The 72,089-nt window shown below is 42.8% G+C and overlaps 1 pseudogene; it reads right to left on the minus strand.

Moving 5' to 3' along the window:
- Positions 1-25,720: 25,720 nt before the first annotated feature.
- LOC125417467 (large ribosomal subunit protein uL23 pseudogene) lies at positions 25,721-26,237 on the minus strand (annotated as a pseudogene).
- Between the last annotated feature and the right edge of the window lie 45,852 nt (positions 26,238-72,089).

Here is a 72,089-nt window from a genome sequence, read left to right on the forward strand (position 1 = left end):
TTCAAGCACGAATCAGTAAATTGCTAATGTGAAAATCCACACCTGGATTGTCTTGGAGGAAGTAGGAAATGTGTATCTCTGTGACCTCTCTGTGACGTGGACAGGGTGACACCTGCTCTACTTAACTCCTGGGGAGTAGCGAAGTTTACTTCCAAGTTGGAGCTTGGGGAGAAAACTGGTCTCCAACATGTTGATTCAAATACGGTCTTTTGTATTATTTTTTTAATTCAGTGAGGCTCTGGCCCTTAAGCTAGGACACAGTTTCTGGAGGGATATAAGGATCAAGGCAGAAGAAGTTGGACAAAATCAGCCAACTATATTCTGGCCATTGATGTGGAACAGACGGTGTGGCCAGATTGTTCTGTCACGCACCTCGGGTCATTGTCACTCTCAGTAGTGTCAAAGTGTCACTGCACAAAAAAGGAAATAATTCTTACAGTTGAATGTGTAGAAACGATGATGAGGGACCATCCACTTTAGATGGTTCTTCTTTGCTCAGATGCTCCAAGGACATTTTAAAAAAGTATTGATTACATTAATTTATTTATCCCTTGGAGAGGAGGTTCACATGGTAGCGATTGTGTGGTGCTCAGAGGAAAACAGGGTGTGGGAGTCAGCTCTCTCCTTCCACCTCATGGTTCTGGGAACGGGGCTCGTGTCATTAAGCCTGGCAACAAGTATCTTTATACACCGAGCCATCTCACTGGTCTGCAATGACATATTTCTTGTTGGTGTTTGTTCCTTTTCTTTAATATCAACCACATCTTCACCTCAAGGCCTTTATCCAGGCTACAGTCTCGCCTAGAGAGCTGCTCCGGCCTTTTGCTGAGCCTGTGTTCTCTTCTAGTACCTTTTCCATTAAAATCACCATAAAGGCATTTCTAGACCATTCACTAAAAGTCATAGCTTGCATCATCCCATCTCTGCCCAGAACTTCTTGCTCACTCTCCCTGTTCTGTGGCTAAATAAGCCTAACACCCTTGGTTTCTTTTATCCTATTTAATAGGCACCAATCACTAATCAAATGTTTCCTATATGCCAGACTGAGCTAATTAATTCCTGCATGTTATCTCTTCAAAGTCTCCCCCATGGCACGGTATGATGTATATCCCCACATTAGGGATAAAGAAACTAATTTTAAAGAGGCCCCCCAAAAAAACCTGCTGTGGATCACACAACAAAATCAGGCAAGCCTTTCAACAACCCAATTCAGGTAGTATCTACCATGTTGAGGGTATATTGCTGGATGAGGATTTAGAGTTGGCCATCAGTCCTGCAGAGAAAAAAAAAAGCCAAAGCAAGGTCCTCATGATATTCTCCACATGAACAAAACACGTGGGAACTGAGCCTGTTCATTAGAGAGCAAACAGTTGCCGATGGAGTTGGGGAGATTCTGCAAACCAGCTGCGACTTGAAGGAACTCTAAGAAGCAACAGAATCTTCATGCCAGGGGCACTCCAGGCAGTGGGTACTCACTGTTTGAGTCACATCAGCTCCAGATGTTAGTATATGAAGCAAGCTGTAGGCAAGACCAGATCTAGGGAAAACAGCAACAAGAAAGGCAATGGTAAAAATTTAGAAGCTCAGTTAGTAAAGTGTTTGCTGCCCAAGCAAAAAGACCTGAGTCCGACCCCTAGAATCCACTCTATCTGTCTCACACTCACAAACTCAGTGCTGGGAAGGCACAAACAGAAGGATCTCTGGGACACTGGCCAGTCAGGACCACTTAGTTAAGATTCGTGAAAGTGAGAGACCCTAGGCCCTGTCTCAAAAACAAACAAACAAACAAAAAAACCCAGAATGGCCAAAAGCAATGTGGGAGGGTACAGGTTTATTTTATCTTGTATTTTCACATCACAGGCCATCATTAAAGAAATTTGGGGTGGCAGGGATAGGCGTGTGGGTATAACAGGAGGAGAGGGCTGCTTGTCGTTCCGGCTGCCCAACTATCTTACACCTGAAATAATCACACAGAAACTGTTTCTTTTAAACACTGCCTGGCCCATTAACTCTAACTTCTTATTGGCTAATTCTTACACCTTAATTTAACCCATTTTTATTAATCTGTGTATTGCCACATGACTGTGGCTTACCAGCGAGATTCTAACGGGTGTTTGTCTCAGGCAGGAGATCCATGGCATCTCCCACTCTGCCCTTCTTCCCAGCATTTAGTTCTGTCTACTCCACCTACCTAAGTTCTGTCCTATCAACTAGGCCAAGGAAGTTTCTTTATTTATTATCCAATAAAAGCAACACATAAACAGAAGGACCTCCTACACCATGGGGGTGAAGACTCAAGGAAATAACCTAGAACCAAAATCTGAAGCAGAGGTCACAGAGGGTGCCTCCATACTGGCTGGCTCATTGTGCTTTCTTATACATCCAGGACCAACTGCCTAAGGGTGGCACTGCCCATGGCCTGGGCCCTCCCATATCAATCATTAGTCAAGAAAAAGCATTACAGGCTTGCCCACAGGCCCACTTCACTGAACTTTTTTCTCAATTGCAAGTCCCACTTCCCAAATGGCACTAGTGTGTGTCAGTTGACAGAAACATAACCAACACAACATGCTATCTACCCTTCTCTTCCATCTCCACAGAGTGCACTGTATGAGGCCCTTCTTTTCCAAATGTGTGTTAGTAAATATCCTCCTAGTCTCCCTCGCTGACCTTTATCTATAGCTGTTATGTATCACCAGTGCACAAAGCTTCTAAGACTGTGTTTTGTTGGAAGTAGTGATGGTTGGTTGGTTAGTTAGTTGGCTGGTTGATTTCACAGTGTCAGGTTTTGAACCCAGGCCCTTGTGCACACCAGGCAAATGCTTAGGCACTGATCTGCATCCAAACCAGCCACCAACTTTGAACCCCAGAGACAGACATTGGGGTTCAAGCTGAAAGAGCTGAGAAGCAAAGCAGTCAGCCACTAGAGAGCTCTTACCTTTACAAAATCTTCAGACTGAAACAAGTTCCTGTCTCATTCTGCCTTATATTCCTCTCTAGTTCTGGTATTGAAGGTGTGCACCACCACTGCCCAGCCTCTATGGCTAACTAGTGTGGCTGCTGGGATTAAAGGTGTGTGCCACCACTGCCCGGCCTCTATGGCTAACTAGTGTGGCTGCTGGGATTAAAGGTGTGTGCCACCACTGCCTGGCCTCTATGGCTTACTATTGTGGTTAGCTTTGCACTATGATCTTCAGGCAAGCTATATTTATTAGATCATAAACAAAACATCACTATAGTCACTTTCCTAGTTCTAACCCAGTGATCATAGCTTCCTGTTCTCTACTTCTTCTAAACTAAACCTTTGGTCAAAACACATCATCCATCAATTTAACCTACTCTCGAATCTTATTTTACAATTCACATCTCCAGCTCGTTCCATAACCATTTCTGCCTTTTTCCCCCCTCATTACTTCTTAAATCCCCTCTACTGCTCACTCTCCTTCTCCAAATCTTCCTAAAGCTTATCTGCCCACCCAATGCTTATCTCAAAACCAGTTAGAAAGTAGGTCATAGTTCATGTTAGATGACGAAACCTAGGAAGTCCACTGCCAAGTGCATGTCACACCTGGGATGGAGTCAAGAACACCCATGGAAACCCACTGCAGTTGACACAGATTCTGCCTCGATCTACTTCCTGTGACCAGTTCTGATGACCCAAATCATGTCACACATGTTAACGTCAAAACTTCCCATTCCAAAGATGTTCAGGCAAGCAAGACAGGAGGGAGTGATGCTAAGGGATAATTGAGTCCTGGCAAGGAATAAGATTCCCCAGGAAAAGATTGAAAAAATAAAAAGCCCTGTTCCCTCACTTGACTGGACATCCAAGCTCAGTAAAAGACAGTCGAAACTCACGAAGCACACATAATGTCACAAAGGGCACAATTTGAGCACTTTGTGTTTTGAACATTTATAGGGGGTTACAGAATGCCTTAGTCATTTGGAACTAATTTTACAGTTCGCTGCCGTTATACAGAAGCGTTCTGGACTGCTTCTCCTGTGATGAGGAAGTTTCCAGAATGGCAGTTTCCTCTGGGTTTCGGCAGGAAACAGTCTCCACTGGAGATGGTTGCCTTCCTAGCAGTGTGAAATTACAGTGTAGCCCAGCACCTAAGGAGAAGGGCGCCATGTCACACCTCTAAGGGCTCTGTGGCTGTGCGTTCGTTTTTCAGCTTGAACCTATCAGGATATGCCGGCTGGGGCAAACTTCTCCCTCCTAGTGGTGTCAGATACTTGTAGGAGTTATGTTTCTTTTTGATACTGAATCACCCAGGGTTGAAGATGGCTGTTCCTATTTATAAAATGTGTTCTGCTGAGTTTAGGGATGCATTCCTTTTCATCATTTTCAAAAGGAACCGAATTGCTTTTTCTGGAGTACGGGGCTCAATCCCTTCTGCATTTCTCTTTGCATGTCTGCTATTGTCGTCGAGGTTACAGAGCTCAGGAGAAAAGATTTCAATAGAAGTGAAAGTCAGGTGCTGAGTAAAACGTCCGCGGTGGATGTTTTTTTCTTTCGCCCACAGAAAGCAGCCTCGGGCACCTCCCACGTTTGAGAGCGCATCTTCTGGGATCCCGCTGCACCACGCTTAGCTCCGTGGGCGTCCTGTGATGCTGCTGGGTACTTCTGTCCTCGCCTCCCTGTCCCTCCCACTAGCTGCAGCTGTCCCTCAGGACTGGCACTGGATTGTTTATCGCTATTTTCATTGCCTGGAATGATGCTCAGTAAGTGTGTGTGAGGTGAGTCAGAGAGATAATTACCTGCTTTCATATGTATAGGACTTGGAACGCCTGTTTATATAGGGATTAAGTAAAAAATGAAACTGTAGCGAAGTGGAAAGATGTGGGAATAGAAACTAGTCCCCGAGGGGGAAAATATTCTAAATAAATTGTTGGGGAAACCCTTGAGAAAATTGCCTTTCTTTTTCTTTTCTTGTTTTCTCTGAAGCATGAAAAGAGTCTATAGAAGAAAAACTAACCAGGGAGGGACTTCTTTCTTAAAGCCTGGGCTCGGGGTCATGAATCTCTACATGCACTTGGTGACCTTTCTGTGGTAACATTTTGAGGAAAAAAAACCAAAGTGCCTTGAGAATTTCTTTTAAGAGTAGAGACTCATGGGAGTTGATTGATGAAAATAATTGAACGGAGTCAAAAGATGTGTTATTGTATTAGAGTATAGCATATATGTTAACTTTTGCCTGAGGATGCTTTTGTCCTTCTGCTGGAATAAAGCAGAGTGAATATAAAGAGCTTCTGTCATCATAAGTATGTACCTGGGTGATGCTGAAAACATTGCTCCATCAGGGCTCCCCTCCAAACGGAAGCAGAAAAGTTTGTTTGGGAAATTCTCTAAGAGAGTGGGATTTGGAGCCATTCAAAGAGCAGCTGACCACAGACTTTTGAGGGGTGTTGACTCTAGGGTTAGAGGGCCTGCATCTGCTGTTCATTTCTATGTGGCTTGGCAGAGGTCTATTTTTCTCTCTGTTTTCTCTTCTTTGTTTCTCTCTCTCTTTCTCCTTTTCTGTCTTTCTTTTTTCTTCTATTTTTATGGAAGCTATCCTTTATGATTCTTTGTTTTCATTTTCTTTTTAGACAAAGTCTGCCATTGACCTTGGGCATGCAAATTCCACTAGGCGGGCTGGCCAGGGAGCATCAGGGATCCTCTTGTCTCTGCCTCCCCAGCAGCAAGCTGACAAATGTGCCAACATTCCTGGCTTTGTTTCTGTTTTAACTTGAGTTCTGGGGAGCAAATTCTGGTCCGCTTGCTTACACAGTAAGGATTTTGCAGACTGAGCCATCTCCAACAGAAGTTTCTTAATTAGGCTGCAGAGATAGCTCAGAAAGTAAGACCCTTGCCACATAAACTGAGAGGACTAGAGTTCAGACTCCCAGATTCCACACAAAAAGTGGGGTGAGGGTATGAGTCCAGTTTTCAGGAAGCAGAGACAGGGAGTCCCTGGACCAAGCTAGCCAGGCAGACTAGCTCCAGCTTCACGAAGGGCTCTTGTGTCAGTACATAATGTAGAGAGCTATTGAAGAAGACACCTGACATCAATCTCGGACTTCTACACTGACGCACGTGTGTGTACATACACTTGCATATACATGCACTCACACACATACAAACACATACACAGAAGAGACATTTCTTAATCTCACTGAACTCAGCTGTTCAGATCAAATAGATGGTACCTATCTCTCATGGTTTTGATGAGTGATCAATCAATGCATTGGTTCTTATTCAAATAACCATCTATTTGAATATTGTTGTAATTCGTTTCCTATACAGGGTTTTTAGTTTCTTTACGATAGCTCCCTAAGAAGATACTTAGAGCTAAAAAGTTTCTGTGGATCTGGGGTCCTTTGAAATTAATATGGGAGAGGTCTTTGGTTTTTCCAAATCCAGTCTTATATGTTTTAAAGTCTATGAATTTGAGCATGCCCAATGTGGTTATTCTGAAGATGATTACCTCTCATTAAAAACTGATATATTTATGCAAAACATAATATTTTTAAACAATATCAGAAGCGAAGAACTAAAAAACAATCAACAAAATGGTTAACTGCTATTATACTTCAATGAAAAAAATTGCCATATGAATTTTCTTGCCTTTCTTTTTATTTATATATTCCACATTTTTGTCAATATGAAGTCCCAAGAAACAGAAAAATGAATTCATTTCAGATCATCTAGCTTATCTCAACAGAAGTTTGGTTTCTTTCCTCATTGACTGTGTTTTTTCCATTACCTAGTATTTTAAGGCTGCTGTCATTAAAGAAATGAATCCAAAGACCATGTGTCAGATATCAACATTCCTCAACAATGAAACTGCCAACTTGCAAACAAAGGCTTCCTTAGAACATTGCCGTGACTGTCTCCTGTCTTGCTCACTGACTTACCTGGAAAATCACAGAAGTTCCCTATATGGAGTAGATGCAGAAGCAGGTTGTGAGAGTCTGTGTTATATCTGGACACCACCACACACACACACACACACACACACACACACACAAACACACACACTTCTACATTTCGTGTCTTGCAGGAAGAAACAGATGAGACACACAGAACAACTCAGATGGTGAATTTGAAGCTTTAAAATGCCCTTGAGAACTTTTAAAGACATGAGAACCTACCAGATCCATGGCTGGAAATGTAGCAGAGTGCTTACTTCATGTTTGAGAGTCCTGGATTTGATCCCCTTACAGCCCAGAAGAAGAGAATAATTAAGATGTATCAAATCTCTTCATAAAGCCATGGATCAGGAAAGAAAGACTTGCCAGCAACATCCTCCAAGATCCCTATGATGTAGAAGGATCACTCCTATGATCTTATAATCCTCGAATTTTGAGCTATGTCAGCAAAAACTTCATCATTATCTAAGTCAAAGTACCTCCAATAGTCCTGAGGAGACCTTGTATTTGAAAACTCTCCAGTGGCTCTTCGGGTCACCTCAAATTTGAAGGCCTTCCATTTGGTTTACTCATGTTTATAAATTTGTCCATATCGTTTTACTCATATGAATTAGTAAATTTTATGATTCGCAAAAAGTATGGCACATCTTCCTTATAGCTCAGCACCACTCAATGCATTATGCTGGGTATTTTTCTCCCACATAAAGCATTTATGTGTGGATGCCAATTTGAAGACAAAGGCTTCCTTAGAACAGTGCTATAAATATCCCCTGGTGTGCTCACTGGCTCAGAAAACTCACCAGAGTTCCCTATACAAACTGGAAGCAGGTTATGGGTTCTTTGTTAATCTTTGTTGTTCTCTGGAAAGGCAGGTATCATGGAAAAGGAAGTACATGTATGGGGCCTTGGGACAGGGGAGGGACATGTGTGGAGACTCATAGCGGGATAGAGCTCCAACTCAGTGCAATCACCTTTGAGTGAGGATGGGTGTCAAAGGATCAGATGAATCTTTGCATCAAACACTCCAGTCAGCTACATTAAAGTGCATAAGAGGCAGCACAGGCACTATCTGGACACTTGCACCAAGGTCAGTCACAATGTCACACATTTCCTGCCCAGGGATGCTGATAACTTTAAAATGAAGGTAGAGTATATTTGCTCTCTTTATTTTTCACGATTATGACTAACCAGATAATTATCAAGTTCATTGTAAACAGAAACTGCTTGTTCATTCCTGGCCGCCCAGACCCCAATAATCACACAAAAGTATATTAATTACAACATGCTTGGCCAACGACTCAGGTGTATTTTTCTAGCTAGCTTTTATATCTTGAATTAACCCATCTCTATTAATCTGTGTATGGACACAAGGTTGTGGCCTACCGGTAAGGTTCTGGGCACCTATCTCCTTCGGCAGCTACATGGCATCTCCTTGACTTTGCCTACTCACTCTGTAGATCTCTATGTGGGTTTCCCATCTGGCTTTACTCTGCAAAGCCATTGGCTGAAACAGCTTTTATTCATCAGTCAATAAAAGCAGCAATTATACAGAAGAACATCCCACATCAGTCCATATTGCTTCCCTTGAATGACATACTTACAAATGTGAGGAAGAGAAAGAAAGGAAGGAAGGAAGGAAGGAAGGAAGGAAGGAAGGAAGGAAGGAAGGAAGGAAGGAAGGAAAGAAAAGAAAGGAAGGAAGGCAGGAAGGAAGGAAGGAAAAAAGAAAGGAAGGAAGAGAGAAAGAAAGAAAGAAAGAAAGACCATCCCCATCATGTACTTTGATGCAAAAAAATCCTAGTAATTGTTTATTCTTGGATTGAGTATCTGTTAATAATTGATCAATATTTCACATAAAGAAGCTAATCTGAAAAGTATTGTTGTCAATAACATCACCTCATAATTTAGAACAAGAAATGTCCTGTAGTCATGGGAAAAGGCCGACTAAGTAAGTCTTAGTGAAGCCAAGTGGAGGCAGCATCAGCATGAGTGACAGCTCACACAGTTCAGAATTTAAAGAGAGGCACACCCACGTGGCACCACACATTTGAAGCTGCGAAAAAAAGTACAGATATTCTGGAATCACTTCTAAAACCCAGCGGTAAGATGGCTCAGTCTTTAAACCGTTTGCCTTACAAGGCCAAAAACCTGAATTCATTCCCAGCATCCACATCAAGGCAAAAGATAATTTAAGGAAAACAGGTGCACTTATAATCCCAGCACTAGGGAGGACATTGGCAAATGTGGATCCCTGGGGTTTGCAAGCCAACCAGATTTGCCTAATCAGGCTACCTAGAGGCCTGTGAGAGTTCCTGACTCAAATAAAGAAGGTGTGCAGAGACTGAGTAATGAGACCTAAGGCTGTCCTCTTGGCCTCTACACACGTGTACATGCATGTTCACTGAGACGGAAATGTATGCACACACAAAACAATTAATTAAGCAAACAACAACCCAAAACCATGAGACATGGGGAACTAAGGGTGTAAGGAGAAACTCTAGACACGGACTTTGGTCCCAGGCTCACCATAACCAGCTGCTTTGGATGTTCACTGCTGTTTACTGTCCTCCTTGCTAACTTGCTCAAACCACATAACAATTCTCTGCCCTGTTGAGAAGGAAGCCTGCAAGACAAAATGAAGGAACCCGGGAGAACTGGCAGATTTAGTAATGAACCCGAAGGCATTGAAACCCTTCATTGTGGGTTAGCTACATGAAACAATGCTTCCAAGAACCTGATGTACGTGAGGGTTTCAGAATGGTGCAGAATTTCCCACTATGTCTATCTCTACATGTGTTCAACAAGGCAGAAACAGTCCTCACCACAAGCTCACATTTAAAAAGAGCAACTAGAGAGGCAGTGGTGGTGCAAGCCTTTAATTCCAGCACTCGGGAGGCAGAGGCAGGCAGATTTCTGTGAGTTTGAGGCCAGCCTGGTCTACAGAGTAAGTTCCAAGACAGCTAGGACTGTTAGACAGAGAAACTCTGTCTCAAAAAACAAGAAACAGAGGAGGAGGAGGAGGAGGAAGAAGAAGAAGAAAAAGAAGAAGAAGAGCCTCAAAGCTGTAAAAAACGTTTTATTTTTTCTTTACTTTGGCTTAACTACCCTCTGAGATCAAAATAGAACGGAAGAAAAAAAAAAAACCAGACACCAACTATGTCCGTGCATTATTTTATTCATTTGTTTATTCACAGGTTCATTCTACTTCAGTGTAGGATGTCAAAATATGTTCTCAATCAGGCATCTCCCTATAATTTCTAGCGAAAGAATTAAAGGATTTTCCAAGTCATTGAAGGCATTTCTGAGGAGCAGACAGACCGTGGGAGCGGTCTGAAGTCTTGCCAACACAGTAGTGAATGCCGAGGTTTCCAAATGGCTTGATTGTGTCCTTGACAGTTTCAAGGGCTAGAACACAGTGAGCCCCAGTGTGGTGATGTTGAGAAGTGACTGGACCTATAAGGTGGGGCCTAGCAGAAGGTAATTAGCTTATCAGTTGTGCTGCCCTTGGACTGGGAACGTTGTTGGGCAGCCCCAGTGTTTCTGAGAGATCAGTCTGTCCAACAAAGAGCAAGCTGGTTGCTGAAGCTCTAGGCTTTCTTAGCATTGTCTTGGGATCACTTCTTCACGTATTTCTCCTTCCATTCTTCAGCCAAGTTACTTCGATGTAATCAGAAGGTCATTCATTCCCAGAAAGCCAGTGCCACTTTCTTTAAAGGCACTAAATCTGAAAAAAAAAAAAAAAACAGTTTTTTAAAAATGCCCAGTCTTGGGTAGTTTGTTCCAGCAAAGGAAATGGACTAAGCCAGTAGGAGGAAGTCTAACTCTTCAGGGAAACTGATTTTATTTTTTATTTCTGGTAAAGAGGTTTGGAGGAGAGTGAATCTTCAAAAGTATGGCCTAAATTGCCTCCTCTTTTTCCTAGACAGGACATTCTGGCTCCCATGTGACTCTAGTTGGCCCTTCCCAAACATTGTTTCAGACAGAAATAAGCTATCTTTTGAGCTTGGCGTCCTCATTGAAACCACCCCTCCAGAGACGTCTCTCAATTTTTACTATCTGCTTTCTCTGAATTTTGTTTTGTTATTCTCTTGTGTTTTGAGACGCTAGAGCCAGGTGAGGAGGTAGTGGAACATGCCTCTAATCCCAGCACTTGGTAATCAGAGGCAGACAGATCTCTGTGTTCAAGACCAGCCTGGAGTGCACAGTTCCTAGAAAACCAGAGCTATACAGAGAATTTCTGCTTTTTTTTTTTTAAAGCATAAACAGAGAGGGGGAGGGGAGACAGGAGACCCTGGAACCTACACTGTAGTCAAGTCTGATCTCACTAAGGGTAGTCCCCCTGCCTTAACCTCCCATATGCTGGAATCACAAGCATGAGACACCATATCAACTTCTCTTAACTTTAAAGTACTTTCTTGGTCAACAGTGTTTCCGCACTCCGTCTTCTTGAATAGATGATACATCTGATATAGAATTAAACTAAATTTTTTTAGTTTATTTATTTTTATTATAAGGTCATTGGTGCTTTGCCTGTATGTATGCCTCAGTGAAGGTATCAGATCTTGGAGTTACAGGCACGTGTGAACTGCCATGTGGGTGCTGGAAATTGAACCCAGGTCCTCTGGAAGAGCAGTCAGTGCTCTTAACTGCTGAGTCATCGCTCCATCTCCTAAATTAAAATTCTTTATCCCACTGGCCTGCCTTTTTTGATACACTGTAAGGTTACTTGGGCCTTTTACTTTTTCTTTTCTTCTGTAATTAAAATCCAGATGTCAGAGAAGATTATTAAAAACACATTCTCTGTATTATTAGAAGCATTCCTTGTTTTACCTCTACCAAGTATCCATTGAGAGACATTCTGTACTCATTACTATGTGGGATAAAAATAATGTCGTTAATTAAAACTGAAATACAAACTGACCAGCTTTAGTATGAACCAATACACACACACACACAAAGACAATGCATTGCCACTCAGCACTTCTTCACCATGGAAACGAGCAAATTTACCTGTTAATTGAGGTAACCAGTCTCAAACACGGTTTGTCACGACTTTGGCCCACAAGCCCAGTAAAAGAAGCATTCTCAGGGGAGAGTTGGGAAAGCTGCCCAGAGTCAACCTGGGAAATACATGAAATGTAGGCCTGAATTAGGACTTTTGCACTTCCTTGCTCTAGGTCTCTGTAGCCCAATTCATCTCAATACCATGTTTAATGTCTCTGCATTTGTTTGCCGTGTCCTGTTCTGCTTGATCCTGGAAACTTGACTGGAGTGATAAGGAATGACGAAAGGACATACATACATCTAGAAAATCTGGGTCAAGTGGGTCTTGCTTGCTCTAATGTAGTGGCACCAAGTAGGCACCAACTTGGAATTCCTGCGTGTTTATTAAGAACCACACTAGAAGGGGGTTAGCTAGTCTCAGCAGGGGGTCTCTGGAGGGGAGCAGTCTCAGGCTGCAGTCATATCCAAATATTTAAAGCATTTAGAGAACACAATTTTGTTTTAAAGTCTATACCTAATTCTAAAATTTAAGTCTCTACCCCCTAAGAAATGCATAACTCATTAGAAAAGAAATGGTAAATAACTAACGCACAATTGAGGAAGCGCTATCCAATGGATTCTGACCAACTAGTTAAGCAAAGAGTCAGAGAAGGACTAAAATAGAGAAAGAAATGGCAGAAGGGTGGAAGGGGGTCACACGATGACTCAGATGTCACTGAGCACAGTGTGACAGCATGGGCTAGGAGGAGTCAACACCCAGAACTGGACGTGTGAGCTGGGATGAAGCAATATGTGGCAAGGCAGAGCCTGCACCCAGTGCTGGAATAAAGGCTGGTCCAACAAGCTGAACACGGCATGCGGAGAGAACTCAGAAGGACAGATGGAAATCAGGTCTGCCATTCTTAGGAGAATGGAAGCTACAAGGATGGGAGGGATTGCCTATTAACAGTCTGAGAAGGAGAAAAGAGGTGGCACACGTGGAACAGCAGAGGAAGGCAGATGAGGTGGGACAGTGAGAACAGAAAAACAGGGGAGCTGCATCTCATTGGCACAGCCTTAGAGGCCCCCAGACACAAGGTGAACCAACTGGGGTAGCACTGAGCATGTCCTACCAGGCATACTTAGTCATGTGGACTAAGCCAGTCTTCCAAACAATGCCATTAAGTGGGTGCTACCCTTGCCATTTCTAGCTAGAAAACCATCAGAAAGGCGGAGAGACAATCCAAGGGTCACTCGCTGGTAAGTGGCACAGTGGGCTTTGAACACAGCCTTCTGGTTTCCAAGTCAACCTCTTAGCACTGGGCTGTCTTAGCCAGCGGGGTCTTGAGAGCTGCTTGGATATTTATGGACAATTTTCAAAAGAAATCTTTCCCTGGGAGATACTGCCTGCTCAGAACCCAGCTGTCTTCTCAGCGGGAAACAGTCAGGCAGATTTTCCTTTGTAACCCACACTGAGAGGTGGCTCACAGCTCAGGAACTGGGTTTTGTTTCCAACAGCCCAGGCATCTGTAGGAATTGTGGAAGCATAAGAAAAGGATGGAGTTGCAGACATGTTGTCTTGTTAAATATTTCCTCTATGAATGAGATATTTTGTCGGGATAAGAATGAAACCAAAAAGAAGAGTGTGGAAGCAGTAATGTGCAGCTTGGAAAAGGTCAGTTTCCTCAGCCAAGAGAAAAGAGGCCAAGCAAATCTACAGGAAGAATAGGTAAGAGCAGAGCCGTGTGCCAAAGCCATAGCCTTAGCCATGGAGAGGGGAAATGTTCAAGCAGCGAGTTAGAGGACAAAGCAAGAGTTTGCTGGCTGAAAGACAAGGAGGAGAAGGAGGAAGTAGTTTGTGTTTAGGTAGCCATGATAAAATGGGAGACAGTCTCCTACTGACATCAAGGCAAACTGATCAAAAAATGGTTGCTGAACTGGTTGCCATTTGTCAACTTCTTTGCACCAATCATTTCCTACAGGTCAACCTGGCTTGGTCTCAGGGATGTTACTACAAATACCAGTGTTACCACATTGTGGGGACAATGCCTAGCTAACATACATGTGTGCTGCCTCTCCTCCACTTCCCCTCTTCCTCTTCCCCTCCTCCTCTTCCCCTCTTCCTCTTCCCCCACCTCCTCTTCCCCTTCCTCCTCCTCTTCTTCCCACATTCTGTCCCTTCCTCCTGTACCTCCTTTCTTCCCTACCTCCTGCCATTCTAACCTATTCCCTTCTCTCTCTTCCTCCCTTCTCTCCTCCTTTCTTCCTTCCTTTCTTCCCTCCTTTCTTCTGTTTGGAAAAAGCTTTTGCTTTCTATGGAAATTTAGGGTTCCAATTCAAATAATGATTTCTTAAGATTCTTACCTATTTGTCTTTTTATAAAACTTACCTTTTTGTTAAAAATGTATGAATGATTCGAATTTAATTATTTTGTTAGCCTGAGAGTTGAAATTCTAACTGAACATTTCTGTTAATGAAATTCGTTCTTTGCAAATTTCACTTGTACACACTGAAGGCTGACCACTCTTTCTCCACCCTGTCCTTTCTACCACACTTCTCCACCCTCTTTCTTCCACGAAAAGCTCTTTCTCACATTTATATCTATTCATTTTGATTTGTGACCCACTGAATCTTACTAGAAACATCTGTATGGAGCATGGGTTTAGAGCTATCTGGTAGAGCCTGGTAGACTCATCCATGGATACATAATCAAAAACAATGACACACCTTCTCTCAAGTCTACAAAGGCCAAAATTTAGCAGTGACCCTCTATCAGGTCCATGACTGGTTATTGATAGGTCCTGTCTTCTGTGGGCCCAGTGCAGGTATAGTTATGAGCTCATGCCTGCAGTGGTTCTGTGGAATCTGAAGATCGGCATTTCACAGCCTCTCACTCTAGAAATCCCAACTCTGAGATTTCTGCCGCCTCTTCCACAGTTTTTCTGAGTTTTAGTGGTTGTATGTAAATGCCTTGCTTAGGGTTGTCACTCAGCTGTCACATATTCTTGACATCTTGGGAAGTCATGAGTCTGTATTCATGACCATGCATTGCAAAGAGAGGTCTCTCTGATTAAGTTCGAGATAGTTTGGGGCTATGACCTTTATCATAGATATTTAGAGGGAAGTTTGTTGCTATGTCTAACTGACTTTTTACGTTATGAGACCTGAATCCCTACTGGGCCATTAATTCAGACTATTTTAAGGATCAAAGCCAATGTCCACCTAGTATTCCCATGGTGGAAACCATCATTGATCTTCAAGACATATAAGTAATCTTATTTGTCTGCAGCAATCTACTGTGGAAGTAAAGGGAATCAATATCAAAGTTGGGGGGAAAATCTGGGAAGAGTTAGAAGGAGGAACAGAAGATGTGTATATGATCAAATGCATTGTATATAATTCTAAAAGAATTAATATAATAGTTTTTAAATGTATTGACATGATTTTTCCAAAGAATTATTAATTGGCTCCATTATCATTTAGAATTATGAAGCATAAGAATCAAAGGTCACTAGACAACATAGAGGACCCTAAGAGAGACATACATGTATCAAATCTACATAGGAAATAGAAAAAGAGAAGATCTCCTAAGTAAATTTGGAGAGTGGGGATCATGGGAGAGGGTAGAAGGGGGGTGAAGGAGGCGAGTGGAGAAAAATACATAGCTCAATAAAAAACAATCTTTAAAAAGAATCAAAGGCCACAAGAATTTTGACTATTATTATGCTCAAGAATCCATCCAAACCAGGATTCAGAAATGTCCCATGTTATAAAACAGACCAGAAGGCACAGTTCTCCCCTTTACCTGCACTGGCTCACCTCACCACCACCATCCCTTCCCAGGTGTACACTGTATTTGTCGCGCCCATGAGTTTATGGCAGCACAAATTAGACTCTAAGTTATGCCAAGATTAAAAAGAGGATCAGAAGTTGGGAGGGGTGGGGAGGCAGAGGGACAAGTCAGGGGTAATATGGGATATATGATCAGAAAATATTTTCTGGAATTCTCCAAGAATTAATAAAAGTATTGCATTTTTTTAAAAAAAAAATCTGTGTTTGCCCCCAGAATCTTGCCCTGGCCAATCCGGACATGTCTTTTCAGTGGCAGACTATCTCCTCAGTCATGACAGGCTATTCCTCGGGAGTAGCCTGAGCTACTCCTAGTATCTAACTACCTTGGCAGGGAATAAAATATCCATCTTCAAGGGACTATCTTTGGCACACACATAGGGCATAGAAAGCTGGGCCCATGCTTCACTGCAAGTCTTAAATGTGCTTTCTCCTGGCCTCTAATCCCTCCTCTCTACACACCGTTATCTGATCAGTCTACCACAGTGACCTCCTGAATGTCAAGTCAGATGGCCTCACTCTGCAGAAATGGAGAGTCTAATGACCTCTGTTGCTGAAAACCATCCCCATCTTCCCAACAAGACCCTTTTTTTCATTTTAATGATCCACAGTTTAATTAAAGCTGGTTGCATGATCATAGTTGGGTGGTAATTTACTAGAAGCATGATCAGCCTATCAGCGACTACACCACTGTTGAAAAATTATTCATTTTCCCTCAGCAACCATTTACTGCCAATAGCTTTTCAACTAGGGGTGGGGACTCTTGAGCTCCTCCTCCATCTATGTTCGGTTGTTGACTGCCTTCATCTTGTGCGGGTCTTGTGCAGCTGCTGTGAGTTCCTGGATATAATAGCTAAGTTAGGTCCAGTAGACAACAGTCACAGCCCTACCATTCCTCATTAGTATCTATATTCTTCCTGCTCCCTTTTCATGGGGCATTCTCTGCACTTTGGAGGGGACTGCAGAAATGTCCCCATTAAAGATGAACATTCAATAATCACTTTTTCTCAACACTTTAAACAACTATGAGTCTCTGAATTAACCACTGTCCATGACACACACACACACAAAGAATAATCTCTAGCCAAGGCTGAAAGAAGCACTAATCTGTGACTATAGACATAAGTGTTTAAATGGCAGTTTGACAACATATCTTTAGCAAAATGTTATTATGACCTGTGACTTCCCCTGCCATGGGCTTTTGATTAAGTTTGCAATACTATGAATGCATTTCCTTCTGTGGAGCAGGTCTCAAATCAGAAAGTGTTTGTTTATTCCCATAACGCTCTTGCCACCATTGCTCTAATAAAGCGCACCATAGCTGGCAGGCCGATATTGTAGCATTCAAGGTCCATTTCTGGGAAAAACTGTTGATGACTTTGCTACATCACTAGCCTGTATAAAATCTTTCAACTCCATGAACATTAGCTACCCTACTGTGCTGACTAGTTCTCTATCAAATTGACAGAAGCTAAAGTCATCTAAGAAGAGAGACCCTCAACTGAGAAAATGTCTCCTTAAGAATGGGGTTATAGCTGGGTGGTGGTGATGCATGCCTTTAATCCCAGCACTCGGTAGGAAGAGACAGGCGGATCTCTTTGAGTTTGAGGCCAGCCTGGTCTACAGGAGCAGTTCCAGGACAGAATCCAAAGCTACAGAGAAACCCTGTCTTACAAAACCAAACAAAACAAAACAAAACAAAACAAAAATCCAAACAAACAAGCAAAAAAAAAAAAAAGATAGGGCTGTAGCAAGCCTATAGAGCATTTTATTAATTACTTAACAATTTACTTGGGAGGGCCCAGCCCATCGTGGGTGGTGTTACCTCTGGACTTGTTGTCCTGGGTACTATAAGAAAGAGGGTTGAGCAAGTCATGAGGGGCAAGCCAGTAAACAGCACCTTTCTATGGCCTCTGCTTCAGCTTCTGCCCAATTTGAGTTCCTTCTAAGGCTTCCCTCAATGGACTGTGACTTGGGCAATATAAGCCAAATAAACCCTTTCCTCCTCAAGTTACTTCTGTTCCTGATATTTTGTCACAGTCATAGTAACCCTAATTAAGACACTTAAAAAAATCTTTTAAAAAGTCAATCTTTTTGGTCCAATGATTTTGTAAACAAATTGATTACACTGAATTTTGGAAACTCAAGATACACAGGCTAAGCTGGGGCTGTGTTATTCTTTGCTTATCCCTTTAGAGAGTCCAGTGAATTGTAAGAAAACAAAGCTAACAGACACGGCCTTAGTGTTTATCAGTCCTTCCTGAGACATCTCTTCATTTTATCAACAACCCATAAGAAAGGTAGAAATAGCATGGTTAGGAAGTGTGTCATACACGACAAAGTACTTCATCTTCCCAAGCTTTCCCTTTTTATTTTGTTTCTCCATTTTCGAGACAGATCCTTGCTTTTATGCCCCAAACTGGCCTCAAGCTCAACACAATCCCCTTACCTAAGCAGGAGGAATATAGAGATTATAGGTCTGCATTGCCACTCACAACTTTACTGGGTTCCTTGACGGGTAATTTATTGTTGTCAATCCAAGCTACGCAGTTTCTCACTAAGCTGGCAAGTGAATCCTTTATAGAGCATGAGGTTCAGGGGGAGAAAAGGGTCTCAAATGGCAATTGTGGTCCCACTATGTCCTCTTCATAGCACTGGCAAGAGAGTGCTGGGATGGTGCCAAGCTCTCTTCTGCTGTGTCTTCGGAGGGCAGAGTAATATTACCTGCAAATCTAGAGTTCTTCAAAGAAGGCGGCCAGCATTTGGAAAGCCAGTGCTACACCATGCTAAGGGAGCATGAAATACCATTGCTATGCAGAGCAAGGACTGCTGTGCAAAAAGAACTGGAACGGTCCCCCACCACATGCTGGAATCACCTGCAGCCCCAGGAGGGCAGAAGATGCTTACTAGGTCAAACAAAATCATGTTTCTAGGGTCATTCTCGGTTTTGGAAGCTGAAGCTGTCTGATTGTGTCCATTTAGCTCCCGATGAGTTGGCCACCTCTCTCTGCTGTGACAACACAAAGGTTAACCACGCTAGGAGGTCGCCAGCATTAGGAGGTTACTCTCTGAAGCCCCACTTCTGGAAATGAGGTCTGAAAGTGTACATTTGCAGTCATCTGTAACCCTGACATCACCACCCACAGTCCAGTGAGCTCCATGAGGAATATGGAGCTGAATAAATAAGGTGTGATCCGGGAGACAGCCAGGTCTTCCTCATGAATATTCATGCCTGGGCACCAATAAGCATCTTTTCTGGAGCAAGCGCTTAGGATGCTCCCATGAAAATTCAACAAGCCTGAAAGCAGGGCGCATATGCTCTGATGCCAGAGGCAACATGGGTACATGGGTATGGTCCAGTGGATAAGCAAGCCAATTAGAGTATGCCAAAGCCACCACTTCATTTGTTTGGGCACTGCTTTGTAGACTTCAAACACAATTAAGTAGCAGTGATAAATAGCAACCAATATTCAACAAGTACCAACCGGTGTTCTCCTCCCTAGCTGCCCCCTTTTCCTGCGTGCGTGTGTGTGTGTGTGTGTGTGTGTGTGTGTGTGTGTGTGTGAGAGAGAGAGAGAGAGAGAGAGAGAGAGAGAGAGAGAGAGAGAGAGAGTATCCTGAAACAGGGTCTCATTGAACCCAGGAATTCAGTCTGGCCCTAAATTCATTATATAGCAGACTATAACCTTGAACTCCTGAGCCTCTGCCTCTACCCTTGAGGTGTTGAAATCACAGGTATGCGTCATGCTTGGTTCTAGTTAACTCACATGCTTTAGGTGCATATGCACAGTCTAAATTATTAAGAAATTGTGCAAAAAAATTATGTAGCAAGACAGGGTACCACAAAATCTCTTGTTCTCTGCATTTGGATTGGGTGTGATTTTCTGCTATAGTTTTTTTTTTGTCTGTTTCAAAGAGAAATTTTTTTTGATTGGAGATGAGAACTGTACCTTTTTATAGTATAGGATAAATATTTAGAATATAGTTACAATGTATGATGGCTTATTAAAGTGATGGTTGTAGGTTATTCTTCAAGATCCATGAGTTCACTAGCTCTGGGGTAGTCGCCTAGGTTTTCAGTGTCAGGCATGGTTTCCCTATTGTTTAATGGGTTTTGAGTCCAATTAGGGGTGTTCATTACTGTCAAGGTATGGGTATCACTCAGCATCCTTAGGGTTATCATGTCATGCTGGTTGCTGTGTCATGGCATCTTCTGGTACCATGAAATCTAATGCTCAGGAAGAGCATGATGTTCCCATGATGGAACGAAAGACATACAGGAGCCGCTCTGGAGGGTGTTTATAGTAGGACCTGCAATTGTGGTTTCCAGGGAATCAGCCAGCAATAATCTCATTGTATGGCATGTGGCAGAGGGACAGAGTTTCTTACAAGTCACCCAATATATAAACTAAAACTAGTGACCATCCAGGCTAGCTTTATGTCTTGCTAATTAACAAAGAGAAAGTCAAATGCCAAGGAACTTGCTCAAGGATGACATGTGCAGAACAGATTATAGTTGTCACAAATGTTAATAGTAGTGATCCCGACTAGCCTCTCAGAACCTGCTTACCCCTTTATCAAAAAAAAAAAAAAGAGTTGAATGCGGTGCCTATAATTTCAGTACCATGGAGGCAAAGGCAGGAGGTTAAGAGTTCTAAGCTAGCCTGGAAGAATAAGGTCATGTCTCAGAATAAAGGACGAAAGGCAAGAAATATAGTGCTCATCAGTAAAGTGCTTATCTTGATAGCAGGAAGATTTTAGTTCAAACCCCAGAGCCCATGTAAAAATATAACAGTTTGTAATTTTAATGCTGGGGGTTAGAGACAGAGTCTTAGAGCTCCCTAGCTGGCAACTTTAGCCTACTTGGTGATTTCCAGGTCAGTAAAAAGACTTTATCTCAAACCCCAAGGTGCAGACTGGGGTATGGACCACATTGTAAAGACATTTGTCATGGAGTCCAACAACCTGAATTCAATCCCAGAAACACATGGTAGAAGGAGAGAACTGACTTCCACAAATTGTCCTCTGACCTTCATATGATGTATTCTGTGTGGCAGCTGCACTCCAGGCCTTACAAATGAAAGAAGTGTAAATTTTCAAATGGGGAAGGACTCCTTGGGAATGGTAGCTGAGGTTGACCTCTCTTCCGTATGCTTGAGCAGACACATGCACATGCATGAGCTTGAACACAGAAAGAGAAGAAAGGAAGAGGAGGGAGAAGAGGGAAGGAAGAGAAAGAAAAGACAGGAAATGGGGAGGTAAAAGGAAGGGGAAGGAGGATGCAGATGGGCATGAAGAGGATGAGGAGGAGAATGAGGAGGAAAAGAACAGTAGAAAGACACACAAAGAAACCAAAGAGACAGACATCCAAAGGGCATGACTTTACCTTACCCCTAGTTAAGCCTTCAACCCTAGAGTCTCTGTGTCTGACACAGAAGACACGGAGAAATCCTCAATCCATATAATATGTGTGTGTGTGTGTGGAGAGAGAGAGAGAGAGAGAGAGAGAGAGAGAGAGAGAGAGAGAGTTTTCTCATAAGGGATTTGAACAAGGACAAACTACTTGAATGCTTGAACCAAGAAATATCACACGTTGGTGTTTTAAGCTGTGCAGTCAGTTAGATGGTTTATTACCCAACACCAGAGAACTAGAACACACAGTTCTTTAGGGAAAGAAAACATTGAATATAAAAGACCACTTCTGTGTCACTGTCTTCCTACTCTTTGATTTCTTTCCTTAGAATCACCTTTATAGGTGATGACAACAGAAATTTGATGCTGCACGCGATCAGGTCAAATCTAAGGTCAGGGTCCTCATCACATTCTCCGACTTCGACTGTTCCTTCTTTGACTTTGGTGGCATAGCCCGCTGCTTTGACATTTGACCTCAGAAGCAAATGTTGGGCTCTAAAGGAGCATATGTCATCCCTGGCAATGAATGCAATCTCTGCTACAAAGCAGTGCATTGTTGAGTTAAGAGCATAGATCCAAGGCCTACTGGACAATTCTCCCTCCAGGCGTGGGTCATGAACAATGGCAACCTTTCTGAGCTATAGCCTTTTTGCCTACAGGTGGAATCATCATTGCCTTTCAGGGTAGTAGTATAACATAAATAATAAGTATTAAATACAGTCCATATGATGGACACAAAATCCATATTATTATTGCTATATCTAATGTTTAATGTTGTGATACACAACTCATTTATAATAATAAAATAAGAGTGTAGTTAAAATAGAGTCTTAGAGATAATTCCTACACTTAAAGATGATAATCTAGGTGGGAAGGGTAGAGAGAGTAAAAATAAGTTGTGTATAGAGAAAACAAAGTTATATTCTTAAAGAATTAGTACCTTAGAATAAAATTAAGCATAGGGTTTCTGGAGAGACAAATATTCAGAACTGTCAAGCTAGAAGTTTATGGATTTGATTACATAACCTAGTCAACCGAAGTGAAACACACCGCCGGAATCTGAAGGAACCTGACCAAAAATTGTGCGTCTGTGAGTTTATTCATTAGACTGGGGGGTATCTACCTGTTAACTTTAATTTTGTGCACAGGTGTGGTGAACACGTAGGTGTGAGTGCAGAAGTCTGATCCCCTGTAGCTGCAGTGATAGACAGCTGTGAGCCATTTGACACGGATACTTAGAACTGAGTTATGGTCCTCTGTGATCAATTCATGTTCTGCATCCCTGAGCCATCTCTCCAGCCCCGTTGTGGGTGGGAGATTTTTAAGTGAGGGGAGGGAAATGGGACAGATCAAGAGGGTTTCCATAGCTGCAGAAGATGCTAGAATGTAAGAATGTCCAGAGAAGTTACTATGGTCCTGACAACTATCAGCTGACCATTGTCTAAGGAGAAAAAGTAATTACTAAAAATAATTAGTATTATAATGGTAACTATAATAATGAAGTCTTGAAAATGAGATCCTAACAATGGAATGTACTAAAAGTTATTTCTTGACATATTAACACTAGAAAATTGAGTGAAGTAATTGATCTAATGCAATGGATGGATATCACGACCTTCTAAACCCTGGCATTAAAGGGATGCTTTCCAACTGAGAACACACTTAGAAGGCTGTACCAAGAAGATAGGTCAGCTGGGGTTCCATAAATAGGGGGAACGGGTAGAGGAGTAGGGAAGAGGATGAAGGGGGGGGGATGAGGAAGAGGAACCCTGATGGTTAACAGTGCTTCTAGAGATAGAAAATGAAGTCCTTTGAAAGTGGGCCTAGGCTTTCATCACTAGAGGACCATGTTTCCTTTCTTTAAAAAAAAATGACTTACACTATTTATTCATACCTCAACTCAAGGAAGTGAGTAAGAGGGAGGGATTTGCAGGTGGAATTCTTTCCTGGCTACCCAACAGGTCAGAAAAACAGAAACTACTGAGCAACTGTGGGGTCCAGAGATCTAGGTTTCACCTTGTCTGACAAAATGCTCTGAGTTAGCGTCAATTACCGTCAAATTCCTCATCTGGACATGTCTTCAATAGGCTCAAGGATGTGTGTAGTCATGTCTCCCTTAGGAAAGGATCCTCTCTTGGTGCCCCATCAGGATGCCTTCCCAGATTCCTTTCAGCATTGGGCTTCCTCAAATGCACAGTTAAGAGCACAAAATGTTTGCAAAGATCTTATAAAGAAGATGGTATTCTTACCAGTGGCTTCTGTTTTGAAGGTCACTGTTCATAACAACTATGAGTTATTTCTCTCATATCCTGTGACCATGAAGGATGCATGGTTTGAAGTATATAGATTGTCTGTGCTTGTATTGCAATCCAGCAGCGGCTCAGCTTCCCTGGTCCCCACCCCATGACTGATCAAGCAGAATCGAAGCCCAGGATTTGGGAAGAGGTGATTCCCATCAACATAAAATGACAACCAAGTTCCTGAATTCTAGTTTCAATAGGGCTCCACATGGGATGAAGGGTGGCTGGAAGCTGGTGGCAAAGGGAGTCGGGATCTGGTTATAGTCAGCATAGGAAGACAAGGAGGGCCTTTTCAAGAGACAACAAGCAAAGAAGGCTCGTGTGGAGTGAGAAGGGATAAGAGGAGGAAGCTGTAAGGAAAAAACAGCAATGAACTTTGCCACACTTACCTGCCCCAGGAACCGCATGGCCACTAGCTCCCTGCATTCCCTGAAGGTCTTTGATTTACTAAAAAGGCAGTTATTCAAAACTGGATATATTTTTTGTGCCTCCAAATCCATTGAATCTTGAGACTACTATGGGCCTTCTACAGATCGTTTAGTCTCACTGGAGGCTTGTGAAATTGGGAGGAAATGTCATTTGACAACATATAAAAGAAGCACAAGCAAAATTCCTCTCCACAATGCTGTGGCTTCTGGCTATTACCTGGGCCCGGATTCTAAAGTCACCTAGCCTTGGGTCTTAGGACAAAACGTCAGCTAGCAAGAATGTCACAACCTGACAAATATGAAGCGCTAAGGGACATCCATGGATTACTCACATGCAGGGGACACTGCCACACAGACTGAGCTCTTTCCACGTCATGGATTTCCTTTCCCCTACTTCTGGGGAGCGTGAAGTCATTCATTCAACACATTATTGTTCCCTGGCGGGCCTGGTTCATGGACAAACATACATTTGAAATGCCATGAGACTTCAAAGCCCAGATCATTGGCAGGCGTATCTGTTTCCCTAAGATAGTTCCTCCTCAGCGTTAATGGATTTGAAAACACTAGGAACATACTATGTCGGCCAGGTGTCTTAAAGGAACCTGGGGAAGGCAGAGGATAAACCACCAACGGAAATTCAGTCTCAACAGCCTCCACTAACCCGGCGAGTGATTCTAACCACTACCTTTGAATCAAGAAAAAGAACTCAGCTTCCCTTGCCTCCCAGTACCTCTGAGTTGCTATTTCGGAAGGAAAACTGTTAGGACACCTGTATATCTGTCTCATGTGGCTTCTGCTACCAACCACTGTCATCAATGTAATCACACTTCTTTTTGATTTCTTTCCTGCCAGAGGTTAAGAGATTTCTTCGGCTCGAATGCTTTCTTGTTCTGTTTCTAAGAGTCAGCCCTGGACCTTGAGTGATCAGATATAAGCCAACCTCCTCTTAGGAGTCCAGAATGAAGACTACAGACATTTGGTGAGGCAAAGCAGTTTGGCGTAGTGAAGAAATTGCAGGCTTAGGATGTGGAGTGACTAAGTGGAGCAATGCAGTGACTCAGTCATTTAGCTCGTTTGCAAAACATTCTGTTTAGTCGATATTTATAGACAATATTTTATGTTCTGGATATTGTGGTGGCTCTAGATGCATGGAGGCAAGTGAGCCACTACCTTCTTCAGAGTGCTTTCGAGTCTCTCTCTCCCAACTTCTCTCTCCACTAGGAACTCATGACCAAATCAACTTTGAAAGTCCTGTGATAACTGAACATGGAGGTGTTTGCCTGTAAGCCTAGAATGAGGGAAACTGAGGCAGGCAGGTTTCAGAGTTCAAGCCATCCCTCCCTACATAGCTAGATATGGTCTCAGACAAGGCCATTCACTACAAGACTGTATGCTAACAGAAAAGAAAAGATCCTGTTTGCTGTCTGAGAAGTTTCAGTGTGGTCAAGAATTATGACACAGCAGAGGCAAATTAGGGAACCCTAGTGCACACCAAGACACAGGGCAGAGTACACAAGGGAGGCATAAAGCTGAGAATGGTGCATGCCTATGATCCCAAGGATGTGAGGCAGGAGGATCAGGTTTTAAGGCCATCCCTAACCACATAGTGGGTTCTAGACCATTGTGGGCTATTCGAAACCTTGTGAAGGAAGGGGAGAGGGAGAAGGAGGGAGTCAAGCAGTTAGCTAAAGAAAGAAAAAGGTTTATTTTCTAGGGTCACTGGAACAGGCTTGATAATATATCTAGTTAGAAATTATCAAAGAGCAGAGGGATAAAAAGAAGGAAGCTTCTACATAAAGCAAACATCTTTTTTAATTATTATTTATGGTGAAAAAGTGTATATTTAGAATTAGACAGCTGGGCTCAGTTTAGATGATTCCAATTTTGTTGGCAACATCCAGGGCATCATAATCAGGAGCCAACAGAACATATGCCTTCTTCTCTCCTTCGGGCCTTATGAGGGTGTTGACTTTGGCCACATCAATGTCGTAGAGTTTCTTCACAGCCTGTTTGATCTGGTGCTTGTTGGCCTTGACGTCCACAGTGAACACCAGTGTGTTGTTGTCTTCTATCTTCTTCATGGCTGACTCGGTGGTCAGGGGGAATTTGATGATGGCATAGTGGTCAAGCTTGTTCCTCCTGGGCGCGCTCTTCCGGGGGTATTTAGGCTGCCTTCGTAGCCGCAGAGTCTTAGGCCGCCGAAAAGTGGGCGATGTGCGGATCTTCTTTTTGTGGCTGTGGACGCTTTTCAGCACTGCCTCCTTGGCTTTCAAGGCCTTCGCTTTAGCTTCGGCTTTGGGAGGGGCAGGAGTTTCCTTCTTCGCTTTAGGCGCCATCTTGACGAAAAGGGTGGCCTCAAAGCAAACATCTTGAACAAGGTTGAGACAAACAAAGTATTTTAGGAAATCATAAGCAAATCGGACTCCAGCTTCAGAAAGCAATAATAATTATTGGCAGCAATACGATAAGCACTAGTCAGTACATGGCCACCTGAGTGTCCTGTCTAAGCTTTTGACTTCTGGAATTTGAGTGATATTCTTATATTTCAGATTAGAAAAAAATAAGACTTACCAGACTAAGATGATGCTTCAGCCAGGCCTTTCTGATCCCAGAGTCCACTGTTCTAACCTCCATGCTGATTTACTAGACATTCTGCTGGAAAGTGTGTGCCTAACTCAAGATACAATGTGAGAAGCATTGTGTGAGGGAAAGCCTGTCTCTCACAGAGCAGTACCAAAAGTGACTTTGCGCAGAGAAAGGTAGGAGATTAGGGACTCTTTGACCTGAATGCTTTGGTAATGACAGCGATACCAGAGTAAGAAATGTACTCACCTGTTTGGCGGTGCACGCTTTTTAGCCTTGCATTTGGGAGACAGAAGCAAGAGGATCTCTGTGATTTCAAAGCCAGACTGAACTCTGTGGTGAAGAAAGAAAAAGGAAAAAGGAAGAAAAAAGAAAAGAGCTTCTCCTGCCGCAATAACCAAAATGAGAGGAGAGAAAAAGCAGTGGGGAGACCTCCACCATCTACATAAGAATCATGACATGGTTAGGTGCCCTGGAAAGCCATGCAGGGAGGTGGCGATGGGAAGCTTTTTCTGGCTCACATGGCCAACCAGTCAAGCCAATAGGCGAGTGTTGACTTTAAACAAAAATTAAGGTAGAAATTATTAGGTGAAGACATCCAGTCCCAACTTTTGATCACACGTGCATACATAGTTTACACACTCAAACATGCCATGAGAGAGAGGGAAAGAAAGCAAGAGCTCAGAGCATGGAGGCACCATCACTAGGAGTTAGCTAGCTAGCATCTCCTCGTGGTGGGAGAGGAGAGTGAGAAGCTTCCAGGACTTGTGTTTGGTAGCTGGATGAGCCACTGCTAGGCCATAGCCCTTAACTTCCCTCCAGCCCTTCAGATTCATAAACAAAGACAGAGCACTCTGATTTTTCTTCTTTCATCTAAAGTATGACTCTTAGCATTGTATATGTTCCCTGTTCTTGGGCATTGAATAAGAACCAACTGTAGCCCTTGTCAATGTCCAAGAAATGTACAGCAAGGTTTCTTACGGGAGACATGGACAGGCAAAATTTTCTTCCATCAAATATCTGTCCTCATCTCCAGTTTCTAAAAATCACTGTATGTAAATGAATAAATGTATATATTCTAAAAGCAAGTGAAGTAAGCTAAGCACACTTTCAATGGTCCTGGCAGCAGACATCTGCCCCGACGTTCTTTCTGAAACAGAATTCCAGAGTCATGAACTAAGAACAGGCCAGAATGATGTCTCAGAAGTAAAATGTGAAAGCCATGTGTTATGACAATAACAATGACATGTAACGGTACTCAGGAGGCTGAGGCAGGAAGATGGAGAGTTAAGGCTAGTCTAAGCTGCATGGTGAGTCTTTACCTCAAATAAGATAAATCTTAAAAATTAGCTAATGTGGAAATTTAAGACACAAATTCACAGAATCGCAGCTAGACTTGCCTGTCTGTTATCATTTGGTGTGTCTCTGAATACCTGGTGGAACCTCAGGATCAGAGTGAGGGGACCAAAGAGTCCTCTAGATTGGATGAATTTAGTAACTAACATTTGCATGGGGGAATTTGTACTGTCCAGCCTCATAAACCTTATATACCAATGTGATTAATGTTACATTTTCCAGAACTCTTGGCTTTGCCTATAAAACTCAGCACTGAACACCTGAGTTTAAAAAAAAAAAATTTTTTTTTAAAAAAAGCCCCACTGGCAAAGCTTGGTTCTAACAGTGGAAGACTCCTGGTGTGGATGCCAATATCCCCAGGGCTCAATACCTTTCTGTCTTTGCAATAACTCCCAAGTTAAACAAATTGCCAAAGAGTTATAAGCTTCTTATTCGTTGGATGGATTCCTCTGATTGCTCCGTCGGCTTTCTTTTGCCTGCACACATGCTGGTGAGTTCCATGGATAATTCATGTGCCTGCAAGTTCCCTCCACCACTGAAGGAACTCTGGCATTTCTGCCTCTGTGATCTATGATCTACGATCTCCACTCCCTCTCGACTTCACTTTGAACTGAGCTGCCGTGTTAGGCAACCCCACTACCCACCACCTAACAAGCTGAGACGTGAGTCTTCATTATATTACGACACCCGAGTTTTATCCCAGGCTAACCAGTAGCACCAGTATTCAAACCACAGTGGGATGATCACAGCGACCCAGATGAAATAGCCAGGACCAACTGTACATTGTCAGCAGAGGATGGATGGTATCAGCAGGGGATCGTGGATGTTTAAACAAGAATTACTGGAGGGAATCAGTAGCGGGCAGTAGTATTTACTCCACAGAAACCAAGGTGAAAGTCGAGTCCCTTTCAACCTCAGGAAAGACCAATAGGATCCTTTGGGAGGCAAATGTGCCATAGATATTAAATTGCCCATTTCGGATGAATCCGATGTATAAGTTAATGCCTAATTCCACCATTTTGTATTTGTGTAGAAGGTCTAGTAGCCTGTCAACTTCAATTTCTTGGTGAATCTCTGTATAAGGTCTGCATATGATGGCTTCAGTATAAGAAATGAAAATGATCCATCAAACTCTATTCCCCAGTGAAAGCTCCGGGAAAGGAATTACACGCTAAGCCCTCTGTTTTGGGTCTCTCTAGCAAGCGTCTCTACACTGGGTCTACTCTTCTCTAAGTAAGTCAGGGTGTACGCAGAGACCACATGGCTGGTGTCCATACGCTTTTTCTAGTGAGTTAATCCTCCTACCTGAGATTAGAAGAAACAATCTTATTATTAATAGCCGTCAAAAGGGTTATGGAGAAAGCCTCGGTCCCCCGGATTTGCATAAGTCCATTTTTCCTTCTTAGCAGTGTTATCTTCTTTAATCTATAGATTTTCCTCAGCAAATAAGGAAGATCATCTGAGTGTGTGCAGAGGAGATGAGAGAAGAAAGAAGAGAAAGGGAGGGACCGGGCACTTCCACAAGGTGTATCTGAGCAACTTACCCTGACTCTGCTATGGTCTCTGAACCATAGCAAACCCAGAGCAGAGTTGAATGTTGTTTGGGGCCCAGATTCACCTGGGACTTTCTGCCTTTGTCTCAAAGATCTCTATAATTTGGAAACAGAGGATAGTTCCTGGACTATCCCTGTCATCTGACTCTAATTTCACCTCCTCAAGAAGCAGAAAGAGAAAACTGTCTCTGGAAGTTATGGGCAGCAGGGAAGACATTCACAGTTCATTCTTAATTCCTGGCAATAGTATTATTTTGTTATTCAAATAAATCTGTCACTTAGCACTCTTTTAATATGTTGTTATCGGTACTTCCATTACCCTAAAGGAGATCTTAACTGGAAGAAAACGAGATATTTTTTATTTGCTCTGCTTTGAGTGTTTTACCTCCTTATATAAGTGCACCACGCATGTGCCTAATGTCCTCAGAGTTCAGAAGACCGTATTGGATCGGCTTTAAATGGAGTTACAGACTGTGGTGAGCTACCAGGTATGTGCTGGGACCTGAACACAAGTTCTCTGCAGGAGCAATGGGTGCCATTAACCACTAAGCCATCTCTCCAAACCAAGCCAAATTATCTTAACTACTGTGCACCAAACAGTAGCTCAGACTTTATGCATATATCATTGTATATTTCTCCAAGACATTCTTAAAAAGTTCATTAAGTCCAACCAACGATTTACTAGTCTTTCGTTGTTGTTTTCTTGCCTATCATTGCTATCTTATTTCAAAAACAGTCCTTTCTATACAGACAATCAAACAAGATCTTAGATTGGGAACAGATAAAATATGAAAAAAGCAAGGGTCACTCTGAAGCAAATTCAGAATTTTCAAGTTGTAGATGATTTCATTCACAGCTGTTGCCCTGCATATAAAGTGGGAAGAGTTACTGATGTGTGATATACTCTTATGCCAGCTCACATATGTCATGAAGAGATTGATTTCATCCCTTGTACATTTCAACTTGAGATAAGTTCAAATACTAAGTTTAGCCTCTTTGATGAAGAACAGAGCAAGACCCATCAGCAACCAAACAACTGGCAAAATACTAAGACTCTTATTTCTCCTAGGCCTTTCTAGACTCATAAGCAAGCAGTTTCTTTGACGTAAACATGACAATGAACTTTTGAAGTGGGATCGGCCCTGGTTATACTGACTCATGTCTTTAATCCCAGCGTTTTGGAGCCTGGGGCTTTAACTTCTAAGCTAGCCTGGACTCTAGTTAGTTCCCGATTAGCCCGGGCTATAAGATTAAAACGTTGCCTCAAAAAAAAATCTAAATAGAATAAAATAGGGTCAGAGTTCCACTATAATATGAGACATTAATGTTAAGAAATCTGGGTTGAAGTCCACCAGAATCCTGTGTTACCTTTTCATCTTTTATCTAAATCGAAAGTGTTTCCAAAATACAAAGGTTACTCAAAGAAATGAGGTAGAGTTGGGAGCTAAGTTGGGGCTACAGGGGCATTGAAAAGTTGGCTTCCATCCTGCGCTCATACAGGCCAGATGGTAACCAGGGGAAGCCCCACCTGCACGCCTCGGATATTCATCACTCTGGTGTATAAAGAAAAATCTCTAGATTGTTCTTATCTCTAGAGAACAGAGGTTCCCCCAACACCTCTGCTGAGCAAAGCCAACATAAATGGTTTGTGCACTGCGCCACGACGCCCTATCTGCAAAGTATCTCCCGCTGGAGCCCTTTCGTTCGTTCATCAGGACTCACCGAGGTCTTTCCAGTTAGACATGGTAAGCTTTGGAAAGCCATTCTCTTTCATCAACAAACGCAGCTTAGGCATGGAGTCAAATCCCAGAAGTTACATCGTGCAAAGGTGCTTGATATCTAGGAATCTCCCGGGTGAGGATGTGTCTAATCTGGTATTTAAATTGGAAGGCTTACTGAGGAAATGAAAAGGGTACCAGAAGAGCTAACGGCAGATCTATCCGTTCTAGGCAAACAAAGTTAATGTGGCTTGGTGCAAGCCACGATTAAATGCGATTGAGTGCTTTTGTATGTGTTGGGGGGGGAAGGGGATGAAAAATAGAAAAACTGCCTCAACTCTTTTGTCAATCTTCTTAAAATAACTACCATTGTGTTGGGCTAAAAGATATTTCAAGATTTTGTAAGAATTAAGCTTATTTGTTACTCTTTCAGGACAGACACGTGAATAAAAGGGAAGCTGTTAGTCAACATTGTCTTAGAAGACAAAGTTGCTGAGATAACAGCATCTCTGGGTCAATGAGAGGCTTTGAGACTTGATTGACAACTCTTTTCAGAATCTCAAGTGCAGATTCCATACCCAGCGTCAATTCCATGCTCCATTAGATATACTCACCAGGAAGTGCTTTATTCCAGGGTCCTGGGGATGAGTGGTTTCATCCCTTCAAGAGTCAGCTACCCCAACAGTGTTGAACTTAATGGACAGAAAGAATAAAGACAAAAGTAGACTATGTCCCATGGATTCCAGAACGTCCAAACGACCATGATTCTTAGATGCTTGATCTGTTGGGTTGCTGTCCATATTTTCACAGCATGGTGAGGCAGTTCCATACCTCTCTCCTGAAGAAAAGCTTGAGAGCAAAGCCACAGTTTTGACTTTGGAGAAGCCAGAGAGCCAGTGGTAGGAGGCTTGTCTTGGTTCTCAGCACTGCTATCTGTGTCGTTAGTCATGAGCCACGGAGGGAGAAGGAGACTCAACCACAACCTGAGATGGTGTCTCTATGACTACGTGTCACACAGCCTGGACACACTTCCCTCAGTGCCCAGAAGTATTAATCCAAATAGTGTGATTTCTACAAAGTCAACTGAAGGCACTTTCTGGAACATAGCTGAGAAAGGGGGTGGGGAAATGGTATACACTAGATGTTTCTAGCCCCGAATCTCTTCCCAATATCAAAAGCCCTAATCCATGAGGAGTACTCCAAGAACACCCATCAAAAACGGTTGAGTCACTGGTTCTTAGTATTGGAAGGCTAGAGAGTTGTGGCTTCTTTCCTTGTCTGTTGTAAGGGCCGTTGGCCAGCACTCCTACAATTAAAGAGAAATGAGAAAAGAGACAGTACCAATTTACTACACAGGTATGGTGGTACCTGGCTATAATCCCAGCACTTGGGAGCCTGAAGCAGGATCATGAGATCTGAACTAGCCATGAATATATGGCAGCAAGAGCCTTTCTTTAAAAAGATTTTATTTTCTTCACAACTAATTAATATCCCACTGTGTATTTGCACTACGTTGCCATTGCCCATTCATCTGCTGATGGACATTTAAGTGGGCGGGTTGCATTTCCTTGCGATTGTGAATAGAGCTACGGATACACATGTACCTTTGTGGTAGGATGTGAAATTCCTTGGGCAAACATCCAGGAGGAGTATAACTGAGTCATAGGGTGTTCTGAATGTTTTGAGGGACCTCCAAACTGGTTTCCACAATGACTGTATTAACTTGCACTCCCACCAACAGTGAATAGGACTCTCTCTTTCCCTGAATCCAATGGAATACTATTCAACCGTAAAGAAAAATGAAATTCACAGGAAAGCAAACGGACTTGGAATGTATAATTCTAAAGGAGATGTCTCAAGCTCAGAAGAAAAAGAGCTACCTTCTCTCCCTCATGTGTGGATCCTAGCCTGTAGGACTCTTGCAAATATGTAAGCAGGGATCTATGTGGATAAAGTATACCCACATAAAGTATATACATTTAGAAAAGAGACTAAGACAGGGTAATATTAGGGAACAAGGAAGGACAGAATACAGGCAAAAGAGTCATGAAAGAGAATATAAATCTTTTTTTTCTAGTTTAATTGTCCATACTTGTTGCCCACCCTCCACCATCCCCCTCCACGGTGGTAGATGTGTGCATTTAACTGTCTAGTCTATTAAAGTAGCATTGTCGCATTCCAAAGGAATCTGACCTGTTAATCTTGTGATTGTGAAAGCCGAGGTTTCTTTTTAATTCCATTGATCATTAGTGCAGGAGGAACCAGACATGATGAGTCACTGCACGCATTTGTCACACTGGCCCATTTAGGAAAAGGCTGGAAGCAGGGAGGTGGTTTTCCTGCTGCTGTTAGTTTGTTCTGGTGGGAAGATATCTGTAACCCGAGATTTCCGCCGTCTTCCTCCTGTGCTAACTATGCCACTCCGTTCCACTCTAATGCTAGTGGACTATACAAAGTGTATTCTGCCCCTAAAATAAAAATACAGTTTTGAACGTTTTAAAAAAATGATTATTTTAAAGAAAAAGAAAGAGTGAGAAGAGAAAAGGAAGAGAAAGTGGGAAGGGTAAAGAATAAAAAGCAAAGCTGAGAAGGAAGAAGAAATTAACACAACCAGGTCTGGTGGGGCAGTCCGTCATCCCAGGGAGTCAAAACTTTGAGGCAGAAGGATAACAAGGGTATGGCCACCCTTGGCTACAGAGAGAGTTCAAGACAAGCAGCTCAGTGAAATCATATGTCTAAATAAAAAGTAAAAAGAAGTCTGAGATCATAGTTCAATGGTGGGTCAGTTGCCTAGCATGCATAAGGCCCTACGGTCAATCTCCAGGACAAGGAATGAAAAACGGAAAGAATCACAATTAATTTAACCAAGGGGCGTCTTCAGAAAGAAAGACTCAAAGAGTCCAGAAAAAGAATCTGCTGTTGTAAGGGTCTGTGAAAGCTAGGTAGCTGAGGAGATGTGTGATTGAACACAAATGCAGATTCATGTGGGGCCAAGGGAGGAGCCAGCAGGGCCTGTCTGCTCAGATTCTAACTTGCCTTCCTGCTCTCCATCCCTTCCTCCTGGGTAGAAGGCAGAATCCCTCTGGAATGAGGGTCTGTGACTTACTACCGGACAAAGGAAGGTCAGAGAATTTCCTCATGGTTGGCCTCTGCCCAGAGCGGCCGTGGAAGGCCAGGTAGCATTTCTGGTGTTTGCGGCTTGCTTTGGGGAAGAGAGATTCCAGTTTCTATGACTCACTTTGAGGATGATTTCTGGTTTCTGTGACTTGCTTCAGGGGGAAAGAAGGACAGGAAGCAGGAGGTAAGGAGACAGGGTGCTTCTGAGGCCTTCCAGTCTGGAGTGAGTAAGTGGCAGTCAGTGGAGTTGAGTGATGCATTTTAAATATCAAATTCTGAGCCCCAGCAGGAGCAAAATCGAGTCCAACTGCAACTGATAGTGCCCTTAGATAGGGAGATTTTGCCTTCCTTCCTTCAGGAGACTTTCGGCAGCTCATGGTTTGGGTTGTTACTGCTATTAGCACCAGGTGAGCTGCTAAGCCATTGTGTGCAGACAGCTCTCCACTGAGGAATAATCTGACCCAGATGACAACATTGCCAATATTGTAAAATTCTGTCCTATAAAAGGAAATAAGGATTCATTGTGGGATGTTCAAATGAAAAAAATACGGAAATAGTCACTACTGGCAAAACAGACCTGGAAACTGTTCCACAACTCTTTAATGTTAGATTATTTTCATTCATGGTCCTGCCGACAAGCAGGCTGGAGGCCTGTCACATTCTTAACCCTGTGCTCGTCACAGGAAGTGTAACAGAAGGCATCAGCATCAATGCAGAAGAGGGGCGGTGAGGCTGCAATGCTGGCTCAGGGGTTCAGAGTGTTTGCTGTATCAACCACAAGGACCTGAGTTCAAGTCCAGCACCCAGGTGACAAGCCAGACATGATCTCCCACACCCTTAGCTTCAACCCTGAAAGAAAGATAGGAGAATAAGAAGGGTTTGTTGACGGCCACCCTAGAGCACTTCAGAGGCAAGGAGGAACTCTGCCTAGAAGAAATAGGGTCAAAAGTCATTGAGAAAGACAGCAAATGCCCTCCCCTTGCCTCTACATGTGCAAACCCACAAGAACATATAATACACACACATATGTCATACTCATAAAACAAGCAAAAGAATTAAAGGGAGGGAAGAAGGAAAGAGGGAAGGAAGGAAGGAAGGAAGCAAAGAAGGAAGGAAAGAAGGAAGGAATTAAAAATGGAAAGGCCACACATGCGCCTATAAAATTAAAATGCAACACAGAAAACTAATAACCAATTTTAAAGGCATACATTTAGCTAAATATGAAAATTAGCAAGTTAATGCTTATATTAGAAATAACTACTTAAGATCATCAGAAGGTAGTGAATCTAGGAATGGTGGTCCACACCTGTGATTCCAACACTTGAGAGGAGGAGGCAGGGGAATCAAGATTTTTTTTTTTTTTTTGGTTTTTCGAGACAGGGTTTCTCTGTAGCTTTGGTGCCTGTCCTGGAACTAGCTCTTGTAGACCAGGCTGGCCTCGAACTCACAAAGATCCGCCCGCCTCTGCCTCCCGAGTGCTGGGATTAAAGGCGTGCGCCACCACCACCCGGCTGGGAATCAAGATTTGAAGCTCATTCTCAGTTACATAGCATTCCCAGTGTTTGAGGCCAGTCCGTACTACCTCTAAAAAAAGATTCTACCGCAAAAAAAAAAAAAAAATTAATAGCAAGCAAATTTGATAATTGTTGATTTCTTGAGGAGAATATTAAACTAGTAAATGTATTTTAGTATTATTTTCAGCTTATATATTTAATATATAGGATTCCTTTCTTCAGAGTCACTAGAAAGCTACTAAGAGATCAAATGAGCACAGCTACCCTTGCAAGTAGAGTGGGGGAGCCAGGATAATGTGTGGAAAGGGAAATGATGACCGTTGAGTTTAATTAACCAAAAATCACAGGTTGGTAATGATCTCAGAAAGAAGGGGCAAATTCTGTGACTGAAGGAGCATGCTTTCAAAGTAAACATTTATCACTTCTTTTCAACTTCATTTTGTTCAAAGGAAGCCACACCCATGGGATCACAACAATACGACTGCTTACACATGACCTGCACACTAGCTGACACGCCAACATGAGTGGGGAAAAAATCTCATGTGGCTCCACTCTTAGATGAAGCTCTACAGGCAATTAGCAACTGCTGAGAGGAAGAATTAGTCATTAGTCTTCCCCAACGATGAAGCCCTATTTGGTTACCCAATACCAAGTCATCAAGTCATCAACTCTTTAAATAAAAAAAACATCATATCATACACAAGGTACATTAAATGGACTCAGGTTGCATTTATATATTTGTTCATATATACATGTAACAATAATAGCTAAAGACAAAGAGACTATGAATTTGAGGGAGAACATAGGAGGAATTGAGGGAGAAGGGGGAAAAGAGATGATATAACTAAATTTTAATTAAATAAAAGAAGAAACATTCAATCTTCTGAATTCCAAATAGTGAAAGAACCCAAAGCTCAAAATTCAACAAAGAAGAGAAAGCCGATGTGAGTGGAAAAGAATCTCCCACGGCCCAGCAAGCATATTGAACACACTTACTGAACATGGAGCTTAAAGAGCATTTCCACGTTTGTGTCCAATCCTTTCCTCCCCACTTGACTCAATTAACAACTGTAATTGCTCTACATGGGTAGGTACCCAAACTTTATAGCGGGATTGGGGATGCAGCTCAGTGGTAGAGCTCTTGCTCAGCTTCTGTGTCATCCTAGGTTAAGTGCCCAGTACCTGAAAAAGAATTAGAGCAAATAAAACTTCCCATCAAGTGAAATGAAACTGCTGACTTCCTTTGGAAATGTCTTTAACAGGCCAGGCAAAGCCGATCTGGACTGGTGAAAAGTGCCAATGGCTGCTCAGGTGGAAGAAGTGTGACGCGGGGCGGGAGGTGTTCTATAGCTCTGTGTCTTACCTGGCTGACGCTGCACGTAAGTGGAAGATTATGCGCCAAATCCAGGAAGCCCAAGATCCATGGAATGGCTTTGGACTGTTGCAGGGCTTTGGGTCTGTCAGTCATGTCCCCTCATCCATCAGCGAGGACAGGAATAAAAACTGAACACAGCAGATCTACGCAGAGGAAGCCCTGAGCCGTTTTCACTCTCTGTAGCTGGTCCGTGATCACCACACATCACCAGTCAGGCACCTGCCAAAGCCGCTTCAGAGATGCGCGTTGGCTATTGACTGCCTAGCACAGGGTGATTGCTTCTTTGCACACTTATCCTCAACCGGAAAGCAGGAACGGTTGCTTGGCTCAGGAGCAAACACCTCAAGTGGCAGCATCCGACCGTAGCTGTCCCTCAGTTGGACTTGAGGAAGGAAGAGGCACAAAAGAAGATGGGCATGCAGACTGGAAGAGTCTCTCCGGAAGTCTTCCACAGAGAACATCAGCATTGCAAGGAAGAGGAAGGTCACGAGGTTAGAACCTCAGAAACCTATAGGTTTTAACTGACAGTGTTTCAAGGGGCACAAATGTTAATGACAGTAAGAGAATTAGTTAAATAGTTTTCACTTTTAAGTTTACAGGTACTTTAACTTTTTAGTACACATTTAAACATAATCCTTTCCTTGTGATTTGAAAACTATCAAAAAGAATCACAAATTAAAAGTTTTGACAGATTTTTTTTTAATGTGTGTGATGGGGGGGGGGGATTCGTGGATAGCTTGATCAATAAAGTACTTCATGTGTGCCTGCAGGCCAGAGAGGACACCAGACCTCATTACAGATGGTTGTGAGCCACCATATGGTTGCTGGGAATTGAACTCAAGACCTTTGGAAGAGCAGGCAATGCTCTTAACCACTGAGCCATCTCTCCTGCCCCCTAAAGTACTTGTTTTGCAAGCACAAACACCTGAGTTCCATTCCCGGAACCCATGTTTAAAAACCAAGGCAGAGTGTCATATGCTTGTAATCCCAGTAGTGGGGTGGAAGAAAACACAGGTGGATCCCTGAGGCATGCTGGCCAGTCAACCAGGCAGCCCAGTGAGGGACCCTGTCTCAAAACAAACAAAAACCCAAAGCAGGTAGCACCCGAGGAACAATGGGCAAGGCTACCATCTGGATTCCACTTAAGTGTGCACTTACATGCAAGCACACTTGTGTCCACACACACTGTATATCTACATATTTGCATACCTGAACACATACACACATATACACATACACACAAAACAAGAAGTTAAAAAATATCTGGATTATGAGACTTCTAGAGCTTAGTAGCAACAAAATCAATACCTAGGTCATTACCAGATATATATCTATTCTGTTTGGAATTCAAAGGTGAGCCATGTACCATAAAGGAATAGCCTGGGAAGAATTCATAGAAAATAATGGACTTAGACTTGAAGCTTCAACAACAACAAGGTATCCATTGCATTGTTTTGTAATGATTGTAGTAATCTCAAAGACACCAGCATTCCTGCCTGAAAACAAACATCTTGCCACATGTTTGACTCCAGATTTCAAACAACAACCCAATCCCTGTCAGAGTCCCTTCTCTAGCTACACCACTCTTAGCGGTCTGTCCTCATGGGTTCATTATTTGGGCTCTAGAACTTTGTTTGCCCTGTTGATGCTCCTATCTGGTCAGTTTTGAGACCAACATCATCTTTCCACAAAATCAACATGATGGAGGGGTACATGGTATAGTCCTAATAGCAATGCTTTTAACTAGGCATTTTTCACTTAAAAGGCTTTAAACCATGTATAAAAGTTAGTATGCAAAGAGAAAAGGAAGATGTTTTAATCTACATAAAAATGTCAGACAACTCAACAATAGTCTCCGGAAGTTGGGCTTCCAACCTTGGAAGCCAACCAATACCTACAACACCCAGCCAACTATTACCCTTTAGTCTCAACAGTGGGCCACATGATGACCCCTGTAACACATCAGAATATGCTAATTGGAAGTGATCATGAGAATGAACTTCTAATTCTTTTGAAAGAATGGGTACTGTGCCTGGGTGTGGTAGCACAGGCTTGTAATCCCGGCACTGAAAAGTCAGGGCAGGAGGATCTCTAATTGGAGGGCAGCCTGGGCTATAGAGCTATATCCTGGCTCAAAAAGAATAAAGAAGATCACAGTGTGTTTCCCATGAAGGACATCAGGGAAATGATGCTAGAGACATCCAATCTCATCATACAATAGAGATAGATGGGTTAAGACCTTTTGATCAGCACAGAAACAAGAGTCTTTGGAAGGCAAGATGCATGAGAGTTGCTGAATGACAGCCACCCTGGAATTTAGTGGCTTCAGTACTGTTGAAATGATCTTTACAAATCCCAACTATGATGCCTTATGTCTTCCAGAGGACCTGTAGCAATCTCTATAACTCCATAATCCCCAGAGTAGTCCATTCTATACCCAGACACTTTCAGTATTTGAAAAGCTCAGCTGTTATCAAGCCAAAACATCAGTATAATTTCTTCTCATTAATCAGAGTTCCATCGTGTAAGGCTCCAAGCCTTGGGAGAAGGTTGGGACGATCCACCTGCTGTGGACCACAGAAACAGCCATTAGCACATGACCACTGGGAACAAGAAGTGCATCTGGATCCCAGTCCTGCCAGTGGCAAACTCTTGTTGAAACCTGTTTAGAATCCCTCTTCAAAGCGAACCGGAGTCTCCCACCACTTACAGACAATAGTTTGCTCAGCGATAAGAACAAAGTTGAGGGAGAGCAAGATGGTTTTTAAAAAGCCAAAAAATAGGCTGATTACATATAATCACATATGTTGAACTATTTCCAGCCTAGATATAATCTTAATATAATGAGCATTGTTACAAGAGATAAAGATGACAATAATAACAATAATTTTATTTATAAATCATTTTCCAGCCAATGTGCTTGGGGCATTACATGATCCTATGCCGTGATTAAAATACTATTATAAAAACACCAGAGGAAGAAAACACAAGTTTTCTTCAGATATGAAGTGAGGTACTGATGAAAGAACCAGGCACCAAAATTTAAGTACCAAAAAGCAAGCAAACAAACCAAACAAAAAGCCAAGGTGATAAGAAACATCACAGAAGATATTTCCTCCCTATTTTCTTCAGCTCTGACTATTAAAAAATATTAACTACCTCTGCCATATTTTCTAATGTTTTCATTTTCTAACCGAGAGATTTAGTTGTATTTATCATTTCGGAGACCCACTCAGAATGTGGGCAGCATCGTCCCATGGCCTGGAATGCCAGGCAGAATAAACAGGAGAAGGCAGGCCGAGCACCAGCATACATCTCTCTGTTTTTTCCTGTGTGCAAAGTGACCAGCTACCCCAAGTTCCTGGTGCCATAACCCCACCATGATGGACTGGTAAAACCTCAAACTGTGAGACCAGATCAGCCTGTCTTGCCTTACACTACATCCGCCAGTCCTGGGTCACAGCAATAAGGAAAGCAGTGAGATTCAGAATCAAAGCCCAGTGCAGGGAAAATGCAGAGGTGTATGGTCTCCGAGGACTGTGCTGAGCCAAAGCTCTCTACATGTTGTCTCTTGAAATAAACTCACTTTTCTCGCTTGACTCAGTCTACTTATTTGGGCATCCTTATCCTTGCAAATAAACACATGCAGGTCAACTCAAAAGACACCTTTTATTAAGTTAATAACTAAAATGGACTGCATGTTCTGGAATTCGTGTTTTTTATGAAACACTTTCATATTATTGAAACACTCAGGATCTTGCAAACTATTTGTAAGTCAATAACATTTGAGCATCTAATATAGACCAAGCACATTGATTTAGAATTAACTTAGAACATGTGTCCCAATTTGTATAGCTACATATATAAATGACCATTATTAGATGAATAAGAACTAGAGAAAATATCTTCCTTGGTTAAGATCATCTAAACATTAGACCCCGAATTTCTTTTTTATTTATTTTTTGTCAAATGTCTCACTATTTATCCCAAAATGACCTCAAAATCTCAGTCATCTTCCTGCTTCAGCATCTGAGTGTTAAAAGGACAAGTGTGAGTCCCTTGCCCAGCTTGAGATCGAAGAGTTGAGTCCTTTTGAGACCTCGGAATCTACTTCTCCTCTTACTCCATCAAGATCCATTTAGGATCCCCATCCCTAGCTGTATTCATAAGCTAAATGTGGGTAACGGTCTTAAACAACTTTGGGGTCCTATTGACATTCTACAGTGTTGTATTGGACCCTTAGCTGAAACAGCCCATCAGCATGAATAATTTTGCTTAAGAATCTCAAAGAAAAAAGTCTAAGGTTCATCAGCACCTTGTCGTGTAAGGAGGAGGCATTCATGAAGCCTCATCCAACTCTCAGGATCCATGTGAAGGAAATAGTAGTGGAGGGGGAGACATTTGATCATTTCATCATTTCATTTAGTGGATATCTGCTGCTAAGGTGGCATGTTTCTGGAAATGACCCCAGCAAAACTCTACAGGTCATACATGCACACGCACGCCACACACACACACACACACACACACATACACACACGCACGCACGCACGCACGCACACACTGCAAAAGCAGAATAGAGACTAGGTGAGAAGAGGAATGAGAGTAGAAAGGACACAAGAGCTGTTAAGGTAATATGATCAAAATACATATATTAAAATGTCATTACCCATTATTATGGAATTATGTAAACTATAAAACACTCTTAAAAAGGAAACAGAAAACTTAATAATGAGCATACACATTTTCTAAGAAAGGAAAAATCTATCTCAACATCGTATTTAATGAACTACATAATCCTGTAAGAGTTTGGATTCCATTTTTAATAACAAAGGCTAAAATATGCTGTACATAGTTGACATATTTTTCATTAACTAATACAATTCAAATGACAACTAACAAAGGTAGGCACTGTTCGCTCTGATTTTTTTCTTTTCTTCTTTGATTAATGACTTCTAGGCAATAGCTTGGTCTTTTTTGTGTCACGAGAACTCTGTTGAGAAGGGACCATTAGATAATCAAGATAAGCAAATGTACTGACTGACTGGCTCAACCAATAAAAACTAGGTAAAATTACTTGCTGGTCAGGTCAAGTTTCTTGGGTTTTTTTGCCTTTGGAATAGCAGAAGATTGACTTAAATGCATTTATTCTCTGAAGGAAACTATAGTGGTTTGGGTGAGTACTGTTCAATACTCACATGTTCAAACACTTCATCCAAGTTGGTGGTGCTCTTTCGGGAAGTTATGGAAGCTCTAGGGAATACTGCCTTGCAGGAAGAAGTAGACCACTGGGGGAGGGGCTTCGAGAGTGTATAGCCTTTCCTCACTTCCTGTTCTGTCTTTGCTTTCTGCCTGTGGTTGAAGGTTGAAGTCTCAGCTCCTTGGTCTGGTCCCCTACTTCCAGGCCTCCCCCACCATGATGGACTCTACCTCTGGAACCATAATCCCAGACAAACTCTTCCCTTTCGAAGTTGTTTTTGGCCAGTCTTTTATCACACCAGTAAGTAACTACTGCCAAAGGTCAGACTGTCCAGGTGCTCCGTAGCTACTGAAGATGGGAAGTTGAAGCCGCTAGGATTCTAAGGTGTGCAGACTGTAAATGAGAGAGTCAACAAATAATAAGACTCTGATAAGATTTACACAACAAAACAGGGCAGTAGGAAGGACCAGCACTGGGAAGGTGGCTGAGAAAGAGACCTTACTGCAAAGGAGCCAACATTTGTGTAACTTGAATGAAGGCAGAGCCTATGCACACAAGAGGCTGGGGTTAGTATAAAAAGGCTGCAAGTATCCTGAAGTAGCAGTCCAATGCACATGTTTTAGAATGAATGAGGCCATCCTTGTCCATGACGTCAGCCTTGGTGTGTATCCCACCGAACATCTACCCCCAACACACACACTTCTCTCTTTCTGCTGTAGACCAAACCCAGGGTCTTACACATGCCAGGCAAGAGGGCTTGCCACCGAACTACACCCCTAACCCTCTGTCCTTTGAGACACCTCCTCCTAATGAAGTTTGGCCTGGTTTCAAATGTGTGGCATGTTGGCCTTAATCTCCAGCAAACTGGGGTGACAAGGGTATAGCACCCCACCCTGGATCGCAGTTCAAGCTTCATGTTTTAGAAGCTCAATGTCTCTCCTCACCCACTCCAAAATCTGGTCCTCCCATTTCAGATGATGATAGCTCCATGTTTGCTGAGGCCAAACCGCCATCCTTCAAACTAGACTCTCTTGTCTTTCTTACAGAGCCTGACAGGAGAGCGGGGTTCTGCTTTCCTGACTTGTTTCTGCTCTTCCCCTGCTCCCCAGAGCAAACAATTCCTGTCTTCAACCAGAGCAGAGCCACACAGGCTTAACACTTAGATGAAAACTTTAAGGAGACATCTGCTCTCGGTCACTGGTGTGGCTCTTCGACATTTTGTACCCAAAGCATGTATTGGTGGGTACCTTATTTGACTATAATCCTGTCTGTATTGCTTTCCTAACTTTCCGAACTTGGCTACATGGACTTTTGCCCACCTACAGCCTGTTTCCAGAGGGCAGCCACAAAGATTCTTTGTAGCAAACAACCGGGTTAACCCAGCAAGGACTACTCATCTCCCAAAGAAACACTGAAATCCTCAGCCAGAAGCACATTAGCACTGTGGGTGTAGCTTAGTGACAGAGGCCTTGGTCAACATGCTCAAGGCCCTGGGCTCAGTCCCCAGAACAATATTAGTAAGGATAAGAAAGAAAAATACTTGCATTTTGAAAATGTTGATTTTGAGATGCCTTTGGGTCGCTCAAGTGGAAAGACTCGAAGGCAGTTGAAGAGCCCTAATGTGCCGGGAAGAAGTAAGAGGTGGGCACAACACCGTGTGTATCATCAGCCCACAGATGGGGCTTGCAGTCAGCTGTCTGCTGAGGTCACCCAAGTGTGCTCCTACAGAAGAGAGGCGCCGAAAGCACCCGGCAGAAGGCAAAGTGCAGTGATCAAGACGGGGCCTCCTTGCGTTCCACCTGATGAAGAAATCAGCATTTCCCTGGCTGTTTGCAGCCATTTTTCATTTTCTTCCCAGGTCATAACTTCCTCTAAAGCATTAACAGATTTTCAGCTTGGCTCTCCATATCGGCAAACCATTTTTGAAGGCCTTTAAAGTCCATCAGTTTTTCAGTTAATTTGTTGTTATTGAATAAACATCAGAGCTTAACCTAAAATGGATTTTATTTCTCAAACTATTAAATTATTTTTTAATTTTTTTTTCTATCCAAACTTGATTCATACAGATGAGACACCAGGAAAATTACCACTAGTTGACAGTTTTCGAAGATATTCTGCTCAATCCTCCCTGTCTCTGGTTTATTTCTAATTATACAAAACAAGGAATTCCATTATGACATTTCCATACACAGATATCATATCCATTCCCTCTCTTATGCTAACTCCCCTTCTTTTGTCCTTCTCCCTCCATATTTCTAATAGTCCCCCTTCATCTTGATGGGTGATTAAAATTCTATTCTATAAATACTACATTTTCATTATTCATTCAGCCTTTGATGATCACCTAGGCTCATTCAGTAGCATGGCCATGGTGAATGGTGCAGTCATAAACATGGTATACGGTATTTCTATAGGCAGCTGACCATTTGATTCTCTGGAGTATACACCCAGAAATGGTATGGCATGGCAGGATCATAGTCTCTCTCTCTCTCTCTCTCTCTCTCTCTCTCTCTCTCTCTCTCTCTCTCTCTGTGTGTGTGTGTGTGTGTGTGTGTGTATGTGTGTGTGTTGTATGTGTGTGCATCTGTCTGTCTGTCTCTTTCTCTCTCTTTGAGGACCCCATACTAATCTCCACAGTGACTGTAGTAATTTCTACTCTTATCAGCAGTAGATTATATAAGGATTCTTTTATTCCTACAGCCTCACCAACAGTTTTTGCTTTACTTTTTCTTAATGATAGCCATTTGGATTTGGGTCTGTCACTCAATCTTAATCTCAAATCATGGAAATTGCCAGAACTCCTCTTTCTAGAACAGCCAAGCAGTATTCAAGTAACCTTCAACTGGCTTTTTGGTTAGTTGGTTGGTTGGTGCTTGGGTTTTGTTTGTTTCTGAGGCATGAAAAATAAAGAGGAGATTAAAGTCATCATTTCTGTGGGGTTTATACTCCACAGTATAAGTAGGCTCACTTTGGCCTTGAACTCACTAGGTAGCCCAAGATAGCCTCATACTCACAGCAATCCTGCTCTAGTCCCCAGAGTGCTGGGGGTCACAAATGGATGCCACCGTTCGAGACTGGGTAGTGTATTGCAAACGAAGCGAGAGCAGTGGTGGCGAAGGCGAATGACTCCAAGGGGAAATTTGAACTGGTCACTGAAAGTAGCTCTAGAGACTGTACTTTCAAGTGACTTGACCAGCTGATGGAGTTAAAGTCATCTAAGTCAAGACAAAACATGGAAGTTATGACTTGCAACAGCCTTACCTGCAAAGGCACTACGTTCACTTTCCCTGCCCATTAAATGCATAACTCACAGCAAAGGACTGCCAAAGGGCAGCCTAGAGCGCCTGACTTCAGTACCGGTGAAAAGCCCAGGCTGGATGTACTCAGTCTCTTGCTTACTCAAACGGCTCTAGCGGTTAATAGCAAGTCACCTGTCCCTTAAGGAGTGGTGCACTGTTTGTTTTCTCTCGCCCCTTATCACCAAGGCACTTGGTCTTAGTTGGGCTTCTTCTTAGCGGGTTTGAGGTAAACAGAGGTCAACTTAGTGTCAAACAGAGATGTAGAGAAGCAGATAGCCTTACAGACGGAACCGGCTAGTTCAGGGGGAGAACAAAAGAATTCTTTCAGTACACTTCAAAACCAATTGAAACCAAAGTGATGGAGGGGGACAGAAGCAAGCCTGGTTCCTCCTGTCTAACCGCTCTTACGTCCTAAGCTGTCAGAAATCAACACTTGTGTCAAGCAGCTCCTCCATTTCCTCCGTCTCAAATCCAGCTGTGGATACCAGGTTCGTTGACCTCCTTCAGCAGGTAATTAAATTTGAGAGGCTGTGGATACTAAACATAGCAAGCTTTGTGGTGGTGATCTTTTCATTACAGCACTAATTCTGTTAGCAGCTCAACCCCGAGGTGAAGGAAGAGCAGAACTGCAGACAGACTGAGGCAGGCGAGCAGAAAGAGCCTCCGAGACTGCCGAGGTGTTCGGATCCCCGCTACAGACTGTAGGGCCGCGGTGATCTTAACTGTCATCTGGCCATCAGTTTCAGATTTACATAGCAAGAAGCCAGTCAGTACTTCTTCAGTGACCTCCCTTCTCTCATATCTTTTGCACATCTGTTTATTCATTTTGCTCGCGTGGGAGCAGCACCAGGAAGCACGTGTGCAGGTCAAAGGACAACCTTCAGGAGCTGATTCTCTCTTCAAGCACCTTTTACCCACAAAAGCCGTCCCGCAGACCCAGCTCTCTGCCTTTTGACTCCCGATACTGTGCGTGAGGGGTATAGCTCACGGGTACCACCGCACTTGCTTTGCATGTGCAAGGAACTGGCGTTGCTCTCCAGAGCTTCAGAAATAATTCAATAGATTAATGGTCTCATATATCAGCATCTTCACACATTTCAGATCAGAGCTGATGGCAGAGTTAATGATGAGTATGAACCCCACAGAGATGCTAACTTTGATCTCATCTGTATTTTACATGCTATTTTAACTAAATTTGTTTCCTTATTTCTTTTCTTTTTCCTCCTCCTTCATTGCTTCCTCAGGCCTGTGCCCTTTTCTTTCTCTTAATTATAGGGATGGCTTTTATTTCTTCATGGCTTATAAATCTAGAAACAAGGTCTCATGTACCCGAGGCTGGCATCATTACCTGGAACTCTGGAACCTCCCACTTCCACCTCTCTAGTCCTAGTAGCACAAGCTTGCAGCCCACATCCGACTTATGTGGTGCTGGGGATTGAACCCGGGACTCCATGTGTGCTATGAATCTCATGACTAACTGAGCTCCATCTCAGTCCCCTGTATCTTGTTTTGATACGGTATACCCTGTCTTCAAGCCCCAATGGGTTATTGTCTTGGCTTATCCATCCATCATGGCTAAGTACAGGTCCTCATCTCCATTTCAATCAAATTATTCTCCTCCACACCTCTCCTGCACTATTAACTTGACTCTTCCTAGCTCCTGTGCACTTGGTCAAGCTGTGGAAGCAGTACTCAGTAGCTCCCAACAGTCCTTTATGTGCACAGATTGCTTGTATTTCACTCTCTGCTAAACCACCCTCAGAGTCAATGACACATATTTCAGGTTTGTGACAATCACGCTCCTCTTCAGGCGCCAATTTCCTGTATAAGCAAAGTCAAAGGTTTAGCATCTCTAAAAGAAGGAGACAGCAATTTAAGCAACAGAGGCTGTGTCTCCCTCCTATCACAGCCCAAGGTAAGCAGGCAGGCTTATTATCCTGCGCCTGGTCACTTGCTGCCCAGCTCTCTCCCATAGGCTTCCTCTGCAGCTCTAGAGGGTGCATTTGACAGCTCTGTGCTCAAAGCTGATCAGCAGATCACTGCCACTCCGCTAGGGTTCACAGGAAATGGACATGAAGGATGCACATGCAACTTTTTAAGCCCTCAGATTAAGCATGATCTACACTTTTTCTAACTGTCCCTGACCAGAACTTCACTACATGGCCCAAATCTACCTTCAGCAGCATCTGGACACAATCCTATACTGTGTCACAAATCCAGACACAGTTCAGATTTTAGTGAAATATTAGCCTTGTTGAAAAATACAGAACTTGGGGGTAGACATTAAGGGGCACCTAAGTTAAGAACAGAAAGTAAAAAGAACCGTAATTATAAACTTGAATTCTGAAGTTCTTTCTTTGGTGTATGTCATAAACTATACTGCAAGACTTTGTCCCATTACAAATTAGATATTTAGCCTGGCAGTGGTGGTGCCCACCTTTAATTCTAGCACTAGGGAGGCAGAGACAGGAGGATTTCTGAGTTCGAGGCCATTCTTGTCTATAGAGCTAGTTCCAGGACAGCCAGAACTACACAAAGAAACCCTGTATCAAAAAAACAAAATAAATAAATGATAGATGATAGATAGATAGATAGATAGATAGATAGATAGATAGATAGATAGATAGATGATAGTAGATAGGCAGGCAGATAGGAAGGAAAGAAAGATAGGTAGATAGATACATATACATGTAGGTAGGTACTTAGATAGATATTTAAATGAGTGTTTAAGCATTTAAATCTGGCTGGAGTGGGATGAATCCAAAAAAAAGTAGTATCTAAAAGTTTACCATTACTTATTTATACAAAAAAAATCATTAACTAGAGCCTGTTAGAGGTGTGATTTTGGCCCTCCAACCCCCTCATCTGCCATTTTCTTGATATTCTTTCAAAACACATGCATGTACCTTGTGCATACAGTCTCATTTACCAGACTTCCCCATGCCACAGGATTAACATGTATGATTTTCTAAATTAAATTATGGTCCAAAACAGATTTGAAATCAAATTCTTAGTAATCAGTTAAAATTTTATTTTTTTTCATGAAAATAGTTTATTATGAAGTCACATATAAATGGCAGTGGCCTAGAACCACAAATTTAGGTTACCTAATTTTACATTCCAATCTGGAAGCAATATCATGAAGTTTTTCTAATTCCAAAAAAATAATCCATCAACAATGATAATAAGTACCGATAAACATCTAAAGGAGTGGGGAAGTTATCTATACCTTTGGGGTCTTAAAGAATAAAATCGGGGGGGAGGCTGGAGAGATGGTTCAGTGGTTAAGACCACTAGTTACTCTTCCAGAGGTCCAGAGTTCAATACCCAGTACCCACATGGTGGCTCACAGCCATCTATAATGAGATTTCGTGCCTTCCTTGGGCATGCAGCTGTATATGCAAGTAGGACACTGTATACATAATAAATAAATAAAACTTTTAAAAAAGAATAAAATCTGTATTATAACAGCCAAATAAAGATGAAAATTTGAAACTATATATCTTCTAAGTAATATAAAATCCATGTGCAACATTTCAGAGATAGTTCATTATTATATTATCTTCTCTTATGTATAAGAGAAAGAGTTGGGCATATATGCACCCATGAGTTGAACACTTTAAAATATTTTTATTAATTCTTTGAGAATTCATGTAAGGTATTTTCAACGTCTTTATCCACCCTGAACTCCTTCTCTTACCATCCTCTCCACCGTGGCACCCCTTTCCACCCAAGTCTGAGATGTCTTCTTTTTTATTCCTTTTCACATTGAGTCCAGGTTGTGTCACCCAGTGCATCTTGGGAAAGGGGTCGACCCTGGAGTGTGGGCAACCTACCAGGGGTCATACCCTTGTCTTCCAGAACTGGATTTGTGGTGATAGAATCTTGGAGCACAGAACAAACTCTTAGGAGAACAGGATACAGCTCAGAAAGTAAGACATTCACATTGCCAGTGTGAGTGCCTGAGTTCAGGTCCCCAGCACACACATTCAAAGGTGGGAGACTCAGCACTGAGGAAATAGAGACAGAAGTAGTCCTGGACTTGAGACCAGTTAAGTCCCATCAGTGAGCTTCGGGTTCAGACAGTGAGAGATCTTGTCTCAAAAGACGAGGAAGAGGGCAACTGAGGAAGACAATGGATATTTACCCCAGGCCTCGCATGTATACTCACACTCGAAAACCAAAAATAAAGTAGAAGATCAACTTTTCAGTCCCGTCACAACCAAACTCCCTGGACCACATGGTCAGGAGTACATGAAAACCAAGCCAAACCCTGAGGAAAAGCCGAACAGAAAAACTAAAAGAAATAGAAAGCCTACTGAGTCTCTTCTGTATCACTCTAGTTTGTGTTTTCCACGTAGTAACTTAAGAGTTCAGGAACATGAGCAGCGGTCACCTTAGTGAGCAAAGTCCTCAAATCGTGGTGGCAAATTCAGTGGAAGAGCATCAAATGCTACAGGAGAGATGCAGAAAAAAGAAATAAGCTCTTGGGGAATGACTAGCTGGTTCATTGGGCAAAGACACCTGCTGTCAAGCCTGATTGATTTGAGTTCAACCCCAGAAACCCCTCTGATGGAAGGGGAGAACCATTTCCTGCAGGTTGTCTTCTGCCTCCACCATACAATAATAAATAAATGTAAAATACAAATGAAAATTCTTGAAAAATAGGGTTCCTGAAGAAATGCTTTCTAGACCTCACCCCATGGCTATCCATCCACCTATCCCTTCATGTCCTCATTCCTCATTCATTCAACAGCTTCTCTATGCTATACTATACCCAGAATTTTCTGAGGGGTATGGGAAATACTACGCCTTTAGCATTTCAATTAGAAATAACCACTTGGAAGAGGAAGGGTATTGGAGCAGCATCTCCTAAGGAGGACCAGGATAGTTTTGAACTCATGAAACTGAGATTGGCCTTGAATTCCTGATCCTTCCATGTTTATTCTGAGTTCTGGAACTACAGACATGTACCACATTACCTAGTCTTTTCCAGTGTTGGGGATCAAACCTAAGAGTTTTATTAAAGCTAGGAAATCGCTCTATCAACATTCACAGGCCCTGAGAATCACTACAAAAATCTTGGAGCGTTGTTGTTATTGTTGTTGTTGCTTATTAATTTGCTTGTTTTTCTTAAAGGTTTGGAATTACCTTTCAACCCTTCACTTCTTTTCATTTTGTCCATCCCAGCTCAGCTCTGGGTCTTGCCGGCTTTGGATGCCTCAAAGGAGACAAGATTCGCCTAGATTTTCGTCAATAAAAAGTGCAATATTTAACTGGATAATTACTTCGACAAAAGGATTCCTTCTTGCATTAGAAGACAAATCTTGCTGTTGTTTAACTCCTCGGGCCTGAAGTGCTCTCCAGGTAAAATTTACACCCACCATAATGGCCCCAAATACCTGCCCCTGTCTCAAGGAGCCTTTCTGTCTGAAACTCTCTTGAAGCAACCCACAGCCTTCATTTGCATGAGCCTAGACCCTGCATTTATTTGCAGGACTGCAGGATAAACAAAACTTCACAAGGATAAAGAAAGAGCTGGAGAATCATGTCCCTTACATTGTCGCCGAATCTGCCCCATTTGACTAAGGAAGACATTCTCTACCTTGTGTCCTGCTGTCAGATGCAAACACACACCTTGCTCTCACGGAGGATTTAAGCTGAAAGTCGCTGGCTCTGTCTGCCTTTGGGGCAGCTTAGACAAAGAACCCAGTGGGCTGGTACATTTTTGACATTTTTACTACTAAATGTTGTTATTGACTAAACAAGGGGGACTTACTATAACAACTTCTGGTATAAGTTTTAAAAAATCACCCAATTTTTTTTTTTTTTTTTTTTTTTTTTTTTTGGTGGGCTAGTTGCGACTGTAAGGTTAAGGTTGGAGCCTTAAGCCTGAAATGACTGTATTCCGTTCTGAAAATCTAAAATCGCTTCAGATGATATTGGGAATAGTTAGCCAATAATAACAAGTCCTTTGCCTGTGTGAGTGAATTGAAAGAGATCTGATGCCATGTCAGCTGCTGGGCCAGATGGTAGAAGATCTTTGTTCTATAAGACAGACTAGAAATGACCTAGACTGAGCACTGGTTTTATAGATAAACAAACAGAAGCTCAGAGGAATGACCAGCAGGTGCCACTCACCCTGCAAGTAACAAGACTGAATTTCTGAGCTCCCTCCCACATGCCTTCATATAAGATGAGAGTGTGATCCAAATATCATCAAAGGTATAGAGACAATAAAACACCATATATTAGATCAGAACTGGTCCAGAAATAAAATGACTATACTCTATGCTCTTTGGTGACTTGGAGATAAACCTGCAGAAGAAATTGCTTTCAGAAGATACATGTTCTCGCTGGCTTACCCTGTTTTGTTCATTGGTTTGTTTATTAGTGTCAGGTTTCCCTGAGTGGCTCACACAGGCTTCCAACTCACAACGCTCTTGCCTTAGCCACAGGAGTGAATGGGTTACAGGCACGGGCCCCCACAAGCACCATGCGGCCACCCCAACTCTTACCCTGGCTCCATGGACACATTCCTCTAGAGTCCAGTCTTTGTTCAGATCTGATTAGCCCTTGCATTTGCATCCACCTCCACTTTTAGCTGTAGACCTATCTTTACAGTGGAAGTGACCCTTTTCCTAGATGTGAGATTAACAATCTCCACTTCCAGGGTGAATGTTGCCTTCTTCCTGGGACCAGCAGGCCCAAGTCAGTGGAATTTTTAAGAGCAAGGAGGTCCCATTGTAGTGTTCGTCTAATTCTCTGTGTGTGGGTGTGGGGGTGTGTGTGGTGTGTGTGTGTATGTAGTGTGTGTATGGGGTGTGTGTATGTATGTATGTGGTGTGTGTGTGTATGGGGTGTGTGTATGTGTATGTGATGTGTGTGTATTGGTGTGTGTATGTGGTGTGTGTGTATTGGTGTGTGTATGTGGTGTGTGTATGTGTGTAGGTAGTGTGTGTGTATGTGTTTAGGTAGTGTGTGTGTATGTGGTATGTATGTGGTTTGTGTGTATGTGTGTGTATGTGGTGTGGTGTGTGTGTGTGGTGTGTATGTGTGTGTATGTGGTATGTGTGTGGTGTGCATGTGGTGGGTGGGTGTGAGATGTGGGGTATGTGTATGTGGTGTGTGTGTGTGTGGTGTGTGTGTGTGTGTGGTGTGTGTGGTGTGTGGTGTGTGTGTGTGTGGTGTGTGGTGTGTGTGTGGTATGTGTATGCATCTGTGGTGTATGTGTATGTGGTATGTGTACAATATGTATGTGGGGTGTGTCTGTGTGAGATATGGGGTGTGTGTGTGTGATATATGTGTATGTGTTGTGTGTGTGTGTGTGTTGTGTGTGTATGTGATATGTGTGTGGTATGTATGTGGTATGTGTGTGTGTGAGATGTGGGGTGTGTGTGTATGTGTGTGTGTGTGTGTGTGTGATGTCATATGAGGGGGCAGGCATGCATGTGCCGTGGCACACTTGTGGAGGTCCGAGACAACTTTCAGGAGCTGGTTCTCTCCTTGCACTGTGGGATCCTGGACTCAAACTCATCAGGTCTGTGATCAGGTCCTGCTCCTCTAGGAGGCACTAGCTTCCCCTCACCATGCCTTTGTATGTCTGTACTGTATGGGTCACGTTAGGAATGCTTGAGTCAAAAGGAAAGGCATTCTTGTGGCCCAGCATCTCACTTGGTCGGATACAACACTGGTAAGAACTCCCGACGCCTTCTTCCCTTCAGTGCTTATTAAATATCTCCACTCCTCGAGGAGGGGCACCTTCTGCCTATAGTTGATATTTTCTTAAAGGTTTATATATTTGTATTTCATGTGTATGAGTGCTTTGCCTACATGTCCAAACATGCACTATGGGTATGCCTAGTGCCACAGAGGCCAGAAGAGGGCACTGGATCCCCTCGCTGGAATTATAGACAGTTGTAAGCCACCATGTGGGCACTGGGAATCAAATCCAAGTCCCCCAAAAGGCAGCCAGTGCTCCTAACCACTGAGTCATCTCTCCAGCCCCTATAATTCACATTTTCCTTCCATAATGAAGATGTCGTAAGTCGCCTCAGAACATAGAAATCAGAAGAGAATCAGATACGTGCTTTGGGCATAGCTATTTTAAAATAAGCAGATTACTGACATAGGAAGAGGGAAAAAAAAATCAAAAGCTAGGCCTTCATACCACCAACCACACGGTTGATCTTCAGTACGCAGTGCCGATGTTTCTCAGGTGGGAGCTTGCGTTTTGGTTTGGTTTGGTTTTCCAGTTAGAGCATTTATCTCTTGCACACCTATGGAATCAATTCCACAAGGACTAACAGAGCCTCCTTTCACAGCTCAAGAGAGAGGAGGATTGAATAATCTAGGATTCAGTATCCCCTTGGAGTGGGCGTCAAAGAACACCACCAGCAAAGAGAAATATGGATTCCTTAGTCAAATAATTTTGCCGCTAACAAAAAGGAAAGAAAAAGAAAAAAGAATGGAAGAAGAATTTCTTAATCAGCTAAGTGTGGTAAATACTGGATTTAAGAAACTAATGGGCTTCCTAAGTATTTATATAGCAGCTGTTGGCGTCAGTTCTTGCAGAAGCGAAGCTGCTCAGCTCCGCAGCTTTGAGGTGATAGTAAAGGTCGCTGTGCGTCCTCTGTGCCAGGTTGTCTCCTAGGCAGGAACGGTGCTTAAATTGTGTCTCGAAGAGACCGAACCTTGAACATCATGCACCCTGGCCAAGTACTTGGCCCCTGAGTTACACTGGCGGCCCGCTTCCTACATTTTTTATTTTGACACAATTTCTCATGAAGTTGCCCAAGCTGCTCTTGACCTCACTGCATGTCCCATGCAGGCCTTAAACTTGCCATCCTTCAGATTCAGTCTCTCAAGCAGAGATAACTGGGATGGCAGGCCGGCCCATAGCTGTACCGCCAGGCTGGGCCTCATCTAACTCACCAGGGACTCTATTCCCTTTGGACAAAGAGACAGAAAACTCGAGGGAGGGAGGGAGGTGCTTCAGATTGCAGGATCAGAGTCTCAGGACATTCCGACTCCCGTTTGTGCTGCTGATCCTTCTGCTCAGTTGTTTGCCTAACTTTGTTGACCAAATCGGAAAAATTGGGTCCCACCTCTACCCATTTCTGCTCAACTGGAATTTTCTCAATGTTTTTTGAGCTACACAGAGGGAGAAGAAGTGAAGGAGGAGGAGCAAGGAGGCCTTCCTTGGCTAAAGCAGGAGATGAGAGAAACCACTCTTGTCACTGTGTGGGGGTGTGAGTGGGTGTGAGTGGGTGTGAGTGGGGGTGTGAGTGGGTGGCTGTGGCTGTGCGTGCAACGCGTGGAGGTTAGAGGATAACTGGCAGGAATCAGTCTCCACTTCCATCACGTGACTTCTAAAGGTAGAAGTCAGGTCCTCAGGCTTGGAGGGAGGCCCCGTCTCACAACAACCCCTATCCTAAGGATTCAGACAGTCCCGGGACTCCCCTATTTGTCAAGGCTGCCAGGGCAGCAAGCTCCAGGGATCCTCCTGCCTGCTTTCTGGCTCCGGAGTAACAGGTGCACGTCACTGACCAGCTTTTCACGTGGGTTTTGGAGACGAAACACAGGCTTTCATGCTTGAGCAGAAGGCCCCCACCACTGGACCATCTTAGCAGGCCCTTCTTGTAATAAGCAAGGAAAATCTGTGTACTACCATCTTTGGACAGAACGGACAATAGAATCCACCTCTGGTTCTGAGAGGTGTGTACTGAATTAACTTTTTTGTAGTAAAGTAGGAAAAAAAAAAGGTAAGAGGTTTGTTTTATTTGGTGTAAATATTTCACATTGTCAAGGCAACTGGAGTAACATTCCGGCCACAAAGCTCGTGTGAACCACAGGGAAATAAATGCGGCTTCAAAGGTAGACTCCAAAGTGAAACTAAAAGTTTCGAAAAATACACTAGAAAGAGTCAAAGCTTATACCACGAATTAAAAAGAAGAAAGACAAATCCAAATAGTTTTTAACTTTAAATGATGTAAAGTAAAAGTTTTACAAGTACTCAGAGCCCCTATGGGGCCGGTACCTCAAATTCACAAATGAAATTGCGGGCAAAATAAAAAAGAATACTGTCTAGTACAATTTAATTGAGTTTCCTGGAGGGCCCAGCTGACAGTCACCAACTCCTCCATGCTGTGGGAAGAAAGAAATCTCCCATGGCCAGTGGGAAAGACATGGAGTCATTCTCCACACTTTAATGCCGTTGGGGTTTCTTCTGGATGCTGGAAGCATTCAGATATTAAAAGTGAGGTAGTCTTTCTCCTTGTAGATTCCCGGCTCCCACACACACACCTATTTAAATTAATTCTACTGCAAACCAAAAGTTTAGGAACCCTGGCCTGGAAAGTCAGTTGTGTGACTATATCCATTAAAGGACATGAGGAAGGAGAACAGAGGCAAGCATTCAGGCTAAAGCCCTCAGGGTCCCCAGGAGGTGGTGACTCTACTCCCACCTTTTATGGCCCTTTGACGAATACAGCTGTCATCTGAGAAGACCTCCTCCAGGCTCCTGAAGCTCAACCTGGCCAAGGGTCACCTGCAATCTGAACAGAAAAATCAGAATAAGAGGGATTTTTCCTTCTGTTGGTTTCATAGGTGTGTGTGTGTGTGTGTGTGTGTGTGTGTGTGTGTGTGTGTAAGAAAGAGTATTTCTTATCCAACAATACTCTGGAGTCAATACAGTAGATAAATCAAAGAAAGACCGATCCTTCATCCATTAAACCAAGGCAGGAAAACCAAGGAAGGCTAAGTCCACAGTGGCGGTCATTCACGAAAAGACTGGGCCCTGGCCACCCTGTGAATGCCAGCTTGTGGAGAGCTGGGTTAAACAAACTGCTGTGGGTCCAGTGGCAGAATGGGGGCTCTGTAGAAGCCCTGTCTATTCCTTCTGAATTTGTAGCTATTATAGGAACAATTGACTGGAACCCAGCACGTCATTGTTCAGATCAACTAAATTAAACTGGCTTTGAAAGAAGTCTCAGATCCAGCTCTTTAGTGCCTAAGACCAGGCATGCACACTTCTCCCAATCTGTGACACCATGAGAAGGCAATGAAGACCCTGTTATGGATCTATATCACCCAATTTATTCTGGACAGACCTAAAAGAACTGGAGAAATAGCTCAGTGGGAAAGGGCTTGCCATCTAAGGATGAACTGGGTGAGGAAGTGCTTACTATACAAGGATGAATGTGATGCCAAGCACGCACATAAAACGCAAGGCACGGTGGTGTGTACTCACAACCTCAGAGATGGGGTTGGGAGCAGAAACAGGCAGATCTTTAGGGTTTACTGGCCTACCAGCCTAGCCAAATCAGCAAGTTCAGGGTCCCAGCAGGAGGTCCTGTCAGCAGAACAGTGTAGGGGGGTATCTCCCAAGGAATAATATCTAAAGGTAACTTGTAACTTCCACACACCGGCATACTCATGAATGTACACACACACACACACACACACACACACACACACACATTCTCTCACAGTAACATGCACACACACACATTGCTTTTAAAGATTGAAGTTAAATCAGAAATTCAAAATTTTTAGCAGCTGTATTCAACCCATTCAGTACCATGTTCCCATATGTTGGTGTTCAGGAAAAGCCTGCCTCATAAGGTGATACCAGGAAGACACCCACAACTTGTGGTTTCATGGAGTTTATATTGTAGTCAACAAGTAGAGAAAATAGATTACGGAAAGGAAGGCCTTCGGTGGGAATATAAAATCTAGACACAAATACACAAATACTCATGGAAAAAATTTAGCTCACAAATATTGGGGTCTTAATATGATACAGACAAAAGCAAAGGTTAGAGATTTTCCCATTTAAGCATTTGAATACCAAATAAACCCAAAGCTGAAATTCTAAAACCAACATCTAGTGAAAAACTTGTCAGCCAGATGTGGTAACACACATCTTTAATCCCACCACTTGGGAGGCAGAGGCAGGCAGATCTCTGTGAATTCGAAGCCAGCCTGGCCTACAAAGTGAGTTCCAGGACAGCTAGGGCTAATATACAGAGACTCAGAGAAATACTGTCCCAAAAACTAGAGGGGGGGGAGGGATGAAGGGAAGGAGGGAGGGAGGGAAGGAAGAGGAGGAAGAGGAGGTAGAAGAAGAAGAGGAACAGGAGGAGGAGGAGGAGGAAAGGAGAATAAAAAATTGTCCATTCTTTCAAAGGGATTGGAGAAGATGAACATTCTGAAAGATGATTCTAGAAATGGATTCTTAAAATGGACTCTAAAATTGGTTAGTTTCTTGAAAACCATTCCGTGTCATAACCATGTTATAGAGAGTTTCTTCGGATAGCTGGAGTGATGGCTCACTGGGAGCTCATCACAAGAGAGCGCTTGCTATGTGAATTTGAGGACCTGACTTTGAATCCAAGCAGCTGTACCTATGACCCCCACACCTTGCTGGGTGGAGACAAGATAGTCTACCACTCCAGATTTAGTGAGAGACCTTATCTCGGGGAAATGAGGTCGACAGCGAAGAAAGATACCCCAGTTCTAGTTGTACACAGAGTCACACACCTGTGCATACATGTTGCATACACCACACACGCATGCACGCATGCACGCAGAGTTTGCTCCATTTCTGAATCCACACAGTGATGACAAACTACCTTTGGCATCACCCCTCTCGTTGGGATGTTGGGAGAATTACTGAGATAGTGTCTGCAAAGTGGTCGCGGCTCATGAGAGGGCGTCACAGGAAGTTAAATAAGAACTATTATCATCAGCGAAGTTCTTCTAATCCAGCGAGCTTCAGCAGAGCCCTGCCATACTTTTGTTCTCTCTTCAAACCTTTTTCTCCCTAACTTTAAAACGTTAGCGTGAGTGACCCATCGAATATGACTGAAGGCAGCCAACGGAATGGAAAAGAAAAGCGTGCTGCAGATGCTTCCCCCCACCCCCTCCTACCTTCTACAGAGAGGTTACACACATATAGCCTACTTCCTGCCTCCCTCCAGCTCGGGGGCTCTCTCTGGTTAGTTGGCTGTAATTATCCACTCATATGAAAATCATCCACGTTCTGCTCTGAGTCAGATCAGTTTGGTCTCAAACTTACTGACAAAAAGACAGGTTCGAGTGGCTTTAGGTTTGAGGTGTTTCCCTCAAGCATGAGTTTAATCTCCTTCCTCTGTGTTCTGTCAGAAATCACACAGTTTGTTGCAGCTAATTGACTTGGGTATACAAGGATAGTGTCATTAGAAACATGGGCTGCTTTATTTCGCTCCCCTTTGGATGAGGGAGATCCATTTTGTACAGCTGAAGTTTACTCAAATATTGGCTCCTTGGATGCAGTGCTTTCCTTTGATGATGATTTTTAGTTTATCATTTGGCTCTATTTTCATTTATTGTTTGCATCTTTTTGTATGTCTGCGCATACTTTTTACATTTGTATTTCATTTATTTAGCGTGTCTCTGCATGTTCTGTGTGTGAAGGAGATGTATATAAAAATGTATGGGAGTGCACACATATGTGTGCCTGTGCATGCCACAGAGCATATGTGGAGGACAGAGGACAACTTGTAGGAATCAATTGTCTTCTTCCACCTTATGCCTTTATTTTCTAAGCTATCTCATTGTCCCAACTGCCCGTGCTTTAAATATCTACATACTTGAGGAGGAAGGAAGGAAAAAAGAAAGGGGAAGAGGAGAGAAAGGGAGTTGAGAGAACAGGAGAGAACGGGAGAGGAGAGGAGAGGAGAGGAGAGGAGAGGAGAGGAGGAGGAGGAGAGGAGAGGAGAGGAGAGGAGAGGAGAGGAGAGGAGAGGAGAGGAGAGGAGAGGAGAGGAGAGGAGAGGAGAGGAGAGGAGAGGAAAGAAATCAAGCAAAAGAAAATATGCTTAAATAATTAACAAAACTTCAAAGCAATGAACACAACACCCTTTTAAGGGAAAGACACTGCCTTCACATACCCGGTGAAGTTTCTATTCTCCCCAGTAATGGCGGTGACCTCCGTTAAATCATGCGTGTACTCGCTCCCTTTCAACCATTGGAAAGAGATCAATCCAAGCTGAACGAGCGAGGAAGGACGCGTTCTGAGCCCCACTCCACTCTTGGCCTTGACCTCCAGCAGTGTTCCTGAGCCAGCGCTACTCTCCAGGAGTTTTATGGTTTCGTTCTCTCTTCTCCCTCCCTTACACATAAACTCCTCCGAGCTTAGATATGAATTTATCAAGCCTTTCTTAGCCCCAGGGAATATGTTCTCATTATTCCTTTTAATCTTCATCTCCTGTAAGAACTAACTCAACTGGTCTCTCTCAGAAGTCCTCTCTGCTCACTCCACTGAGCCTGCTTCCTCCTCCTAGATCTAGAGAAGCCCCCACCCCCTGACTTGGCACTTAGCATACACTCTTTCTTTCTCTGGATGCCCTTTATTCCTTAATCACTATGTACTGAAATGCGTCTCAGGTGCCAGCCCCTGTAGGTCCTGAAAGTACAAAGATTTTGCATAAACACAACCTGGCCTTTGAATGGCTCCGCGTCTGTTGGGGTAGACTGCATGGCTCCTCGGAGTCTGAGAGATCCTCCAGGGGAAAGGTCTTTGTGTTGCCTTTTGTCTCCTGCTCAGCAGCCTCACTCAGGTAGCCTAACACTCAGTCAATAATGACGGACAAAAATATGCAGCCGAAAAATCTTCGTTGGATTTAGCACAAATATTAGTACCGGGTGGGGGGGAAATGTCTCATTTTTCTTCAAAGATGATTGGAACTAGGATAACTCGGTCCTCTGAATGGGACAGCATTTCTAATTACTAAAGCATGGTTTACCTTTCTTCTAACTTGGGGGTTGGTTGTAGGTGATCAGGATGTCGGGGCAGGGGGTGGGAGCTAATGATACATCTACATAACAAAATATGTTTATGGTAAGAGATTCCAGCCCCTCAACATTCAAGAGAAACCAAAACACTGTTGCAGGACCCAGGGGCCCTTTTTAGTTCCTCTTCCTCTTCCCTCTACTTGCAAACAGCTCAGTCATTCCAAAGGGCTTTCACCTCAGCCCTGTTTTGCTACCAGAGAAGACTTTACCCAAGGCACGAATTACCTCTCACCAAAGACCTAGCAGAGCCCAGAGGAGAATTTGTCATCACCCTCAAGACTAATAGGAAAAGCCAAGCATTCTCCTGACAGGATGGGTCTGGACACCACAGTTCCAGTCACAGCAAGGGCTCACCTTCCCTTCAGGCCAGTGGGGGAAAACCCTCCTGCTCAGCCATCCCCTCCCACCCTTGCATTTTCCTTTGCTGTGTCCTAAGCTTTAGTCTAAAACTTTTGTGAAGACTTAATAAATGTGATCCACGTGATTAAATGGTCTGTATAGTATGGAGTGCGCACAGGACACTTAGTGATTCATTAGTAATTAGTATGTAGGAAATAAGTAAAGGAAGGAGAGAACATGAAAAAAGGGGATCTTAAGCTCTCTTGCCTACCCCTACACTCATGTATTTGTATAATATGCACACACACGCACACACACACACACACACACACACACAACTCTGAACCGATAACGAACTCTTTATGAATAACACTGAATGGATTAAGACCTTTCCGAACCCTAGTCCTCAGGTGATCATAGGAGGAGGTAGGTTATATATCTGGACAAGATGATAAACAGAACTGAGCACAAAATAGACTCTGAGAGTCCAGCAGTAACCCGAACTGTAGTCTACCCAGAGTTGCATATGAAGCCACCCATGGCAACCGTCCCCTAAATATGGCGGAACTAAGTGTTGAGCAATGCTTTCCATGGGTTTTGTAGACTACAACAGGGAGCCCTGACCAGATCCCTGATCAGTGTAAGAGAGGGAGTCTAATAACTTCTCTCTAATCATTTTCCTGCTTTGGGAGGAAACCATATGCCATAGATCCATGTGGGGTGCTCACCATTTGCCTCTTTAACAGGCATTTATTAACCCCACAGCGTGTATTTTATGCTGCTATCACGACACTGAGGATTCAGAGATGGTCTTGATAGGTTCATGTTTAAGGAGACTGATATTTTTGACTGATCATAAGAAAAACTGTAGTAGGGCCCTGTATGAAGTACACACGAGCACAGAGGAGGAGCAGAGAAACTAACTCAAGGTGGATCAGAAAACCTTCCCAGAGGAGATGATGCCTGATGAATTACAAATTACAGGTGGGCATTGCCCCTGCCATGGCAGGAATTAGAACTAAACATTGAACTGGGAGCCTTCTAACAGCACAGAGATAGAGGAAGGAGGAAGAGGAGAGAGGGGAAGGAAGGGAAGAGAAGGGGGAGGAAGGAAGGAAAGCAGAGAGGGAGAGAAAGAGGAAGGGAGAAAAAAAGAAGGAAAGAAGAAGGAATGGGAGGAAGATTGGAGTACAGAGGAGAGGGACCCAAAAGTCTAATATGAAATCAGAGATCCAGCAAGAGAGCGCCTTAACAGAAAGAACTCAACTAAAAAGTAATATTTATTTTAGCTTCCTAGCTAAGTACTATTTTCTAATGATCCAATTTCCTGTCAAACTGGGGCTTTTAATCATCTTTAGCTCCATTGGGTTCTGTCAGCACATCAGAAATAAAGTGGCCCCCAGCAGGTCAGGAAACATCACACAGGAAAAAGAAAATGTAAGAGCCAGGGGGTGTGAAATGCTGTGCTCTGGACATGACATGACAATTACCCTGAGGAACTCACAGCAGCTATGGCTCATTGGCACAAGACCTGACTGTGACTGAGCCATCATAGATGAGGAAGGAGCTCATGAGGCTACACACCTAGCTGAAGAATTATCGATAATTAATGGTTTCTAGAGGAGAGAGAATCCTTTTCCTTCAGGGGTGTAGTCACTGGCATGTGGACCATGACCCAGCAAATAGTCCCACATCAGGGTTCATGAAAGCAGCCCAAATTCAACACTCGGTAGGCTATTTAAAAACATGCAAACGTGGAAGTGGGGGCAGATGTGTTGGGAAAAAGAGTTCCAGAGTGACTAGGAGAGGAATGAAAGGCAGGAATAAGTATAAATATGATCAAAACATGTTATAAACTAGCATGAAATTGTCAATAAAAATTGTCAAAAAAATTCAAAGGAAGGAAAGCAAGAGAGAACCAGCGCCCCAGTTAGCATCTTTCAGGAAATTACTGCTCAAAGTAGAAATTTGCACAAATAATAATAAACCTTTGTTAATATTTTACATGGATTTGATTATTGTGTATACCTGTGGGATGTGCGTGTATGATAACATGCTATGAAGGTCAGAGGACAACTTGCAGATATCAGTTCTCTCCTTCTGCCATGTGAGACCTGGGAACTGAACTTGGGTTGTTAGGCTTGACAGACAGCGATAATAATAGCCACCAGCCCATAATAGACAGACTTCTTTATATCATTTCTGAACAGAGATCGTGAGTAAAAAGAAACAAACTTCTTAAGAATTCTTAATGAATATTATTTAATTGGATGGATTGCTTATTGTCAACACCATGATAAATTAGGTATAGAGACTAATTCATAGGCCGATTTTTTTAATTGATGAGGAAATAATTTGCTGTGTATCAAATATAAAGGTCACAAAGGAAATGTATTAATTTCTAGCCAGTATCTGAACATAGCAAATTAATTAACATAGAGTATCCAAAACTCTTCCACATTGAGACAGCCCATTCATCACTTTTTTTTAATGTTCCCAGTTCAAACAGTAATCAGGGAACACAGATAATTTTGTCATTGTCACATTTTACTTTTTTGAGATTTAGACCTTGTTCCTTTATTTTTCTGCATACTTTCAATAAATGCTAATGGAAAATTTTCTGTCCATAATTAAGATATTATTTTCTTTCGGTCCCATTGGCAATGTTGGTCATCTCACTCTCTCAAAAGCAACTAAGGGTGTGAGCCATATTACATGGTTTTTCTATGTGGGTAGTTCTAAGTCCTAGGGAAGAAACATCTCCAGCATATTCTAAGGCAGCATTACCAAACATATCATAACAAACTGCAGTGTAACTCTGAATTTTCAATAACCACATGAAAGAAGAAAACTGGCTAGAAATTTAACCCAACATGTACAAAGTAATATTTTTACATAAAACCCATGTAACATATTACTAGGACATGAGACTGCAGAGGTGGTTCAATGGTTAGGTCATTCAACCTCTCAACTTCCTCACCTATAAATTGGGAAGAATTCTACCTGCCTCCCTATCTAGCTCTCAAGAGACAATCATCTTCACAATGTTTTCAAAATTATTCATTCTACAAGATGAAACATTCTACAATGTTTCTCCTATTGCAAAATTTGAGATGAGCCTGAACTGGTGCATATTGGATACTGACTGTTGTATACTAAGTGATTGATACTGACTGTTAGATACCAACATGGATATGAACAGTTAGGTACTGACTCTTAGATACCTACTGTTGGGTACTGACTACTAGGTACTGACTGTAAGATATGAACTGTTGAGTATTGACCATTGGGTACTGACTATTAAGTACTGATTGCTGTATACTAATACTGTTGGGTACTGACTGTTGAGTACTGACCATTGGGTACTGACTTTTGGGTACTGGCTGTTGTGTACTGACTCTTAGGTACTGATTATTGGGTACTGACTGTTGTGTACTGACTGTTGGGTAGTGGCTATTGAGTACTGACTGTTAGGTACTGACTGTTAGGTACTAGCTGTTAAGTACTAGTTGTTAGGTACTGACTTTTGGGTACTAACTGTTGGGTACTGACTGTTGGGTATTGACTGTTAGGGATTGACTGTTGGGCACTGACTGTTAAGTATTGACTATTGAGTACTGGTTGTTAGGTACTGACATGGGTACTAATGGTTAGATACTGACTATTGGGTACTGACTGTTGGGTACTAATTGTTAGATACTGACTGTTGGATACTGACTGTTGGGTACTAATTGTTAGGTACTGATTATTGGGTACTGACTGTAAGGTACTGACTGTTAGGTGTTGACTATCGGGTACTGATTGTTAGGTACTGACTGTTGGGTACTGCCATGGGTGACATAATTTTGCTATTGCTTTCTTGAGGCTTTTTGTTTTGTTTTGGTCTTTCATTCATGCGAGTTTTGTTGTTACTGTATTCTGTTTTGTTTTTAAAGACAGGATCTCATTCTGTAGACCAGAGTGGTGTCAGACTTACTATGTAACTGGCTCTTAGCATACTGCCCTCCTTCCTGCCTGCCTGCCTGTCTATAGTGCCCAGACAACAAGCACATGCCACCTCTCTTGGCTCCTGCTTTGTAAGCATTCTAAAGAGATTTTCATTTCCATCCTCCCTTCGTCCTTAACCATGCTCAAATCCGACAGAGGAATTCCTCTGCCCTAAAGCACACTTTCCCTGGTCATCTAATGAGCTGATCACCTAACCAATGCTTCTCAAATGCCAACGCAGCCAGGGCCATAATACAAAATATTCTTATGTCCAAACAGAGACTGACAATAGCAATGTTACTGTTCTACATAAAATCAAATAGTTAAATTTAGCTATTCTACATTTCCCTGATTGTCCATATTTTTGATTCCAATGCCCCCTTTTTAATGAAAAGATAATGACAATATTTTATTGACATTTGAAAAGCAATACATTGTCTTCTCTTGAAGTAAAAATGACTGTCCTAGAGTTACAAAGTGCACATTCATCCATGTGTGTCTGTCAGGATCTTCTGAGGCCACAGCTGAAGATGAAGTCAAACCATGCTGTCGCTTGTTCTTAAGAAATATTTCCTGGGCTCTTCGATGTAATGAATTAGTATCAGAATATTTTACAGGCAGTTTCTGACTCTGTTTCTATCACTCATATGGGTTTCTGCCCTTTCTAATCTCCCCCTGCACCCCCCCCATTCACCGGAACAGTTAATGGCTGTGCTCCATGCTTCTTTCTGTTTGGAGTCTTCACTCCCATTCCCGCGTGGCTTTAGCTTGGAATCTCCTCTTTGTCTTTCCCCCTCAAATCTAACCTCATCCTCTGGCTAAGTTTTACACATCCTTTTGCCAGCTCAAATATCACTCCTACCACTTTGTGGCTGCTGAGCTTCCCCCACAGGTGGATGGATTCCTTACATCCTAGAGAAAGAGAGTATAGCAACAGATAACAGAGGTGGGATAGGATGGAGCTCAAGGAAAGGAAGGGGTTAAAAACGGGAAACCACCCTCTACAAGCCTTGGAACTCTGCTGCCCATCTTGGACTCTATGTCAAAGATCCAAGCCATCAGGAGATAAAGTCTTTAACAATTGTGGTTATCTATGCTGCCTCAGTAAACTTGGAGAAATCCTTTGCTCCCTTGGAGGACATGAAAGCACTTTGCATTTCCAAAAATACAGTCTTTCTCTTACTCATAGAGACAACAAAGCTTCCAGATGTTGCTTCTCTTTTCTTTGCACCTGATGTTTTCTTGGAAGAATCTCCTACCATGAGCCAGGAAGGCAGAAGAACCCCAAACCCCAGTAGAGCCCTCTGCAACTCAGATGTTCCTTTCTCCCCTGTGTATAGCTCAGAACCCTTGGCTTCTCTCAGTGGGGTGCAGAAACAGTCAGATCCCAGAGAACATTGTAGAAGTACCCCTCCTCCTGACTATTCACAGTTCTTAAACTAGGGGATGCTAAACGGTCATTTTTAGTAAAGTATGTATAGGGAGAACCCTCACAGTGTGGACTTATGATTCAGTTAGAGAGTCTCAAACGTCGTGCTCAGTATCCTGAACCAATGACAGGGATGTGGTCTGGGTGCTTCTGAAAATGTTACTGTCAAGGAGGCAAAAATGGACATGGAAGACATTGCTACAATGCCTCCTAACAAATCATAAAACAAAGGTCAGCCTGTAGAACGAGCACCAAAACCCAGCCCCTCACCACCTGCTGCTCCAGTGTCTAGGCCAGCTCATCTTGGAACAAACGTGAAGTGGGAAATCACTTGACCTCAGAAGTAAGTAGCATGACTCATTGGTTTATTAAAGCTGGGATAAACAGAGGGAAGCAAGTGTCTGCGGGAACAATAGGAAATATGAATGGTTTGTCTTGCAGAGAGCTTGAGTTTGTCCACATTTCAGCGGCCACGGAACACCCACTGACGGTGGGATATTGTTTTTGCAGGGTGTCTTTCCCAGCAGTGGGCATGACCTCACACGTCTTCAATGTTCTGCTCTGCCAGGGAGGGCCCTGCATTTCTTGATTCTCCTTCCAATGAGACAATAAGACAGGACAGTAACTGAAAGTATGATGGAGAGGGCCAGAGAAAAATTCTTACTGGTTTTACTTGGGATAATTTACCCAGGGTTCAAACAGTAAGAACTCCAGCATTACAATGTCCCAATGGGGCCGCCCATTCCATTAATTGTTCAGTGCTGTGTGCATAAATAGCAACAAAATTAAATGAGGATGAGGGGTTAATGGTTATTGCAGTGATTGGGGGGAGGGAGAAACAGGAAAAATAGGGGCTATAAAATTAGACCACTGGTTGAGTCATTATATAGTATTTTACTAGTAAAAAATTAGGAATGTCTGTAGAGAAAAAGGATGTTTAATTAGAAGTTAGTTGGAGATGGCCCTGTTTGCCCACCTAAAAAGAACAGCCACATAGGGGTGATAAACCCTTTGAACTGTGTCTAAGTGCCCCAACTGTTTACTTTGAGGAAGGAAACTGTCAGTTGTGTTTGTTCCCAGTGAGCCAACCACAATGTGCCTGATGGATTTGGGACCAGTAAAAGAGAGGCATTTAAAGAGTAGGAAACAAGAGGTTTAACGCAGGATTAGGTCTAAGAAGACAAAAGTCACAGGGGGCCTGCCTGGCAGTCAGTGACTGCTGGGAACCTTTGGGCCTGGATAGAGTGGTTTTCTTTGAGACTTGGTCTCCCAGCTGAGGGGAGCACAGGCCCCTCGAATGTGAAATCTGTCACTTACCACTTTTAGGATGTCTATACTTGCCTCCATACCAATCTTTTTTATTTTAAGAGTTAGGGGCCAACTTACTTTAAATAAATGTATCATTAATTATCAATATGCTTGACAATCTTTCCACTGGAGATTCCTTTTTCCTTTCAACCAATTTTATTCATTCCCAACTAAGAGTAACTCACAAACTGCATGTCCCTACCTGTGGTCGTTAATAGTCACTATTAATCAAGGAATTTCATTTCAAATGTTTGGTCAGGGTGGCACCACCCACAGTGGGCCTAGCCCTTCCTCCTCCATCACTAAGACACACGCCACCAACTTGCCCACAGGCAAATCTTATGGAGGTGTTTTCTCAGTTGAGAGTCTCTCAACCCAAATGGCTCTGGATTCTATCAAGTTGACATAAAAGCTGACAGTATATCAAAGGTTCAGGAAGCAAGAGATGGTAGAGAATGGCATAAAATGCCAAGTATGAATCATAAATGATTTCTAGAGATTTACCGTACAACAACATGTCTCCAGTTGGTGCGGTAGTCAACATCTCCTCATGGATTTAGTGAATAGATCTCACACTGCAATAATGCAAATGGAGTGGAATTTTAAAGGAGACAAGGCAACTTGGAAGCAATAAACATCTTCAATATATTTTTAATTTATTTTTATTTATGCTTCTCTATGTGTGCATAAGTATTATGGATGCCCGCAGAGGCCAAAAAAGGGTGTCAGATCCCCTGGAGCCATGTGATGTAAGTATTGGGAATAGAACTCCAGTCCTCTGAAGGGTAGAAAGTGCTTTGAAACACTAAGCCATCTCTCCAGGTCCTCATTTTCAATATCCTTACATCACAAGTATATGCATCCTTAAAAGTACAAAGCTGGAGAAAGAAGATGCTTCTTAAAACTGCTAAGCTAAGTGCTTTGATAAGACAATATTGACTACTTCAACATCCAGCCCAGGGTAGGAAGTCCTACCTCATTAGTCTGTTGCCAACGGTACTCAGGCTTCATAAGCATGCTCCTTAGAGCGCCGATCACACTACCCACGTGTTCAGGTTCACAGTGAGTTACCAGAAAACACGAGCTGTGGCTGTCAGTAACAATCTGGGAGAAATCAAACAAACAGAACTGCGCTTTTCCTCCTTTTTCCCATTAGCCCTTGAGCCTGGGAATAAAATGCTAATACGAGGAAGCAGATAAAGTGGGGGAAACTTTTCAGTAGTAGCTGTTCTCTGGTACCTCACCTCAGAAGTCGTGCTGTTTTAGGTCTACCCCTAAGGACTTGATGTCTTCCCGACATTCCTTTCCCTTCCCACCCCATACAGACACTCCTCCACACACACTCCTCCGCCTTTGTCAGACCCTCCTTGCCCCACCCTTCAGGGCAATTAAGAGTCTAAAATTCTATTCTTTGGTAATTGGAGAGAAAACAGAAGCATTTTATTTATCCATTATCATTAAACACAGTGACTCCCTAGTGGGTCTTTGAATCCACAAATTTTAATGGCTGCTTGATGATTCTGTTCAATAGTTCAAAGAGTCTCTTAGTAATAGTTGTGTTGACTTTTGAAGAAGGTATGCAATGTAACTGGAACCATTAACTATATTATTAAACAAATTACCCTAGTATTAGTATTTCTTATTGTCATTTGCTGCCTGCCAAACACTATTCCTCTTATTCTTACACATTCGGTTTTTTTCTCCTTTAATGATCAAGATGAGGAAATGATTGACACTTTCTTGCTAATGGGTTTTAAAAGCTTACCTGGAAACTTAGCGGCTTAGAGGTCACTGAACAGAGGCAGTTTCTTGACTCTGGAAGGCTGTTTCTCTAGGACTAAGTTTTAGGGGTAACCACTAACTCGTGTCTAGAGCAGACGGCGAATCCCCACGTCCTCACTGTGATGGTTCATCCAATTGAAAACTAAGGTCCCAGATGGTGACACTGTTTCGGGAGATTGCAGAAATTTTGAACCTAGTATGGCGCCTAGATGGCAGATGTAGGGCTATAGGTCTGTGTCTCGAAAGTTATAGCCTGGTCCAATTCCCAGCCAGAGATTTCTGCTTTCTGCTCCACATTGCTGAGCCCCATCCCAGCCCTCTTGCACTGTTTGCTTAGTAAATCCCTTAGCCAAGTAATAGATTGCAGTGCCCCAACATTGCCACACCAAATCTCTCTCTCCTGAATCGACTCATTAAAGCCCCTGCATTGGTAAATGTGGTCTTTCTTCTCCACGACTTAAGCAATGATGACGTAAGCCATCTTTTGACCTCCCTTTCTGTCCAGATCCTTCCAAATTTCTTTTCATTTTCGCATCAGATTCCTTGATGCCCTCAACCTACAGTGTATGGATTTTTTTTCAGCCTTCCTCCCTTGAATCCCTTGAGCTTTTATCCCATTGCTATCCATAGATGCTGCTTGATCACGGTCACCAAGAACTCCCAAGTCACGAAATCCAATCTTCAGTCTTCATTCTCCTGACTCATCAGTTGCATTTGGAACACTTACTTGCTTCTTCAGTAATACTTCAGAGAAGTATTTTCTGCCCTCATTGGCTGCATTGTTTCACACTGTTTTCTCTCTCTCTCTCTCTCTCTCTCTCTCTCTCTCTCTCTCCCCCTCTCTCTCTCCTCCCCATTTAAAAAAGATCTCTCAATGATACGCTGTAGGGCTCAGTTTTTTGTATTTTTTTTCATTAAGTTTTGTGTCTTTAAAAGTTCTATTTATTATGGTGATAGAACTTTAGAACTCTAGCCCAAATGCTTCCATTGAAATCATACTCACACATCCCTCTGCAAACTTCCCAAGGTGAACTCTTGGAGTCTTCCTCCCACACACCTGCACCTCTGCTCTGTTGCTGCTCACATGTACCCACTTGGCAGAGGCACATGGCTCCTGTCTCTCTCTCACGCCCGACCACTTCTCATCAGCTGACCATCACCACATGCCCCGCCCCCCATTCTACGCTGCTCTTGTGTCTTGCATGGATCAGTACCATGCTCATTGGAACAAACCTCTGCCGTGTGACCACCATGATCAAAGCTACCTGCTCACTCCCCATTCCCACCAGAGTGAACTCCTTGAGGGTGTAACTGAGACAATTCTCAGTCTTTTCTCTTGCTGGTAGTCAGTCAAAAAGAGGTACCTACAAGACGAGGGTCGCGCTAGAAACAAACCTTTCTGCCAAGATGCCCGATAAGCTGTGCCTTAGAAGGTGGAAGAACTTTCGAAAGTTCTGCTCGTAGCCCAAAATTCTGAGTTTGACTGAGTCTCTGTGTGTGAAAAACATCTACCTGCTCCAACTGAAAATTGGAGTTGCTGATTCTTCCTGCTCCCCTCAAAAAGGTCAAAAATTGAAGGAGTTGTGTTTGGAGGCAGAAGAAGACAGAGGAAGTCAATACAATGATAGACAAATCTGCAACCCCATCCAGTTTACGTAAACCGCATCCTAGCCATGTCCTGTAAGGGAAGGCAGGTTGTGGACCCTCTTCAAGTTTGGACACAGTTCCACAGATATATTATTTCCATGTACCTCAGTGCATTTCCATAGGCTCTCGAGAAATTGCAAGAACTATGTCTACTCTCTTCATTTGAGAGGTTTGCTTTTTTGATTTATATTCATTTGTTTATTTTTTTAGTCAGGATCTTTCTATATGACCCAGACTGACCTTGAATTTTCATTCCTCCTGCTTTGGCCTCCTAAATGCTGGGTTTCCAGGCATGAGAAACCATGCCCAGCCTCAGATGCCCATTTTCACAGAGCACATTCCAAACCAGCTCCTGACTTTGGAGATCTGGTCTATTCTTTTGTTTCTCAGGGGTGGCGTAAGCTTGCCTCTTTCCCACTGCTGCTGGAAGCTGACACCCACACTTGCTAAGACATGAGTCCTAGGTGTCCCCCACATATTCATACCTTTGAGCACATGGCCACAGCTGGTGGTGCTATTTGGGGGTGGGGGTAGGGGTTGTAGAATTGAAGCCTAGAGGAAGTTAATCACTTTGGGGGTACGCCACTGTGCGTCTCCACTATATTCCTTCTAATACTTTGGCTCATAGGTTTCCCCTCCCTGATTCTAAACTTCTAATGAAAATAAATTCTTGAATTTGAGCCAATAAGTAAATCATTGTTTTTAGTCACAGGGCCATGTGAAGACAGAAGACATAGAAAAAGTGAGATTCTATACTGAACTGTTAGGATTTTAATCTCAAATCCAGTTGTATTGGTGTTATGAGGCCTTGGTCAAAGGAAATGCTATGGAGATGGATTTTATACATACAAAGTCACAGGAAGCCCTTGGGGTTGTGGCATACATTCAGAAAACCTTATATAAGGGTTTATTCCTCTTGTTTAGACTATCAGTGAAGTCAGATGTTCCGGGGTATGAACTAATTCTCTATAGCCTCATGACTTAATTACTCTTCCAAGAATGCCCCACCTAAGCATGCCTGCATGCCCATCATACCATTGACCTTCAACCCAACTTTAAGACACATTGCCTAAGTCACTCCAGAGGTCAGCTTGGAATGCCGTAAACAACTGAAACTAGAACTGTATGACCCAGTTAGGTTACTTCCAGTTTATACA

This window comes from Myodes glareolus, chromosome 14 (assembly GCF_982192425.1).
Source record: "Myodes glareolus chromosome 14, mMyoGla1.1, whole genome shotgun sequence".
Taxonomy (NCBI): domain Eukaryota; kingdom Metazoa; phylum Chordata; class Mammalia; order Rodentia; family Cricetidae; genus Myodes; species Myodes glareolus.